The sequence below is a fragment of the Arachis stenosperma genome, chromosome 9, assembly GCF_014773155.1.
Source record: "Arachis stenosperma cultivar V10309 chromosome 9, arast.V10309.gnm1.PFL2, whole genome shotgun sequence".
NCBI classification, from domain to species: domain Eukaryota; kingdom Viridiplantae; phylum Streptophyta; class Magnoliopsida; order Fabales; family Fabaceae; genus Arachis; species Arachis stenosperma.
The window spans coordinates 8,771,611-8,834,431 of NC_080385.1; the positions used below are offsets into that span (position 1 = coordinate 8,771,611).

A 62,821-nucleotide genomic window follows, 5' to 3' on the forward strand; every position below is an offset into this window, starting at 1 on the left:
ATACATCTTCATTACATATCCTTGCCATTCTCTTCAAAAACAAATAATAATAAAATGAGTAGTATGCACAGTTAAATTGAATACTTGATCAGAATTATTTTTTTAAGAAACATTGTACATAAAATAATGTTATATACTAAAATTTTATTTTAAATTTTGACACATTTAATAATTTCAAAATTCATAAACATTAATATTTCATTATTTATGTACATCACTTAAATACATAAAACTTAACAATAAGTTCTTTACATTATTTATTTACATAAATACTTCACAATCTCACATATTAAACTATTCCATCATTAATCAAATGACCAATATTTCCTTCAGGATCCTCAAAGAAATCAGATACATCATAATGAGTGGTGGAGTTCTCAGCATCATTTGAAACAAAATTTGTTTCCTTTCCTTTGTCGTTCTTTTTCAAAGATGCCTGGTAAAGATCGACTAGGTGCCTTGGGGTACGACAGGTACGTGACCAATGGCCCTTTCCACCACAGCGGAAACACTTCTCCTCGGTTGATTTATTCTGCCCGATATTCCTTTCTTTGTCCCACTTCTGGTGAGATCCTCTCTTTTGAACATAATTCTTTTTCCTTCCATAATTTTTCTTGTTATTAAAAGCTTGCCATTTACCTCTTCTGGGGTAATGATTTGCCGCATTTACTTCAGGAAATGGGGCGGCGCCAGCTGGGCGCGCTTCATGATTTTTTAATAACAACTCATTGTTGCGTTCGGCAACAAGAAGGCAAGAAATTAACTCAGAATATTTTTTAAACCCTTTCTCTCGATACTGCTGCTGCAGGAGCACATTCGAGGCATGGAAGGTTGAGAAAGTTTTCTCCAACATATCATGATCAGTTATTTTTTCCCCACACAATTTCATTCGTGAGGTGATTCGAAACATTGCAGAATTATTTCATTTATAGATTTAAAATCTTGTAAACGCAAATGCGTCCATTCATACCGGGCTTGAGGAAGTATCACCGTTTTCTGATGATTGTACCTTTCTTCAAGGTCTTTCCAAAGATCTGCAGGATCTTTTAATGTGAGATATTCATTTTTCAATCCTTCATCAAGATGACGACGGAGAAAAATCATGGCTTTAGCTTTATCCTTCTGGGATGCATTATTGTCAACCTTAATGGTATCTCCAAGATCCATTGAATCAAGATGGATTTCAGCATCCAATATCCATGATAAATAATTGTTTCCAGATATATCAAGAGCATTAAATTCAAGATGAGAGAGTTTCGACATAATGAAAATATTACCTGAGTCTTCCTAAAGATTTGATCAGAGTCTCGTGCTGATAACGTGTTGTAAAATAAAGGATATATCAAATAAAGATGTATAAATAGAAGACTCTATTATTAATATAATTAGCTCAATAATTATTATATATATATAATAATATTATATGTTGTATTGTGTATATATATACAAAGATAAGAAAAAGTATTAAAAATAAAGAGAGAGATATTTGCATTTGATATTATCTCAATACAATAAAGATGGTTAATATTGCTATTAATATTATATGTAAAGAGATAGAGAAAGGGAAGTATTTGTAACTGTAACTGTGTCCAATTCATTTGCCTCGTTCATGCTTTTATAGGCAAATAAATTCAACTATTCAAACTTTATTAATTATACTTTTCATGTGAATTTGCTCCTTACATAGGAAATCAGATCCACCCTTAAATGAGCATTCATCCTTATCTATCCATGCTGTAACAGAGCTTTATTTATTTTCATATATATTGCAAATTTAGCATATTGTACAAACACACACAACTTTATTTTTCCAAATCAAACTAAAACATCCAAACACAAAAACAAAGATAATTATACATAATACTTAATAACTTGATCAAGGAATATATTAAGATTATTCCTTATCTTATTTAAATGCCACACATAATAATACAACCAAACTAATTAACACCCCCATGCATTTAGATAGAGATACTATTAGGGATTCCTCTGAAAGTCAAGCCTTCTTCACTTGAAGGATAAAGCAAAGTGTAAGGCATGGTAACAGGCCCAACTCTGTTCCTCAAAGTCTCATTGTTGTTCCTCTGAACCAATTGCAACTCAACATTAGCCAAATTTGTTCCAAACCTCTTGAATGCTTCTTGTGCCCTTGTATCATTTGTCCAAAAGTCAGCACTATCTCTTTGCCCTAAATAGTACTCATCAGAAGCATGCCTGGACAGGATTTCAATAACAGAAAGATCAATCAGAGTTTGAAACTTGGGAGTTATTGTTCTCAGGTAAGCCTTCTGAGCATTCGTTGAGAGCTCATCATATTCTGGAGTTCCTTTTTCCGGCATGAAGCGCCGACTAAGCGTGGGGCGGTTCAAGATGAAACCGCCGTAAGGATACTGTCCAAAATTAACTGCTGCATGAAGCGCCGAAGCGATCCATATTAGGGTAGAGCAGACTTGTATGAGTTCTTGAGGAGTTTGCATTGTTGGCCACCAAGGAGCATCTTTTTTGTCACCATGGCCAACAGTGACAATTTCATGCCACCAAGATTGGAGTTCAGAGTCTTGCTGAATTGTGTCATTTGATGGATAGTATATTGATACATATTCTTGGACCCATGCTTTAATGGCGTCCCAAATGTCTAGTCCATCAACTGCATAAGGGTAGTCCTCTACTATTAGACGGACACCATGAGGGGAACTTGGATCCTCCACTGCCATTCCTCTGAAATTAAACAATTAAAATTCTTCTAAAAAATAATCTTACGTGTGATCAAGAAATATTATCATTTTTTATCAGTTTGACCAGTAATAATTTATATTCATATTTAAAAAAATTTTATATTAAAAAAATATATAGTTTGTGTTGAGATTAAAGATGATTAATTATGATAATTAAAAAATTAGTCTTAATTTTAAGAAGGCTATATAAATAGAAAGAGAAAACTTTATTGAGGATATAACTCATTTGTTCTACTAAACTAAATTCAATATTTTCTATTCTTTAGTTTTTCATTTCTTTTCTTTCTTTCTATTATTCTGCGACCAAAACTACTGTTGCAAAATTCCTTTTAGTTTGTACTTATATTTATAATAATTTACACATAAATTAATATCGTTTGCATTCATATTTTTTAAAAATCGAACACAAAAACTAATAAAATTTATTTATTAAAAATAATTTAATATTTATACTGGTTAAATAACAAAAAATATTAAAAATTACTAATTTCAAAAGTTTCTCTCTCAATAAATATATTTATATATTCTGTTTATTAGAAAGTTTTTGGAATCAACATTATAGTCAATACTCAATATTAAAAAAAATATATCTCAAACTTTTAAAAATAAAAACATCTAAAATTTAATTAAAAAATTTATTCAAAATCAAAATTCAACAAAACTCGTATGTAGTGAATTTCGTACTATAATAATAATAATAATAATAATAATAATAATAATAATAATAATAATGTGTAATTGCTGGTGTTGTAAGAATTTACCTTTTGATGAGATCCGCAGGCAATGCTTGGTCTGTAAAAACCCAATCCTTGTAAATAACAGAGGACATTTCCATAGCATACCTTCCCCACAAGAATGTTTTTTCTATAATACCATCTGCGTTGACCAGGGATGACCTTGCTAGTGAATTTATATTCATGGTGTCGCGATAATGAGGTTGTAGAAGCTTATAAATAGGATGAAGCACACTCAGCTGTCTATTTGTTGCAATCACGAATGGTTCAACTACTGCATGTGTGTTTAACCTACATATAATAATAATAATAATAATCCATGACAAAAAAATTGTTAACTTCTTTGCATTCACTATCAGCTATATAATAGACAGAAAAATATAAAAAAATTAATTTTTAATTAGTCAATTTTAAAATTTAAGTTTATAATTAGGATATAAAATTAAAAGCTTATGATTTAGAGTCTATATTTAAAATAGAAAAAATTTTAAAAATTTATAAAATTTATTGTTTTTAGCCATTATTTTTAATTATTGGTCTAATCTAACAATATATTTTTAGTTTATATTTTAAATATTGTTGATTAATTTCTGGTAAAAAAATAATAAATTAATCCTTTAGTGTTTTTTTTAAGATAAATAAAATAATTTTTAAAAAATTAATTGATATTAGTCAAAAAAAAGTTAGTTAATAATGGAGAAGAAGAAGGTAATAAGATTGATAATAAATATTGTTTACCAGTGACTGACAAGCTGATGAAAGCATGAGTCATTGACAATAACATAAGCCTTGGCAAGTAACCAAATAGCACTCTCAACACCTTCAATTGCAGGCAAGTAGACATTACTAACAACACCATATTGATCTCCTTGAGGATGTGGCAAACTTAACTCAATGGCCAATGGCTTCAAAGTTCCATCATTTTTCAAGAAAAGAATGGTCCTTGATGCATACGCCTTTGTGGGAGTTGAGTTTATTCTCCTTAGATATGGAATTATTGAATCATGGTGATCCAAGATGAACAATTTCTTCCCCTGGATAGCCTGCTCAACCAAATTTATCTCAATCAATTTCATTAATTAGAATATAATTTATATGATTGTTATCATAAAAAAAATTACACACATATAATATGTGATTACTATGATTGCTATGCAAGAACAAAGTCATCAAAGTAATATGTGACATTATTGGACACAAAATTTCTCTTTACCTCATCTGTTGTGAGTCCATCTAAGTTAAGCTCTAACTGTTCTTTGGTTATTATACAAGTATGATCACCATAGACTGTACTATCCAGTTTACTTTTTGGTGGAAACTCCTGAAATGATAAAATATATAATTTTATAAAATTTTGAAATATGTTGTAAGTAAAACAATTATTCATCAACTTAATTAAGGATATAAAATATATTAATCTTACTTGCAGAACACGAATCAAACCAGGATTAAGTCCAGCAATAATCTCTCTAGCAAATTCTTCATCAGTCATCCATGCTGATTTACTCACTGAAATATAAAATAAATAAATAAATAAATAAATAAACAAATTGCAAAAAATGGATTATATATATATATATATTTATTTATTTTCTTATTATTAATTGAAAATATAGTTATAAAATTGCAAGTAGCACGTATGTTGAATATTTACAATCTACAATTTTTTATAGACAGGAAATTTAAAAAAAAAATAATTCAGGACATAAATATTTTATTTTATTTTTTTTAAGGTGAGTTCTATGGTCTTTTTTTTATTATGGTGTCTAAATTGCCTAACTTGCTTTTAAAAGTAAAAAATAAAATATTTAAAATTTATTAGATATTATTTGTTTACCTTTTTTAGTAAGTTAAACACAATCTCAAAGGCAACGTAGCATTCACCTTTTTTTCAAATAAACTTATATTCCAAAAAAAGAAAAACATACCTTGAACAACTTTAGGCACTGGGAACTTGAGGAATGCTTCACCGTCAGTTCTAAGAAGTTCATTGACAACAGGCAGAGGAGTAATTTCCTTAAACACATCAGTAGGCAAGTGAATTCCTCCTTCATAGAGATCAAACACATCGTCAAAGCTATCAAACTCATTTGGTGTGAAATTTATGTCAAACACTGATTTCAAAGCTGGGACTACATCCTGGGATAGTGATTTAATTCCATAAGCTAGGAAGTCTGAAGATTTCAAGTGACCAAAAGTTTCATCTCTTGGGATATAGATACTGCTGCTCCTACTCTCACTGTTAGGATCTGTTTAAATAAGAGGCAGAAAAAGATACATAGAAATTAAGAGTTTGAGAAGCAAGCTTATTATCTCTAGATTCACATGCAGTTATCTTCATATAAAGTCGATAGTTGAGAGCCGTTAAATAATAATATAGTTAAATTTGTCTAATCATTTAACGACTCTCAACTATCAACTTCACGTGAAACTAACTGCAGATGAGTTTCTACTTTCCAACAATTTCCACGCATAATTTTCAAATATGTTTGGTAAACCTGTGTTTGTTGGTTTTCTTCCAGTTCTACCCCTCCTAGGGTAAGGATAAGTAGAAGATCCTCCAAGAACTGGACGAGCATATTGCACACCTTTGTCTGGATCACCCAAATCATTGTAAACATCATAATCATATATTCTGTCCCATTCTTTGCGTTCTCCAGTTCCATCTCCTCTTAGAGTCTTCAATTCCAATTCTCTGTAGTACACTAGTGCACTTGGTGTCTTGCTTGGTAGATAAGTCTGCAATATAATATAAAAAAATTATATACGGTTATTAGGTCTTGGATTAATTCGGTTAGGTTTTAAATAAAAAGACCAAGTCTCATCGCCTACTTACTTATTAACATAAACCTTATATATATTGGATGAATCATTTTCATAACAAAAATCTTATTTATATACTAAAATCAGCCACTGAAATTAATTATTATAGTTTTGTGTATATATTTTAGTTAAATCCGCTATAAAAATTTAGTTTCACTCTCTATTGAAAAATTAATTTGCGGCCTCTCTCTAAAATTCAACCTGATTTCGCGCTATTAGTGGTTAATTCTAGTGACTGATTTTAGCGTACACTATTTAATATAGTTGTGGTAGTGGTAGCTTACATTGTTGGCGAAGAAAATGCGATCAGATTGATAGTTTTTGGCATTGTAAATCCAGGAGTTGCAAACAAAGTGGATGGTTCCAACATTATTTGGAATATCGTCAAGAGTCAAGCTAATAAGCAAGAACTCGTTTGACATATAGTTCTTTACGTAAAATGCTCCCGGAATCCCAACGTTACTATCATAATCGAATTCAATTTTGAATGCATTTTGTTTGTCTCCCAAAGTTGGCAAATTGTTAATGGCTCCTTTTAAATAAGCTGTATTCCCAACTTTTCCTTTCCCGCTAGCTGCATAAAAAAAAAAATGTTATATGCATAAAAATGGATTTATCAAAGTAGAACTTTATTACAAAAGTGTTCCTATTTATTAGTACTTGTATACTTAATTAAGAGTCTAGTTAATAACAAGTGTAACTAATCTTAGAAATTTAAGAATTTAAAAACCTTTTTTTAATAAATATATTGAAAATTTAAATTTTATCAATTTTTTAATAAAAAAATTAATTGGTAATTTTAACAAGTGTGCTAACATATTTGACTATTTGTTAGCAAAACTTCTAAACTTAATTATGATCACAGCATGATATTGAAACTTTAATTTTCCTATATATATATATATATATATGAAAACACTTCTTCTTTTCCTTTTCTTTTTTCTCGCTCTCTTTTTTTTTCTTAATTATTCTAAACTTTATTATGAAGTTGACTTATACAATATTCTAAAAGTATTAACTATAGTAAGCGATAAGAATGAATGATAAATATATATATCGTTGTATTATTAAGTGCTTTTTTTTATTAATAAGTTGACTTCGTTATTATTGACATTTTTATTCGGCATACTAAAATTAGTTATTTACTAAAAATAACCAAATATTTTGTACTTTGGCCACAATGATTCGAAACTAATATTTTACTTAAAATTCAGTTGTATGGGGTGCTTTAATTTCCCTAAAATAGAATAACAAAGTTTGCTATACATATTACTGTATAGTTGACGAATATATATATATATATATATATATATATATATATATATATATATATATCATTAAATTTTTATAGAAGATTTATTTAGAATAAAACAAAAGATTCCAAATGCAACATGTATGTGTACCGGTATATGATTCATAAAATTACTTTTTTGAAAAATTAATCCAAAACAAATTCATCATTTCAAATAATGTTTGACAAATTCATGATATATTGCATGAGAACTATATAAAAATTCAGGTGCAATTACTTTTGTAAAATTAATACTAAGAGTCGTTAAATGATAATTTAATCAAACGTATCAAATTATTTAACGACTTTCGAATATTAATTTTAAATAAAGTTAACTGTAAATGAGCTTCATAAAAAGCGAATATAAAAGAAGCAAATAAAGGTGGAAGAACATACAATCAACTATGTCAGAACTGATCAACTGGAAAGCAACTGAACGACCCAAGAAGGAAGTAACAGTATCAACTATTGAAGTCAAACCACCCAAACCTGTGTCAACAAGCCCTTCAACACTAGTTAGGCTATTAATGTCTAACACATTCTTTTGCATAAGCACAACTGTGCCTGTTATCGTTTGACCAAAAAGGCCCATCTTTGCTTAACCAATAATAATTAATTAAGCAAAACACTAATAATAATACTTATTGAAAAGCTTTATTTTGAGACCTTGGCTTTTGCTTGTGATGAAGCCATGCAAAATTGGTGGGTATTTATAGAAATGGAAGAAGAGCATAAACTATATGTTTTTGTTTTCTAGATATTAATCTTCGTGATCCACGAGCTGCATGTTCAAAATGTGAATTAAGAAAAGACAAATACTAACGTCGTTGTCGATATCGCAAATTATTATAGAAGGTGATAAATAATGCTAATTAAATTAATAATAATGTGAAACTTTGTATTGACTATGTGCAAAGTTTATCCACATATTATAATAATGGTAATTATTGTTGTTGAGAAATGCAATAATTTTTTTTTCCTTCCTAATATTAATGACAATGCAATAGAAGATGCGTACTATAGCATGCACGAGTATCTCGTTCTCTCAATTTTTTTATTTAAAGATAGGGTAAAAATTAAAAATAGGGAAGTGTGACTCAGCTAATAGAAACCTTTGGATAATTTATCAAAATTAATGCTAAGGAGTTGGAATTTGTAATTTAGTTGATATAACCTAGATGTGACTCTCATTAATCGAATTTCCTATTTGTGTTGTGGGTTAATTAAAGATTAGAGTTAAATGGGTACACATGTAAAACACTGCGTATATAATCGAGGGGAGTTAATAAAAATGGTATCATGTAGGAGATATTCTATTACTTTTTTATAGAGTACAAAATTTTTATTCCAGATTGATTAATAATTATTTATTTGTCTTTCTTTTAAATTATATATGGTGTATATAAGAGTTACTAATTAATAATTAAATGAATAATAAAAAGTAAAAATTTACATACATTTTATGTAAAATTGATAGTTACAAATTGTTAGACGATAATTTTGTAAAATTTGTCAAATTATTAATATTTTGAAATATCAACTTCACATAAATATAATTGAATGTGAATCTTTATCACAATGATATATATATGGAAAAAGTTTGGTAACAAAAAATTTTTAATCATAATTAGTCAAAATTTTTCATAATTTACTTCATTTATATAATTTAATAATATCTTAATTTTCTATTTCACTCTCTTATCAATCTACTTATCATATTATTTTTATCAGCCCTACTTATTAAAGATATTAATTATAATATTATATTCTTAACTATTAGCATTCTTGTAATCACTATATAATATTTTCTTTTATAATTTGAATGTTATAATGTCATATAATTCTCTCTCCCATGCTTAATAAATAAATACCAACGGAATGACATCTTTAGAGAGAGATTCAAATCTTAGACTTAAGAATACAATAATCACTAATAACAATTAAAAACACTAATAATATTAATTAAATGATTTTAATTGTAATTGATTTTTATTTCCTTTAATTCATTTATTATTATTGCAAAGGTTGACAAATGTAAAAGTTTGGTTTAATAGGCTTTTCATTGTTAATTTGGATCATGATGGTTGTTATTCCCTCCAGCTAAAAATCACAACTCTATTTCTATTACAAGCACAATTGGGATATGACAAAGAAATTTATAAGGAGTTTAAGAATAATTTGAACAACGGACAAACTCATCCGATGAGATTATTGTCCGTCAATCAATTTTCGAGAATATGGAAGGCTACACTAGTTTCGATGAGGTATGGTAATAAACTGATTTAATTTTTTTTATTTGCATTTATAATTATACTATATTAACTAAGTTCATACACATATATAGCATTCATAGGTTCATATAGATAATATCCATAATTATATACAACTAACATCTAAAAACTAAATTCATGTTTATTAGATATTACATCCATACACATTAATTTTTAGTTATTACATAAGTAATTATCAAATTAACACAAATGTTTTTAAATTTTTTCATAATTGAATTTGAAAAAATGTCAAATTCTTAAATTAATTTATTCAATTGATAAATTTATTCATAACATCCATAAATTTATACGCATAACATCGAGAATTTCATATTAATAGCATCCATAATTTTGTACTCATAATATTCATAATTTCATACATATAATGTCTATAATTAATAAATTTTTATAATTAATATTGCTAAATTTTAAACTATGTGTCTTATTGTATTTTTCAAATTATCTCATATGTGTACTAATAGGTCATAATTTTAATTATTTTAATATTTTTTATTTAATATTCATATGTATACTTATTTATTGATTTTAATATGATGAGTTAATAATTATTTTTAAGAATTTATTTTTTTAATTTTTTTATATTTTATCTTTTATTTTTTATTTTCAAATAGTTTATATGTAAAATATGAGTTGTGCAGTAGAAATTGTTAAAATTTTTAAATTTAACCTTTATAGTTTTCGTAGGAAAATTGCATTTTAATGGGTAATAATGTGAGTGAAGAATTTTAGGGATTTAGTTTAGAAGAAATCGAAATTAATTTTAGAAAAAACATTAATTATTCCAAGCACGCAGAAAAATAGTAAGTGATAAGAAAAATAAGTGATAAAAAAATGTATATCACTTATTTATCAATAAAATGAAAATTTTATATAATATTTTTGTGCTGTAATTAATTTTTGGTTACCTAGCACCATAGAAAGAGAATTTGTTAGTGAGAAGTTATTGAATACATTTGTAGTTCCACATTTCACACACCAATTGTTCATTTTCTTCATCAGTTACCATGTGTTTTTTTTTTTTTTTAAGTTAATCTAAGAATATCCAATTATCAATAGTTTATGTGTATGGTACCTAGTATATAAAACAGTTTTGCGCTTGTGATAGATTAAAAAAAATTGTTTTTTATCTATTTTAGCTCCGAACCTTGGAGGTGAAGTACAAAATATTTCAAGGTTATTATTACAATTCAATAGATGAATTGACAGATATGATATTTAATAAACAAATTATTAAAGATGCATGAATCAAATTATTAAACAAATTATATGTGTGTGTATAGACAAATACTGATATGAAACGTATACATTTTTAAGACAAAATTGCAAACCCTATGACCTCTAGTGATGGAAACACTTTTTTGGAGGGGGTGGGGGAGGATTTTCTTGACTTTAATTAGAACATATATGCTAGGAGTTGTTCATGTGTTTGGAGGTATAGTTTGGGACAAGTAATGAATATCTTCCGGAAAAGTATAAAAAAACAATTTTTTTTTTAATTTAACATAAGCCAATTTTATTATAATTTAAATTTTATAAATAAATAAAAATTTAAAAATTAAAATTCAAAAAAAAATTCTATGTATATTTATCTTATTTATATTTATAGTACACAGTAAAAATAATTCAGAAAAAAATTAATTTTTTTTCATTCACTTGGAAACAGTCAAATCTTTCCATTCACAAATCAACCGTCTCCATGTAATTTTTGGCGGCGCCGCCAACCAACCACATCAGCGTCTTTCGTCACGCTGCACGGCCTCTTTTTCGTTAAACATAGCCGTCTTCACCGCCGTGAGATCATAATCCCAACGCATCTATACCGCCAAACACCATTGCATGCGGCCTCCATCCATCGCGCTAAACAGTGCAGAATCTAAACCCCATAGCTCTTCATCCGTCGCGACACAGCCATCGCCAGTCTCGACGCGCGATCAACTACTTCGATCCATGGCGACTCTTCCACTCACGATGCGCGGCCTCCGTGGCTTCCTCCTCACAACGCGCCACAGAGAGTCCCCCACCGTCCACGCAATGCCGTCCGCCAAGAGGTCGTCGTTGGCCACCTTGCGACTCTTCTTGTCCTTCTCCTATTTGGTTTTGAATGATTCTTTTAACTAGTTTTTTATTTTCTTTTCCCTAAATTTTGAATGATTCTTTTTTCTATATTTTGTATGTTTTTTTCCTTAGGATTTGGATGATTTTTTTTATTAGTTTTGGATGATTCTTTTTTCTATGTTTTGTATATTTTTTTCTTAAGTTTTGGATTATTCTTTATCTTATGTTTTGGTGTTTTTTTTTTAGTTTCTTTTTTTTAAAGAGGAATTAGGGTTTGCGTAATAAATAGTAAAAGGTGAATTAGAATGAGAAGAGGTAATTAATAATCATTAAATTTGCATCTTTTAAAAAATAAAATTTAAATAATCACTAATTAATGACAATTAATTAATATATAGTACAATTTAAAAGCCTTTGTTAACTTATTGTTGGCTAAATTCCTCTTGATTTCCTAGCAGGATTAATATCTTTCACTAGATAACCAATTAGAATACAGCCAATTGCAATTAATTAGCTAGCAACATTTTTTTTATTTTTTTTATTTTTTGAGAACGTGAATTCAAATTATTATAAAAAATATTCAAAATCAAATAAAAATAAACATTTAAAATTATTGTAAAAAAGAATATCCAAATCATAATAAAAAGAAATATTCAAAATGTAATAAAAAGAAATATCTAACACTTAAAAACAAGATATCTAAAACCATTTAAAAAATCCAAAACCTAACAAAATAAGACATCCAAAAATATTGAAAAAAGAACATTTGAAATTAAGAAAAGAAACATCCAAAACTAGTAAAATAATTCAAAACCTAAAAAGAAGAACCATCCAAAACATGAGAAAAAAAACATATAAAACATATAAAAGAATGTATCAGAAAATCTAAGAAAAAAAACATTCAAAACTAATTAAAGAAATCATATAAAACCTAGAAGAAAAAAAAGAAGCCATAGTCTGCAACGCACTTACTGCAATCCACGTCGTGCGACCCGTCTCCCACTGACCGACAAATACGCACAACATATGTCTCAGCGCCGCCAACAACCCGTGGATCGGCGCGTCTCACACTAGCGACAGATACACACAACCTGTCCACGACGACCCACACCCCTGCGCGAGCCAACAACCCTTGCCTTGCGACCAATGCCCGCTAGCAACCACTCCTTGCTCCGCGCATTGCCCCATCAAGAGTCGGAAGTCGCCCGAATTCAGACCCACAATGACATGCTCCGCCATCTCTGATCCAGTTGCATATGGTGATGGGCCGGGCGGCGTAGCGCTGTGGCGTAGATTGGCAACAGACTGGTGTGCGGGTGATAATCGGTACAACGCATGACAGACGGTGATGGGTTGCACGGCACTGCGACGTGAATTTGACAAAAAACAAAAGGAGGACAAGGAATGAAGAGAAAGAGGAAGAAAAATAAGAGAAAAAAAGCGACGAACATGCGTGGCGCAAATATTCGGATGTGAATTTTGTAAAATATAAAAACATATTTTTTAAAAAAAATTTTAGAATCAGATATAAAAATTAGCTGCATTTTTAGTTGGTTACCTATACTTTTTTTTTTATCGTGACAAATAATAATCTAATTAATTAATTAATTAATTAATGTAGCAGGTGTTGACAAATGAGAGTTCTTGAGAAATTAGCAGGTAGGTGTTTGGAGTTGTTTTATTATGTGTTTATCCAGTTTAGGAAGGTGCCATTTGACTTTGTGGCGGAGAGGTTTAAATAGATAGCATTATTGGCCCTAGGGTTCTTGTTTTTGTCCTATTTTGGTTTTTGGGTTCTTATTGCTTTGCTACTCAGATTTTTTTTTTTTTTATGTACGGTGTATTTTGGCTATTGTCTACTCTTTTTTTTTTTTTTCAGTTGTGGACAATCTTCAGCTATATATAGCTTTTTATATAATATATAACTTTTTAATTAAATTATAAATGATTTGCCATATCAGTTAATTTTATTTCTATTAGTTGTATACATATTTAATAAATAAATGAATCAATAGTTACACCAGTATTTATCAATACAATACTAAAACAAACGGCAGTATCATATTCTACACAAACCCTAAACTCCATAATCCCCGAAATTTTCTTTCCATCAAATTTTATTGTTCGTTTCCTTTCTTTTACTTGGGTAAAGTTACTATTTTTGTTTTTTTAACTTTTTTTTTTTCTTACCAACAACAGAATTTTAAATTTATTGGGATATTGCACTAGTTGCATGCAGTATGTAGCTATGTTCAAATAATTACAATTACTTTCAATAAAAAATATTGTTATATAATGACAGTTTTAGTTTAATTTCTAGTCATCTATCATCCGAGTCATTAATCGATTAATTAAAGGTTTAAGATTATAATAACCTTTGCAATTTGTATTTTAAAAAGCGTAGAAATTGTAAGTATCATAATCACACTAGATAAATTAAACAATGATATAACCAAATGGATCAATTAAACAATGCAACTAAATATTAATATCTTCTTTAATTTTCCGTTTCCTAAACAAAATTCTTTTCCATTCTTAAGTCTCAATGTACATAAATTAAATTAACAAAATTGTTCAAAAGACAATAGAAAACTAATCTAAACCAGTATAAAAATTATCTTATTTTGCATTAAATTTTTTTATTTTGTATTTTTTAATTATTGCTAATATAAATGAATAATTTTATATAAATGTATTACGTATATAATTATAGATATTATATGTATGAAATTATAAATGTTAAGTTAAATAAGATCATTTTTGTTGTTATCTCTTACAATAGCTATAATCTCGATTTAACTTTTAAAATATTTTCATATATTATAATTTTAAATAACTCAATCGATTTTACAAAAATGATTTTACAACTTAAATTTCATATTTTACCTACTTAATTTATCTTTTTTATTTTACGAAAATTCCGGTTTTTTCTACCTCTAGCATTACCAAGCTATAAATTAATTAGGACAACTTAATTTACCTTCCTAATTACTTGTAAAAAGAAATAAAAATCTTTCCGATTTTAGCACTTTGATTCTACTTCCTTAATTTTTAAGACCTCTTTGGAGAAAATCAAGCAATCAAGAACTCACTATGAAATTGAAATTCAAATTCAAATATCACGTATCAAAACTGCTGCACTTTATCTTCTTCGAGAGTCACATTTTCTTCCTTTTCATCTTCAATAGCGGAGTCAAATTGAAAGCCTAAATAATTAATTAAAATGTGATATTATACGTTACAAAAGATTTTGGTAACCAATATAAGTTTAATTAAGTTGGCTATATATAACCTAGCTAAAATCATATAATATTTGGCTGCACTTATTCTTCTTTTTTAAGTTTTCTTTTTATTGAGATAGCACATAAATTTTTATGTACAGTACATAATTTTGTTGTGAATATATTTTATTAGTTGGATGTATCAATATTCTGACTATGTGATTATTCACAAATTGTTATGCTGTGTATTAAAATATTTATATTTAGCTTAAAATTTTTGTGTTATATATATGCATCAAAATTTTTATACTCAGTGTTAAACATATATATGTGAAAAAAAAGGAGACAACGATAATATGATAATAATAAAAAAATTAAAAAAAAACGATAATAACGAGGATGATAATAAAAAAAAACTTAATTAAACTTGATTAAAAAATTATCTAACTGTCTATTCCGTCCCAAATAACAATCAAACTAGTAGTTAATTTATACACAACAATCAGACTACTTCAGAAACAACAATCAATGCATGTGCTATTATGAAAAAATTAAACCAATTAATGGACAACAATGAAATTCTTTCCGTGTATATATATATAATCAAAGAAAAAGTTTAGGGGACAGTAACTTTTGTGTTTTGTGTCCAGCACTTAATTATCAAAAGAAAAGTGAATAATTTTTTATTATTGAATGTAATCTCATTATTAAAAATACTATTGATAACTAATTGATAGTTATAAAACATAAAAATTGCTGTCCCTAACATTCCTCATAATCAAATCAAACCTCAGTGTATAGTAAATAGCTTAATTTGAGAACAATCAAACCAGCTCGCTCGCATATAAAAATCAACCGTACCCAAGAGATACAGTCAAATAGAGGCAACAAATATAAAATTATATTTATATATAAATAGGGAACATGAATGAAGAATTGATATATAGTCATCATAATTTTTTTTTTTTTTTTAAGAAAGGCAGTGTCACTCTCAATAATCGCAATCATATTTTGTACTCTAACGATGCGCATTTTGCACATGGAGGGGAGCTTGATTCGAACCTCCGAAATCAGGAGTAATGATTTTTAGATTATGGAAATAATAATGTTATTGACAAATTGATAATGCCACTCTCTTTTAAATTTTAATTATATATATATATATATTTTATTTTTTTTTCAAAATTATTCTCAAGTTTTATTTGTTATATTAATATTTTTTATTATATATATATATCTATAAAAATTATGGATAATTTTAGAAAAGGATGAATAAAAATAATTAAGAGAAAGTGACGTTATTAATCTGAAAATGATATTATTATTATTTTAAATTATATTATGCTTTTTCAACCTCGTGTATATGACTATATATATATAATTTTAAATATATTATTGTGTTTTTTTTTCTAAATTTGACTAATATTATACAAAGTACTCTTAAGAGCAATGTTAAGCTGTATAACTAGTAAATATTATAATCTTTTGTCCGTATTTGACCAGTAAATTAATAAATTAATAAAATTTATTTATAAAAAAAGTTTAATATTTATGCTAATTAAATAATACTAAAAAATATTAAAAATTATTGGTTCCCAAAAATTTCTCACCTCTTAATTCATATCTCCATTGTAATTTCTCTTTGTCATGTTCATCAACTAGATTAATTATTAGTCCTTTTAATTTTAATTAAAAACCATATTTTCAGTTAATATTAGTTAATTTTAAGTTATTTTTTATTTTAAATTTTAAATCTAAATACTAAATTTTAATTCTAAGTTCTAAATTCTTTTAAAAATAATTTAACAATAAAAAATGACTATTAACGAATTAAAAATTAATTTCTTATACTTATTCTTTTGAAAATAAGATAGTGTCGTATATATCTACTATCACTTAACCTTAAAACATGTCGGGGTAATTTACTCTATAATTTTCTTAATTAGATTTTTGTTTAAATATTTTTTAGCTATAATGAATAAGGCCTTTCATTTAAGTCACAAAAAAAGGCCTTCCATTTAGGTATCACCTAGCTAAGAGAACAATATTGTTGAACAATAATGATCATTATTAAACAATAGATTACATAGAAAATTCATTTAAATAATTAGAGGCAAGTTGAACTTAATCAATCTTATCTCTTCCTAATTTGATAAAGATGTAGTATTTAATTTGATATTTTATAACAATGCACATTTTGCACATTATTAGTTAAGTGACGCGAGTATCGCATGCCACATAGATCAGCCCTCTTAACTTTAATCTCTATAAATACCAACTAACTTTGCATCTCTTAATGCATACAAATCACAGAGCTTCTTCAAAATTAGTGTGTTTTAACCACAAAAATAAAAAAATGAACATTTTTGGGGCAAAGATAACAGGCACAGTTGTGCTAATGCAAAAGAATGTGTTAGATGTGAATAGCATAACTAGTCCTCAGGGTATTCTTGACACAGGCCTGGGGGGACTTACCTCACTTGTTGATACCCTCACTTCTTTCTTGGGCTTTTCGGTCGCATTTCAGTTGATTAGTGCTACTAAACCAGATTGTAAGTACTTAATTCATTCAACCAAATTCTCTCTTTTAAAAAAAAAAATCATGAGATTTATAGTGCAAATGGAAATAAAAAAAAATATATTATTTAATTTATTTTTAATATATATTTTATATTTTAATATATATTTTATATGAGTGACTAATTTAGTAATTATCTTTTATATACATCTAATATGATTGAAAAAAATCAAATAAGTTTTCTTTTCTACTATACATACATTTATTTAGGACTAAAAGTCAATCAAGTCAAATTCAAGCATAATTTGATTCAGTCGTAGTCTATAACTTAGTTATTAAATTATAAATTAAATAAATGAGTCTAATTTTAAAGTTTGATTTCTAATAATTTAAAGAGTATATTATTGTTATTATTATTATTATTATTATTAGTATTATTATTATTTGAAAAGTCCAAATTATAGATTAATCTCTAAATGTGATAGTATGAAAGTTGAGAGAAAATAGCAATCAAGAATAATGTCCTTTAAGGGTTTAATTAAAAAAATAATAATGTGGTTTTATTTATTCGAAATTGTTCTATAATGCATCGCTAATATTATTGTTAGAGATATAATTATTTAGATTATTTTTTTTATTAGTTTAAATTTTTGAAAAAAATAGTTTCATAATATGAGTTTAATGTCCAAAAATGAAAAAAAAATAGCATAAGACAAATAAAATAAAAAAAGGTCTATGTAAACAAAAAAAAATATAAAGAGATTATTACTTGAGAGAGAGTGTTAGAGATATAACTATTTATATTGTCTTTTCTTATCAACTTAAACTTTTAGAAAAAGCGATATAATGACATAACAATTATAATAATCATTTATGCTTAAAATTATCTACAGCAAGTGGCAAAGGGAAAGTTGGGAATACAGCTTATTTAAAAGGAATTATTGACAATTTGCCAACTTTGGGAGACAAACAAAATGCATTCAAGATTGAATTTGATTATGATAGTAACTTTGGGATTCCAGGAGCATTTTACATAAAGAACTATATGTCAAATGAGTTCTTGCTTCTCAGTTTGACTCTTGAAGGTATTCCAAATGTTGGAACCATCCACTTTGTTTGCAACTCCTGGATTTACAATGCCAAAAACTATCAATCTGATCGCATTTTCTTCGCCAACAATGTAAGTTATAAACTAAATGATATTGTTTAATGTATAGAATTTAATTAATTTTATTAAACTAATTAAGGTATGTTTGATAGTTATCTTATTAAGATAAAAGTGTAAAAATAGTACTTCGAGTGACATATATAAATTTTTTTGAAGAAAAAGATAAATATATAAACAAATAAAATTTCTTTTACAGAAAAATTATTTCATTTATTTTTTATTTATCCAAAAGTTCATTAGAGAAAATAATATAGAGACAAACTTTTGTTATCTTGTTTCTATTCTCTAAAATTTTTTCTATACTTTTTTTCTTTTCAATTGAGTCTTTATATTGTATTAGATTTTGTAATTAAGTCCCTATTATGACAAAAACGTTAAAATTAACGGAATATTCTATTAAACAAAACGAATATACTTAACACTTGATTGAATATTCTGTATAGTTAAATAGAATATTCTGTTAATTCTAACATTTTTGTCACGATAGAGACTTAGTTACAAAATTTGATATAATATATGAATCTAATTATAAAAAAAATATAAAAACCTTATTAAAAATTTGATAAAATTACAGAGATCGCCTTTATTTAAATTTAAGAATTATAAATTTAAAAAAATAGGCTTTTAGCAATTATCAAATCTTTGAAAATGATTGCTGCAACGTATCACATAAATTCTTGAAATTAAAAAACAAATTTTCTATGGTGGAATAGGATATCTTTTATTTTTTTCTCAAGTAAATTCTTTTTTTTCGGAACAATCTTAATAAATTATCTTTACTTTGAAGACCGTGTTTCGATAGAATAATTAAATTATTTTTTATTTGCATAGTCTAGCAATAAAACTTTCATATGGTCAACAAATTATATATTTTTATTTAACTAGCTCTTTATTGGACACTCTATAATTAAATTCATATGACATAAAAAGCAGCCAGTATATGACTTAATTAACCATATTTTCTCCTAATATATTAAAATTAAATTCACAGTCAGAAGATATTTGAATTATTTAATTTCTTCTCAATTATTATAGATTATCACTATTGTTCACTATTCATTATATGCCACATACACTTGTTTAATTTCTAATTTCTATACCAACAATATAAAAATTAACGTGAATTACTATTCCAGACATACCTACCAAGTAAAACACCAGGTCCACTAGTGTACTACAGAGACCTTGAATTGAAGAATTTAAGAGGAAATGGGACTGGGGAAAGAAAGGAATGGGAAAGAATATATGATTATGATGTTTACAATGATTTGGGTGATCCAGACAAAGGTGTGCAATATGCTCGTCCTGTTCTTGGAGGATCTTCTACTTATCCTTACCCTAGGAGAGGTAGAACTGGCAGAAAACCAACAAAAACAGGTCAACCACTTTTATTTTTTAATATTTTAGAAAAAGATAAAATATACGTTTTGTCTTAATATTTTTAATTTTCTTTAAGATATCTTTAATTTTTTAATATCTCTTTGTACGTTTTTATTTTTTTCTCAATGTTTGTCATATGTAGATTTAACGTCTAGGATAATTTTAACACAAATAAAAAACGTTAAAGATAAAATAAAATTAATCTAAAAAATTAGAGATATTTTTTTAAAAAATAAAATATATTTTTTGTTTTTAAAGTTTGTTAAAGATTTTTAAAATATTCTTAAATTTTATTTTGTTTTAATTTTATTTAAACAAATTTTAACTTACATCAAATATCCTCTTGATGGTTAAACTTAAGATCAATTTAGCAATAATTTTATAAGAACAACCATCAATACAAACAAATCAGAGATAGTTATCATGTATTATTGTTGGATTAGTTTTAATTTTTTTTGAAAATTTAGCTATAAAAAATATATTTGATGCAAATTAAAATATTTTGAAACAAAATTAAAATAAAATAAAACTTAGAAGTATTTTTAAATTTTTTAACAAATTTTAAGAACAAAAAATATACTTTACTCTTTTTTTAAAAAATTACCAACGTTAAGAATAAAAAATATATTTTACGTTTTAGAAAAAAAATTTAGGTATTCCTAAATTAATATTTTTTTTTGCATAATTATATTTGAATGGTTTATTATATAACAGATCCTAACACCGAAAGTAGAAGTGATAATTTCTATATTCCAAGAGATGAAGCCTTTGGTCACTTGAAATCGTCAGACTTCTTAGCTTATGGAATTAAATCAATATCCCAAGATGTAATCCCAGCTTTAAAATCAGTGTTTGACATAAATTTCACACCAAATGAGTTTGATAGCTTTGAAGAAGTGCATGATCTCTATGAAGGAGGGATTAAGCTACCCACAGATGTGATTAAGCAAATTACTCCTTTGCCTGTGGTCAATGAACTCCTTAGAACTGATGGTGAACAGTTCCTCAAGTTTCCTGTTCCTAAAGTTGTTCAAGGTATATTCTTTTTGGTAATAATTGTTTCAATCAAATTTATAAAGATCGGTATTAAAATTGTTTGAGATATAACCATTCTCCTATCAGCTTAAAGCTTTTTGGGATGAGTGATTTCATGACATGGTATCAGAGTTCTATGTTTAAAAGATCAAGAGTTCGATCCTTGGTGAACTCCAAAAAATGAGAAAAATAGAAAATTAAGCAAACAGAGAGCTCTTGCTTGTGAAGAAATGTTTGAGATATAACAATTAGTATTACCTTCTCTGATCAGTTTAAATTTTTGAGATGAGTGATTTTATGATAGAAATACCACAATTTTTTTTAAAAAATAAATAAGTATAGACACAAGATTTCTATTAAAAAAAGAGATCATAAGTGTAGGTTTACAGATCTTTTATTTTTGCTAAAAAGTGATGATCTTTTGAACAATTGATTTGAACAGTGAGTAAATCTGCATGGATGACTGATGTAGAATTTGCGAGAGAAATTCTTGCTGGCGTAAATCCTGGTTTAATTCGTTGCCTTCAAGTAAGAATTAATTAAGTAGTGATTAATATTTATGAAACTATGATAATCTAGGATGTTTATATTTATTTCGTGAAACTTGGTTGGAAATATTTTTAACATAATTATTATTCATTAAAAATATTTTTGAAATTAATTGCAGGAGTTTCCTCCAAAAAGTAAGCTAGACAGCGGAGTCTATGGTGATCATACAAGTACAATAACCAAAGAGCAAATAGAGCCCAATTTAGATGGGCTCACCATAGATGAGGTATTTTAGAATTTGAGTTCAATAATATAAAATGTTAATCAACTTGAGTTGATCAGTGATGAATTGACTTATTTACTTAAGCAAGTGTTGAGATTTCGAATCCTACAACAATCCATTGGACAACAACAAATCTTTAAATAGAGCTCAAATCTGCGACAAATTAATCCTTATAAACTCCCTAAAATTTTAGGTTCATGTAGGCTTCTTATCCTAAATTTCTAAAATATATAATTTGATTTTTGAAGTTAAATTGTACAAAACAAAAGGACCTTATATTAATCTCCTTTTTTTTTTTTCTAAAAAGAAAGAAAACTATTGCTTCTTGTAAAATGTATAATCTAAAACCTTATATTAATCTAATTGTATTGGAATAATAAATTAAATAGTTAAATAAAGTAATTGGGTGGGTAAATTGCAGGCAATCCAGCAAAAGAAGGTGTTCATATTAGATGATCATGATGCAATATTTCCATATTTAAGGAGAATAAACTCAACTAATTCAAAGGCATATGCTACTAGAACCATCCTTTATTTGAAGAGTGATGGAACTTTAAAGCCACTTGCAATTGAGTTAAGTTTGCCACACCCTGAAGGAGACCAATATGGTGCCATTAGTAAAGTCTACTTGCCTGCAATTGAAGGTGTTCAAAGTTACATTTGGCTTCTTGCCAAAGCTTATGTCATCGTCAATGATTCAAACATTCATCAACTTATCAGCCACTGGTACATACTTTTTTTTTCAATTATAAATATATTAATTTTTGCTTTGCTTTCAATCTCTCCTTTATTAGGTTCTGTGTTTATTGTTGTGATCTTTATAGATAGAGTAAAGTAACAAATAAATTCTTGAAAATCTACATTTTAGATAGATTAATTTAAAAAAAATATCAATAAATTTTGTTATAATAATAAATATAGATAAGTTAATTCAAATTAAGACTTTTTATCCTAATCATAAGGACTAATTTAAAAGTAGTGTATTCATATCTAAAAGATTTTATTGGTATTTTTTTCCTTAGCATTAATCTGTCCGAAATATAAATGTTAGCATTAATGTAAGTTTAATGTTTGTGATAGGTTAAACACTCATGCAGTTGTGGAGCCATTCGTGATAGCAACTAACAGGCAGCTTAGTGTGCTTCACCCAATTTACAAGCTTCTATTTCCACATTATCGTGACACTATGAATATAAATGCTCTTGCTCGTAATCAACTTATCAATGCAGGTGGCATTATTGAACAAACTTTCTTGCCTTCTAAGTATGCCATGGAAATTTCTTCCGTCATTTATAAGGATTGGGTTTTTACAGATCAAGCTCTCCCTTCTGATCTTATCAAGAGGTAACAATAATCCATGCTTTTGTTGAAGTTCTTAGTACTACCAGTTACTATTAAAACGGATATACTATGTAAGCTAAACTTTTTGGTAAATTCTAGTATGATTACACTGTGGTGGCTACAGTAACTATACAAGTGTAGTTAAAATTAAAGTCATATTCTTTTATATGTTAGTAATATATTTTTTAAGTAATACTTTTTTTTTTAAGAAAACGTTGTTTAACAATAAAAAAGTATTATTTTAATTTTACCCACACTTTTTAAAATACTATATATTCATAGTAGTCACCATAACATAATTATACAAGAATGACCGAAACAATTACTAGTTATTTTATTATGTATGTTTTATTAGGTATATTTTAATCAAAATTGAAAAAAAAAAGCTATAAATGCAATTATTATAAATCTATGAAGCACGAATACTTCGATGAGTTGTCGTATCCGCATGTCGGATACATTTCGGAGATGACACTCACCGACACTCGTCCAACACGTGTGTCTGCTATGTCCCACCGTATATTAATAAAAAATAAAAAATTCTTCTCCGGACACACATGAACACACTTAAATACCATCACGTGTCTGCGTGTCTAGTCTTATTCTTAACATATATTTTTAAAAGGAAAAGTCTAGGGGGCCAGCAGTTTTATTGAATTTTGGCCAGCATGTAACCAGCAGAGGAAGGTGAGCCATTAGATGAAATCTCACACCAATCTCACACCATCAAATCATCATTGATGGCTAGTTGATGGCTAACAATCACAAAAATTGCTGGCCCCCTAGCATTGCTCTTCTTAAAATAAATTTAGATATAGTATATATTATTATTTATTATTAAAACAAAAAAATATTTTAAATACTTGATATAATTAAAATAAGATATTAAAAAATTTAATTTATATTTTAATATCAATAAAATATCAAAATATTATTATAATTTATCTAAAAAATACTTTATATTTTATATGTATGTATGTTCCGTGTCATGTAAGATTTTAAAATTCGCGTGTCGATATATCCCGTGTCGTGTCTGTATCAATGTCTGTGCATCATAGTTATAAATACATTTTCTGGTAAATTCAATGACTATAAATACATTCTCACGTTCTCATTATAAGAATCTCATTCTTACAACAATGTATATAGATAAAGAATAGAACATTTTAAAAATGTGATAAAATTTCCAAACAAACTACTTAATTTTGAGTTGTATTATGAACTATTTATATGAAACATGAGCTTTAATTTATACATCTATCTATAGTAGATTGCTTATGGCTAGTTTATGAGACATGAGTAGAAGCATAATAACTTTACGTAAAGATGTTTAGAACAATGTTCATATAAAAATGTGTGTTTGTGATTTTACAATAACAATTCAGAGGAATGGCGATTGCGGATGCAAGTTCCCCCAACGGTGTTCGTCTTGTGATAGAGGATTATCCTTACGCCATGGACGGACTAGAAATCTGGGGAGCCATTAGCACATGGGTCCAAGACTACGTTTCTCTATACTACACCTCAGACGACACAGTCAAGGGAGACCTCGAACTCCAACAATGGTGGAAAGAGCTTGTAGAGGTTGGTCATGGAGACAAGAAAGACGAGCCATGGTGGCCTAAGATGCAAACTCTCCAAGACCTAATTCAAACTTGCACCACACTCATATGGACCGCTTCGGCGCTTCACGCTTCCGTTAACTTCGGTCAGTATCCGTACGGCGGTTTCATCCTAAACCGACCAACTCTGAGTCGCAGGTTCATGCCGGAAGAGGGAAGTCCCGAGTACGATGAGCTTGTCACAAACCCTGAACGGGCTTACTTAAGAACAGTTACACCCAAGTTTCAAACTCTGATTGATCTTTCAGTTATTGAGATTTTGTCAAGGCATGCTTCTGATGAATACTACCTTGGTAACAGAGATAGTGCTGAGTTTTGGACCTCTGATGTTTATGCTTTAGAAGCTTTTAAGAAGTTTGGGAACAAGTTGGCGGAAATTGAAGGAATTCTGATTCAAAGGAACAATGATGTGAGTTTGAGAAACAGAGTTGGACCTGTTACTATGCCTTATACTCTGCTTTATCCTACAAGTGAAGCTGGGTTAACTTTCAGGGGAATTCCTAATAGTATCTCTATCTAGAATTAGAGATAATATGGTTTGATTTGTACGTTAAGTGTTGTGACTTGGCTTTTAATCATATGTAGTATAAATAAATTGTGTGTGAAAGACTTTTGCTAAAAATTAGGTATAGTAGTAATAAATTAATAATTTCTTTGTGTAATATGTATAAGGTGAGTTCTCTGGTGGTATAGGTATTGGTGGCTAAGTATGGATATGATTTGACTCGCCAATAGCATTTTTACATGTGATGAATGAAGTAATTACTAGAAGTGTTAATCATTTAGTTGAATGAGTATATTTAACGTTATTATAATGTCAAAAAAATGAAATTACTTACCAAAAAATAATGTTTGTGATGTGAGTCATTGCACTTGTTTATCAAAGAGAACTTTGTATTATAATTTATTATTATTATTATTATTATTGAATAATCAAAGTAAATAATTATTAGTTAAAAAATAATCCAATTAGTCATACTTAGCTCACTTATTTATATTATTCTTTTTTTCTTAAATAATTCAAATCCTTTGCATTAAGTTAAATATGTTTTCTGAATTATTTATTTGATTTTAAATTTTATAAATTTAATTTAATATTTTATTAATTAAACTATAGCCAATTCCTTTATATGCTAAAACTATGAGATTAAAACGGATGTATTTTATCGTATACATAGAAAATAAAATTAGCTCTTAACTATATATCATTATATTATTTTTTTTTTTGGTGAGTTATTCTTAATTGCTTAATTCTTGCTATAATATGTCATATCATATAAGAATGTGATATACATCATAGTACTTCAATTAATAATAATTCATTTAAACTATAAAATCTAAAAAGCATATATGATTTAAAATAGGTGAATTTATGTATGTTAACTTTAATATAAAAATAAATTTGTCTAATAAAATAAAGCATTAAGATTTAATTTAATAATTAAATTAATTTAAAGATCAAAGTGTTTAAAAAAGTAAAGACAAAAAGCATAATATAAATAGAAAAATAAAAAATAAAAAATAGACAAAAAATATAGGTGGTGCATATTTTAAACTAAAATGAATGAAAGCCAAAAGATATGAAAATTTAGAATAATTATTAATATTATTTTCTATTATAATAATATATGTAGATTATATTTAGTATCTGATAAGTTATCAGAAGTGGATGTTAACTATAATTCGTTTAAAATACGCTAAATATGGATAAATTAATTTGACATGCATTAAAAATTAAAGTTAAGCTAATAAAATATTAAATGATTTAATAAGTAATTATACTATTAATTTTATACCAAAAATAATTTATATGAGATTTTGACGTTGTAATTAAAATGAAATCTTTTTTTTTTTAAATTAAGGAGCGATTTCATTCTAGATGTTTCTTTTGATGTCTATCTTTATTTATTCTATCTCTAATATCTTATTTATTATTATTCATTAGTAATTACCAAGGTTTTGAAAATCAAATTAATGAAATTAGAAGTTTAATTTTTCAAAAATTCAATTTAAATTTAACTCGATATAATAAAAAGAGGAGTGTTAGAGAGTCAACAAATTTTATAATTTGTAACTATCAATTAGTCATCATTAATATTTTTATTGTATGAGATTACATCTAATGATGTAGGATTATTTACTTTTTTTTTGCGGGTTAAGTACTAGCTAGATTTTAATAAAACTGCTACTCCTCTAGACTTTCTTTGATAAAAATTATATTCAACAAATTTACTGTTTAAAATTTAAAAGAAAAGACAATTCAATTGTAACTTTAATTATTTGTTGATAAAAAAATTTAAAATAAAAGAAAAATTATTTGAGAAATATAAAAATATTTTTAATTAAAAATAAAAATATATTAGAAATATATTTTATGTATTTTATTGGTGATTATTAATTATTTTGGGAATGAATATCATAAAATTAAATAAAAAATTTTGAAAGAAGAAAAGACATAGAAAAAAGATGATTTAATATGAGAATTGATGTATTATTATCATCTAGTGTATTAATATACATTAGAAAAGTAATTTTATGTACATGTATTATACTGTACATCATACGTGTGATGTTAAAATTAAAAAAAAAAAGTTGAAAAACAAACTTATAAAAAATGTCACCTCACTTGAACCAAAACTTACAAATTATATATGAATAGATAGATAAATAAATACGAAAATTATAACATTTTTTTAAACAGTGAAAACAGTACTAACAAATTTTTTTATTTTATATTTTACAAATAGTAAAAGGGCATTTAAAAAATATAAAAATACAATTACACCTAACTCTTTTTTAGTGGTTTGTAATTGTTCATTTTCTTTTATTTTAATGAGTTTGATTATCAAAAGAGGGTTTAATTTTTTTTTATATAATTTTGCACACAATTAAATAATTTCATAAAATTAATTTTTTCTTGGTCAAGTGATCAAATTCAATGGGTCACGTTACAAAACACTATTTTTTGGTAGACAAATTTACTAATATTATTGGCTAGTCAAATCATAGTCCATGTTTAGCTACCAATCATATCAGAATAGAAATCACCTATCTATATATATATATATATATATATATATATATATAAATTACTTTTATTTGAGACATTTGTTAAAATAAATAGAATTTAATGAAAACAAGTAAAATATTGATTTAAACATAAAAATAATATTGCTATTTTGTATTATAAAATGGGTTATGAGTCTTTCTATAATAAAAAAGTTACTTATTATTTTAGGATAAATAAATAAAAAAATACTAAATTTTACTCTAATATATTATTTATTAAAAATTATCATATTAATTATACATTAATGTTTCTAGTAATTACACACTAATAAAATTTTAGTCTGGCACTTCATTGGCCTTGGCCTCCATGGATTTTTCGCTACTTATATAGTAATAATAAAAAGATAAAAAATAATTAATTTAAATAGTCTAAATTTATCTTATATTTAATTTAGTATTTATTTATTATAAGATATATTAAATTAAATAAAATAAAAAATAATAAATTTTGATAATTTTATATTAATATTTTTTTATCAAATATTTCTATTTTTTTAAATTCTCCTATATATTTTTTCTTCTTTTTTATGCTCTCTAAAAAATTATAAAAAAAGAAATTACATAAGTTGAGAAAGCACTACATCCAACTCAAAACCCCTAAAATAGTAGGTTAACGAGTCTCTCATCTTATAAACTCCTCACTCTGACGGAGAAAAATTGTCGGTAAAAAATTTTACAAAAATATCGCGTTGCAAGTATAATTCTAAACCAACAAATTATCCTCAGTCGATATTTAAATTGTTTGTCACTTAACCAAACCCAATACAATTAACCGAAATATTTAAACATCGAGTCATCTCTCAAGGAATTGCAGGGAAGTATGTTTATTATTGGTTATGGAAAAATATCTTTTTGGGTTTTAAGTTTAATAAGCAAGGAATGCAAATAACAAGAAAATAACTAACAACTAAGAAAAGTCTTAACAAGGGTTGAGAATCGGAATTCTTATCCTCATTATCATTGTCAATTGTGATGGTAAATTGCAAATTGCTCTCACTTAGTTAACCTCTAACAATTGAAGGAAAGCCAAGTGAGCAAATCAACTTGAGTTCACAAGTTCTAATCAAAGACTAGAGTTAGTGAAGTTCAAACTAACTAGCAACTTTCAATCACCAACCAACAAGAGACTTTGATAATTCAAGAGTCTCCAAATCACTCAATCCAAGCTAAGAGCATAGAAATCTAATTTAAAATTCAACCAAACATTTTATCAAATACTTGGAAGGCACAAAATAAAGACATAGAAAAGTAACAAGGAATATTAAATCTAAACACCCAATTGAAACAAATTAACAATGACAACTGAAGAAAGCAATAACAATATGAATATATAAATTGCATTAACAAAGATCCAAAGCATCAAGAGTGCATAAACATAAGGATAACAAAGTGAAGGAAATAACAAGTAGAATTGAAGAACAAAGGTGTTAGAACAATAACTTGTAAAAAATTGTAAATAAAAACAGAAATTAAATCTAAATCTAAGAAGAAATTGGAGTAGAAACCTTAAAACCTATAGAGAGGAGAGACTCTAGAGAGAGGACAGAGCCTCTCTCTCTAGAAAACTACATCTAAACCTAACTAATGTGAATGAAAGTATGAATGATTGATTCCCTTTCTAGCCTCACTCTGCAGCCTCTAATCAGTATTTTTGGGCCTAAAATTGGGTCAAAAGTAGCCCAGAAATCGCCCCCGGCATTTTCTGCAATTGCAACACGTGACGCTCTGTCACGCGTATACATCGCTGCACAAATTTCTGGTCATGCGTACGCGTCGCTTGCCTCTTATATTAGTCACGCTGATTCTGCAATGCGCACGCATGGGCGACGCGTATGCGTCACATAACTGCAAGGCAACTATGGCAAATTGTATATTATTTTGAAGCCCCGAATGTTAGCTTTCCAACGCAATTGAAACCGCCTCATTTGAATCTCTATAGCTCAAGTTATGATTGATTTAGTACGAAGAGGTTAGGATTGACAGCTTAGCACGCAATTCCTTTAATTTCTTATGTTCCTTCCACTTTTGCATGCTTCCTTTCTATCCTCTAAACCATTCCTGCCCTATAAACCCTGAAAACACTTAAGAAACATTTCACGGTATCGAATTGTAATAAGAGAGGATTAAATTTAGCAAATTTAAAGTTAAAGAAGCATGTTTTCAATCATAGCACAAAATTAGGAAGGAAAATGTAAAACATGCAAATTTTATGAATAAGTGTGAGAATAATGGATAAAATCCACTCAATTCAATACAAAATAAATTGTAAAATAGCAGTTTATCACAATCTTCCTTACTTTCTTTGATGTGGGACTAACTTCATACACTACTCACACTTGCAATATTAACAATCTCTCCCTTAAGTGTGAACCTCCACATCATGCATTAACTCCGACCACCTTTTCTGGAAAAACTTTCGATACTTAACCTTGAATACTCCTTAACCAGACCGATTAATCATCGGCTCTAATACCACTTGTTGGGCCTTCGTGGGGAGCTCTCGACCACTGAGGAAATTTAGGATAAATAAATAAAAACATATTATCATAGGAAATAGAAGGTAACACAAACAAAGACAGACAGAAAAATTACCTTCTGAATGCACGTTTTGAATTCCAAATATTTATACTCTACAAAGGTATAACCTTCTTCTATCCTTCACTAGAGCAAACCTGGTATAAACTTATAGGTAGGTCCATTTTAATGTTTTTCACTATCCGTCCGAAACCTGCAACCATTAACCTCATTTTCACGCTATTACTATTCTTGTTCTGTTCTTTGTGTTTTAGCTCCTTCTTCCTTACTCACCAATTTGAATTTCCTTACCCTAACGTTCTTTATTCGGCTCCTTTTTCTCTCTAAGTTTTTTCTTTTGACTCTTTATTTCCAATTCCTATTATGTATAGGCAATGTAACATTGTTTCTTCATCTTTATTATTTTAATTTTTTTTAATTATTTGTCCTAACCTTCTTTTTTTAGCTCCTTCTTCTCGTTCTTCAGAAACTTGGCCATCCTATAAGTTTTTTCTTTTCTGTAGTCTATATTTTTGTCTATATTTGTTGGTTCACTGGTATATTTTTTAACTAATCTCATTTAAACTCCTTTTATTTCAGATTATAATATATTCTCTTCCTTGTAGAAAAGTACTTTATATCTTAAAATATGTTTGATGCATATTTACAAATTTTATTTCTTAAAAAAAAATAAAACCAAATACATTTTATTAAGAAAGATAAAATTTTTAAATTTAAAATGATAATAAAAATATTTAAATTTACTTTATTTGTAAAATTATTTTATTTTTGATTTCTTATCTATGAGCAAAAATATTTTGCTATAATAGTTAATAAATATTTTTCTTTTACAAAATAAAAATGTTGTCTCCAAAATCCAACATCAGGACAATAGTAAATATTTTTTTAGATGTATGTTCTTTTTATTAATAGTTTTGATTGTTTTAGTCACCATTTGATTTTCTTTTTGGTTCTTTTTTATTACTGTAATAATAAGTTGCAATGAGTTCAGTATTATTTGAAAAATTCTCATCTTCTTAATTGTCCTTATTTAAATATTTGTACTTTTATCTTTTTTGATAAAAATTCTTTTTTTCGAAAGAAAAAAGAATATATATTATTATGCGGTGAAAAACTTAATCCAGAGAAGTTTTTTTTGGTAAATTTTTTTAACCTTGCAGTAGTAATTATGGCTCAATTAATTTTTTTTATGAACGTAAAGACTACTTGATAGTGTATTAGTGTTTTTATCCAAGATAGCCATAATTTTATATGACTAACACTCGTGTTGTAGTTTTATGTTAGGTAATTGTTGGACATGAATTAAGATGTAATTGGTGCTTTAATTAGTAGTCAATAATATGATATCCATATTTTAAGTTGGTTGAGTTTTTTTTTTTAAGTGTGAATAATATTATTTAAAGAAAATAGGTTAAATTTTCACAAAATTTTAAATAAACTTACATCTTCATTGTAATAATTTTGTTAAATACTATTCTATTTATAAGATTTATTTTATCAAATAAGGTTATCATAAAACAACCTAAACTATTTTATTTATAGACTTATTAATTGTTGATATTATACTTATTATTTTCACTTGTCACTTTTTAAAATTAAGTGTTATTAACGAAAAAATTAATTAGTACTATCTAATTCTTTTAAATAGAGCATTATTTTAGATAAAATAAAGTTTTATGGACTTTCATTCATCTATTCAGAATATCTATTTTTTAAAGGATTTTTTTTTATGTACTTTCATTCAGTCATTCAGAGTATGTGTTTTTATTTTAAGGATTAAGTTCGATTTTGATCCCTAACGTAGAGGTCGAAAATTTATTTCATCCTCAAGATTTTTTTACAAACAAAGTCGTCCCCAAAGTTCATGCTTATTTTAAAATGGTCCGGCGGACAATTATTCCCTTTAATTCGTTACTATCTGTTACTGTTAACGTTGTGGAAGATGGAGGAGAGGATCTTCTTGTTGGCAAGCCTCAAAGGAAGGAAGCTGCGTCGGGGTTCAACGAAGTAGAGGAAGGGGTTGGAAACGCTGCTTCGATGGCTTTCCAAAGTTCCAGATCGTGTCGAATTCGATCACCTGCGAAGGAGTTGGTATGTGGGCATGGGGAGAGGCCGGTTCTGCGAACCTCAACGACGAAGGACAACCTAGGCCGACGATTTTGGGGTTGCGTCTACTATGAGGTATTTTGTTGGCCTCTATTTTGTGAGATTGAGTTTCTCCTTATAGGTTTCCTTCGTCTTATGAATTATGGGTTGTGATAGGTTCAGAATGCCTGTGATTTCTTTAGGTGGGCAGACCTAGAAGCTGGAGGAGCGCAGTAGGATTCTGAAATTGCAAGAAGCAAGAAGAAAATTACAACCTTGAAGACAAGGTTGAAGGATGTTGAATGGAAGCTGAGGATTGCAGCTACTTTAGGGGTAGTCGGGTGGATTGGGTTTTTGTATTTGTTGCTGCATAATCCACACAAGTTAAGGCAACCATATGGAATGCACTTAAATTGCAGATGATTAGAACATGAATTTTAGGATTTTGTTGTGTTTTTTTGGTTATTTGATAGGAAAACTTTTAATGTTACAATGATCTTTTGTGCTGTATCTTTTGTGAACATGTTTGAATGTATGAATGAAAGTGTTGTGTTGATTTTCAAGCATAAAGCAGAGGATATGTGTTGCAATACTCTAAAGTAGATATATGTGCACCTGGTAATGACATAAAACACAGACCAATGAACCTTAAAACACTGACAATTTAAGTCATTCATAACACAATCCATAAGCCAAAAAGGCCAATTACAGAACTAAAGATGTCACTTAAACAAAAAAACACAGACCAACAGTGTTCATAAACAAACTTAAAACCACTTAACCACATAGAACAAAATAGCAAAATAATATTGTTTGATGCCTAGTGAAACAACCATAATAGCCAAATCATAACTAATGATTTCTAAAGATTGCCCCATGTGCTAGGAGGCAATTTTGTCATTAGCTTCAGTTTCTGCAATGGGATATAAGGTGTACTAGTCTAGATAACAGAAAAATGCCTCTTTCCATTAGTTGGTTGACTATGTGAGTCCTTCTTGCTAGTGGAGGATGCTGATGCACTGCTCTTCTTAGGAAATGGTTGAGTTGAAGGAGCTTTAGGGTTGGACTGAGGTAGTGCAAGCCCTGATTTTTTGGCCTGGTTCTTGGGGTGAGTTGAATGAACAGTGGACTTAGTTGCTGACTTCCTGGGCTTGGTTACTAGTTTCTTGGGTTGAGTTGTTGTTGGGTTGGGCTGAGTTATTGCAGGGTTGGGCTGAGAGCATGATGTCCTGCTAAGTTTCTCTCTTTGTACTATTTGGCCAGGGGGTTGTGAGCTTGCAACCTTAATACCACTTTTAGGACCCTTGCCAACTTGTTGAGTTGCAGGTTGGACCTGTGAGGAAAATAAAAAATTGGTAATATTTTTATCACAATTTAATATATACCAAACTGAACCCTATAGCAGTGAGCCACATACCTTCTTCTTAGGCTTTGTGCAACCTAATTTCTTGTGACCTAAAGCACCACAATTAGAGCATCTCTGTATTTGGCCCCTACGGGAGAGATGAGTTTGGTTTCTGTTATCCTCATCCCCAGGTCCTTGCTTCCTCTTCTTAACTGGCTGGTGACTTGGCCTCCTATATGGTGGTGGCATGACATCATCATACTGGATTCTCTCCCACAGATCTGGCCCGTTCAGATGATGTATCACTTCTTGGTAGTACCTCAGGTAAGCATCCTTTTTGTAATGGTCATCCACAAATGACTCCAAGTCCAACCCCTTGAAGGTTATGCAGCTAATGGCATGATGACAGGGTAGCCCGCTCATCTACAAAAACACTCACCAGCAGACAGATCCACAACAAATTTGTCTAACCCATAAATCACCTCATACTTACTAGCAGCTGACTAAAATGGCCTTCAGTCCCTAGCATACTGTATGTTTGCATGCAGGTGTGTTGCAGGTTCATGCTTCTTAACTGCCACGTAGATTCATCCCCAACCCTATGTGCATATAGCTAGAATGGGCACTCCTTCTGACAAACAGCTCTAACCCTCAACAAGTCACACTTTTTAAATTTGATGCTCCTAACCGTATGAACTGCATAAGCCAACATAGTCTCCTTAAATTATTGTCTGGATGCATAAAGTGTCCCTACCTCCCATCTATAGCTGCTCATATCCATCAAAGGTTTATGAACTGAAAACTTTTGACCCCCACGATCCGATACATCATCGGCATCATCCTCGGCATCATCATCATCCCCCTCATCTCCACCAATCATATAGTCTATCTCCAACTCATCACTATCTGCTCCATCCTCATCACTAAACTAACTTATCCCAACCCCCTTTCCCTTGCCAGCAGTAGCTTCCTTAAGCACAGAATTATCCTCATCAAATTCACTATCACCCTCATACTCCTCCTCACTATTAGTGAAGTGAACGTCTCCTGCACTGTTCCCCTCTTCATCGGATGGCATATACTCGGGGTCCTCACTGTCTTCATCACTGGTTTCACTTCCATCTACTCGAAACTCATCTCCATCCTCGGTTCCTTTATTCGGTTCCCCACTTGCCTCTGCTACCTCAGCCTCGTGCCCTTTGAAAACAACCAAGTCAAGCCCAGCATCTGTCCCCTCTTTAGCTACTCCCCCAACATCAATGTAACCCACTTCCGGAAACGGCTTCGCATCCCCCACATCGTGGACCACAAACAAATCTACCAAGCCTCTTAACGCAGCAATGTTGCACATGTCGATTGCGTCTGTGTCACTCTTCAGCATCTTCAAGCTTGTCTCCAAATCATCCAAGCTTGGATCTTTATACCACAACGCTGCAATGTTGGCCTGCAAGTACCCTAACTGCCTTAGCTCTTCATAGGTCTCAAACACAGACCAACAATCGCCGTTAATGTCCTCGATAATTGTACTTTGACCCTTCAAGTACTTAAACACCCCCTCTTCATATCCGAATGCACCACCATGATGCACCCTCATATTTATGCACACCATCTTCTACTCAATCAACCATGTTATACAACAGAATACATTACTAAAACAGATACGGAAACAAAGAAACACATATACACAAACCCTAGCTATAGCAGCAGACTCAGAATCCTGCATTAAACCCCAAAATGCTCAAACAGAGCAACATGGTGCTCAAGTGCAAATCCCAAGATGCTGTAAATAGTTGACGTGATTGCTGGAGAGATGGAAAGTAACTGTACATGGACAATCAATTGGTGCAGCGATGAAAATCAGTCACTAATGTCACACCACATCGATTATGAAGCTTAAACCAGCCAAATTGCGACAACCCGTTCACTAGACTCTCTTCGCACCTACGTATGAGGGTTTCATATCAACGTTTCAGCTTTCAAGTGTTTTAAGGAACATCAGGAGTTACTTGAGGAGCAGGAGTATAATTCGTGGGAATGAAATCAAGAGACACAAACCGCAAGGAACAAACTTGTCATTAAAATTTATTTTTGGTGCAAAAGGTCCATTTTAAAACAAACATGAACTTTGGGGCCGATTTTATTTGCAAAAAAAATTTAGGGACGATACAAATTTTTTGCCTCTACGTTAGGGACCAAAATCGTACTTAACCATTTTTTAAACATAAACATACATATTTTGAGTGTAATCCGGTCAAATTTGAGTGGATTAAAAACTAAATCATTTAAATTTAATTCGATCAAATTGGATATATAAAACTTAAAAATAAGAAAAATAGGAAAAAAATTATATAACACTAACAAATAAAAATAAATAATAAAAGAGAAAAAAAAGAAATTATGATTAGTAAGAATTATATAAATATCATATTTTGTTTTCTAATTAAGTCGGTTCGAGTAGGGGTGTACATGGTTCGGACTGGCTCGAAGACCCAACCTGGTTTCGAATATTTTAAGAGCTAATTTGGGGTGATTTTACCGGATCTAGGACCAGATCGGATAAGGATTTTAAAAATAGACTCAATCATTATTTCGTGTTGGGTCCGAATCAAGACGACCCATGTGCATCCTAAGGAAACTAATATATATATATGGTGCGCGAAATTGTGAACAATACTTTTTCACAACTCTCATAATCTCCGGTAATGGCTCCAAAAACGTGGTAGCTCAATACCATGGCATTACACAACTTCGCACAACTAACCAGCAAGTGCACTGGGTCGTCCAAGTAATACCTTACGTGAGTAAGGGTCGATCCCACGGAGATTGTTAGCATTGAAGCAAGCTATGGTCATCTTGTAAATCTTAGTCAGGCAAACTCAAATATATATGATGATGAACGAAAATAATATAAAAGATAAAGATAGTGATACTTATGCATATCATTGGTGTAAGAGCTTCAGACAAGTGTATGAAGATGCCTTCCCTTCCGTCTCTCTGCTTTCCTACTGCCTTCATCCAATCCTTCTTACTTCTTTCCATGGCAAGCTCGTGTAGGGTTTCACTGTTGTCAGCAGCTACCTCCCATCCGCACAGTGAAAGCTAATGCACGCACTCTGTCACAGTACTGCCAATCACCGGTTTGGTTCCCTCCCCTACCGGAATAGAATCCCTCTTTTGCGTCTGTCACTAACGCCCAGTAGGTTACAGGTTTGAAGCACGTCACAGTCATTCAATCATTGAATCCTACTCAGAATACCACAGACAAGGTTAGACCTTCCGGATTCTCTTGAATGCTGCCATCAGGTCCTGCCTATACCACGAAGACTCTGATCTCACGGAATGGTTGGCTCGTTTGTCAGGCGAGCACTCGGTTGTCAGGCGATCAACCATGCATCGTGCAATCGGGAATCCAAGAGATATTCACTAAGCCTCAGATGCTTGTAGAACAAGAATGGTTGTCAGTCACCTTGTTCATGAGTGAGAATGGTGATGGGCGTCAATCATCACCTTCATCATGTTGAAGAACAAGTGATATCTTGGATAAAGAACAAGCGGAATTGAATGGAAGAACAATAGTAATTGCATTAATACTCGAGGTACAGCAGAGCTCCACACCTTAATCTATGGTGTGTAGAAACTCCACCGTTGAAAATACATAAGAACAAGGTCTAGGCATGGCCGAATGGCCAGCCTCCCAATGATCTAAGATAGCATAAAACGAAGATAGCTACCAAAGTCTCTCTAAATACAATAGTAAAAGGTCCTACTTATAGAAAACTAGTACATAGATGAGTAAATGACATAAAAATCCACTTCCGGGCCCACTTGGTGTGTGCTTGGGCTGAGCAATGAAGAAATTTCGTGTAGAGACTCTCCTTGGAGTTAAACGCCAGCTTTAGTGCCAGTTTGGGCGTTTAACTCCCAATTAGGTGCCAGTTCCGGCGTTTAACGCTGGAATTTCTTGAGGTGACTTTGAACGCCGGTTTGGGCCATCAAATCTTGGGCAAAGTATGGACTATTATATATTGCTGGAAAGCCCAGGATGTCTACTTTCCAACGCCTTTGAGAGCGCGCCAATTGGGCTTCTGTAGCTCCAGAAAATCCACTTCGAGTGCAGGGAGGTCAGAATCCAACAACATCTGCAGTCCTTTTGAGTCTCTGAATCAGATTTTTGCTCAGGTCCCTCAATTTCAGCCAGAAAATACCTGAAATCACAGAAAAACACACAAACTCATAGTAAAGTCCAGAAAAGTGAATTTTAACTAAAAACTAATAAAAATATACTAAAAACTAACTAGATCATACTAAAAATATACTAAAAACAATGCCAAAAAGCATACAAATTATCCGCTCATCACAACACCAAACTTAAATTGTTGCTTGTCCCCAAGCAACTGAAGATCAAATAAGATAAAAGGAAGAGAATATGCAATGAACTCCAAAAACATCTATGAAGATCAGTATTAATTAGATGAGCGGGGCTTTTATCTTTTTGCCTCTGAATAGTTTTGGCATCTCACTCTATCCCTTGTAATTCAGAATGATTGGCTTCTTTAGGAACTTAGAATCCAGATAGTGTTAATGATTCTCCTAGTAAAGTATGATGATTCTTGAACATAGCTATTTCTTGAGTCTTGGCCGTGGCCCAAAGCACTCTGTCTTCCAGTATTACCACCGGATACATACATGCCACAGACACATAATTGGGTGAACCTTTTCAGATTGTGACTCAGCTTTGCTAAAGTCCCCAATTAGAGGTGTCCAGGGTTCTTAAGCATACTCTTATTTGCCTTGGATCACAACTCTTATTCTTTCTTTTTCTTTCTCTTTTTTTTTCGGTTTTTTTTTTCTTTCGCTTGCTTTTTCTCTTTTTTTTTTCTGCTTTTTCTTGCTTCAAGAATCATTTTTAATGATTTTTCAGATCCTCAGTAACATGTCTCCTTTTTCATCATTCTTTCAAGAGCCAACATTCATGAACCACAAGTTCAAAAGACATATGCACTGTTCAAGCATACATTCAGAGAACAAAAGTGTTGCCACCACATCAAAATAATTAAACTATTATAAAATTCAGAATTCATGCAATTCTTTCCTTTATCAATTAAGCACGTTTTTATTCAAGAAAGGTGATGGATTCATAGGACATTCATAACTTTAAGGCATAGACACTAAGACACTAATGATCACAAGACACAAACATGGATAACCATAAGCATAAAAATCGAAAAACAGAAGAATAAAGAACAAGAAAATCAAGGAACGGGTCCACCTTAGTGATGGCGGCTCTTTCTTGCTCTTGAAGATCCTATGGAGTGCTTGAGCTCCTCAATGTCTCTTCCTTGTCTTTGTTGCTCCTCCCTCATGATTCTTTGGTCTTCTCTAATTTCATGGAGGAGAATGGAGTGTTCTTGATGCTCCACCCTTAGTTGTCCCATGTTGGAACTCAACTCTCCTAGGGAGGTGTTTAGTTGCTCCCAAAAATTTTGTGGAGGAAAGTGCATCCCTTGAGGAATCTCAGGGATCTCATGGTGAGAGGGGTCTCTTGTGTACTCCATCCTTTTCTTGGTGATGGGCTTGTCCTCATCAATGGGGGTATCTCCCTCTATGTCAACTCCAACTGAATAACAGAGGTGACAGATGAGATGAGGAAAGGCTAACCTTGCCAAAGTGGAGGTCTTGTCCGCCACCTTGTAGAGTTCTTGGGCTATAACCTCATGAACTTCTATTTCTTCTCCAATCATGATGCTATGGATCATGATAGCCTGGTCTATGGTAACTTCGGACCGGTTGCTAGTGGGAATGATTGAGCGTTGTATGAACTCTAACCATCCTCTAGCCACGGGCTTGAGGTCATGCCTTCTCAATTGAACCGGCTTTCCTCTTGAATCTTGCTTCCATTGTGCGCCCTCTTCACATATGGTTGTGAGGACTTGGTCCAACCTTTGATCAAAGTTGACCCTTCTAGTGTAAGGGTGCTCATCTCCTTGCATCATAGGCAAGTTGAACGCCACCCTCACACTCTCCGGACTAAAATCCAAGTATTTCCCCCGAACCATAGTAAGATAATTCTTTGGATCCGGGTTCACACTTTGATCATGGTTCTTGGTGATCCATGCATTGGCATAGAACTCTTGAACCATCAAGATCCCGACTTGTTGAATGGGGTTGGTAAGCACTTCCCAACCTCTTCTTCGGATCTCATGGCGGATCTCCGGATATTCACCCTTTTTTAGTGAAAAGGGGACTTCGGGGATCACCTTCTTCAAGGCCACAACTTCATAGAAGTGGACTTGATGCACCCTTGAGAGGAATCTATCCATCTCCCATGACTCGGAGGTGGAAGCTTTTGCCTTCTCTTTCCTCTTTTTAGAGGTTTCTCCGGCCTTGGATGCCATAAATGGTTATGAAAAAGCAACGCTTTTACCACACCAAACTTAAAATGTTTGCTCGTCCTCGAGCAAAAGAAGAAAGAAGAGAGTAGAAGAAGAAGAAATGAGGAAGAGGGGGAAGGTGGTGTGTTCGGCCAAGAAGGGAAAGAAGGGGTGTTTAGGTTGTGTGAAAATGAAGGGTTGAGGAAGGGTATATATAGGAGAGAGGGGGGTAATGGTTCGGCCATGATGGGTGGGTTTGGGAGGGAAAGTGGTTTGAATTTGAAGGGTGAGGTTGGTGGGGATTTATGAAGGATGGATGTGAGTGGTGAAGAGATAGATGGGATTTGATAGGTGAAGGGTTTTTTGGGGAAGAGGTATTGAGGTGATTGGTGAATGGGGGAAGAAGAGAGAGAGTGATGGTGGGGTCCTGTGGGGTCCACAGATCCTGTGGTGTCAAGGAAAAGTCATCCCTGCACCAAATGTTGCTCAAAATCACGTTTTGAGCTGTTTCTGGCGTTAAACGCCGGGCTGGTGCCCATTCCTGGCGTTTAACGCCAGGTTGTTGCCCTTTTCTGGCGTTTAACGCCAGTCTGGTGCCCCTTTCTGGCGTTAAACGCCCAGAATGGTGCCAGACTGGGCGTTAAACGCCCAACTGCTAGGCTTACTGGCGTTTAAACGCCAGCAGCTTCTTCCTCCAGGGTGTGCTGTTTTTCTTCCTGTTTTTCATTTTGTTTTTGCTTTTTTCATTGTTTTTGTGACTTCTTATGATCATCAACCTACAAAAAAAGATAAAATAACAAAAGAAAATAGTTAACCATAAAACATTGGGTTGCCTCCCAACAAGCGCTTCTTTAATGTCATTAGCTTGACAGAGGCTTCTCATGGAGCCTCAGAAATACTTAGAACCGTGTTGGAACCTCCCAACACCAAACTTAGAGTTTGAATGTGGGGGTTCAACACCAAACTTAGAGTTTGGTTGTGGCCTCCCAACACCAAATTTAGAGTTTGACTGTGGGGGCTCTGCTTGGCTCTGTTTTGAGAGAAGCTCTTCATGCTTCTTCTCCATGATGATAGAGGGATGTCCTTGGGCCTTAAACACCAAGGATTCTTCATTCACTTGAATGATCAACTCTCCTCTATCAACATCAATCACAGCCTTTGCTGTGGCTAGGAAGGGTCTGCCAAGGATGATGGATTCATCCATGCACTTCCCAGTCTCTAGGACTATGAAATCAGTAGGGATGTAATGGTCTTCAATCTTCACCAAAACATTCTCTACAAGTCCATGAGCTTGTTTTCTTGAATTGTCTGCCATCTCTAATGAGATTCTTGCAGCTTGCACCTCAAAGATCCCTAATTTCTCCATTACAGAGAGGGGCATGAGGTTTACACTTGACCCTAAGTCACACAAGGCCTTTTTGAAGGTCATGGTGCCTATGGTACAAGGTATAGAAAACTTCCCAGGATCTTGCCTCTTTAGAGGCAGTTTCTGCCTAGACAAGTCATCCAGTTCTTTGGTGAGCAAAGGTGGTTCTTCCTCCCAAGTCTCATTTCCAAATAACTTGTCATTTAGCTTCATGATTGCTCCAAGGTATTTAGCAACTTGCTCTTCAGTGACATACTCATCCTCTTCAGAGGAAGAATACTCATCAGAGCTCATGAATGGCAGAAGTAAGTCCAATGGAATCTCTATGGTCTCATTTTGAGCCTCAGATTCCCATTGTTCCTCACTGAGGAACTCAGAGGAGATTGGTACACGCCCACTGAGGTCTTCCTCAGTGGCGTCCTCCTCCTCTCTTTCCTCTCCATATTCGGCCATGTTTATGGCTTTGCACTCTCCTTTTGGATTTTCTTCTGTATTACTTGGAAGAGTACTAGGAGGGAGTTCAGTAATTTTCTTGCTCAGCTGTCCCACTTGTCCTTCCAAATTTCTGATGGAGGACCTTGTTTCATTCATGAAACTTTGAGTGGTCTTTATTAGATCAGAGACCATTGTTGCTAAGTCAGAAGTATTCTGCTTAGAACTCTCTGTCTGTTGCTGAGAAGATGATGGAAAAGGCTTGCCATTGCTAAACCTGTTTCTTCCACCATTATTGTTATTGAAACCTTGTTGAGGTCTCTCTTGATTCTTCCATGAGAAATTTGGGTGATTTCTCCATGAAGAATTATAGGTGTTTCCATAGGGTTCTCCTAGGTAATTCACCTCTTCCATGGAAGGGTTCTCAGGATCATAAGCTTCTTCCTCAGATGAAGCATCCTTAGTACTGTTTGGTGCATTTTGCATTCCAGACAGACTTTGAGAAATCAAATTGACTTGTTGAGTCAATATCTTGTTCTGAGCCAATATGGCATTCAGAGTGTCAATCTCAAGAACTCCTTTCTTCTGACTAGTCCCATTGTTCACAGGATTCCTTTCAGAAGTGTACATGAATTGGTTATTTGCAACCATTTCAATCAATTCTTGAGCTTCTGCAGGCGTCTTCTTCAGATGAAGAGATCCTCCAGCAGAGCTATCCAAAGACATCTTGGATAGTTCAGAGAGACCATCATAGAAAATACCTATGATGCTCCATTCAGAAAGCATGTCTGAAGGACATCTTCTGATTAATTGTTTGTATCTTTTCCAAGCTTCATAGAGGGATTCTCCATCCTTCTGTCTGAAGGTTTGGACTTCCACTCTAAGCTTACTCCATCTTTGTGGTGGAAAGAACTTTGCCAAGAAGGCATTGACTAGCTTTTCCCAAGAGTCCAGGCTTTCTTTAGGTTGAGAATCCAACCATATTCTAGCTCTGTCTCTTACAGCAAAAGGGAATAGCATCAGTCTGTAGACCTCAGGGTTAATCCCATTTATCTTGACTGTGTCACAGATTTGCAAGAATTCAGCTAAGAACTGATGAGGATCTTCCATTGGAAGTCCATGGAACTTGCAATTCTGTTGCATTAGAGAAACTAATTGAGGCTTAAGCTCAAAGTTGTTTGCTCCAATGGCAGGGATAGAGATGCTTCTCCCATAGAAATCAGGAGTAGGTGCAGTGAAGTCACCCAGCACCTTCCTTGCATTGTTGGCATTGTTGTTGTTTTCGGCTGCCATGTGTTCTTCTTCCTTGAAGAATTCGGTCAGGTCCTCTAAAGAGAGTTGTGCTTTAGCTTCTCTTAGCTTTCTCTTCAAGGTCCTTTCAGGTTCAGGATCAGCTTCAACAAGAATGCATTTGTCTCTGCTCCTGCTCATATGAAAGAGGAGAGAAAAAGAAAATGTGGAATCCTCTATGTCACAGTATAGAGATTCCTTGAAGTGTCAGAGGAAAAGAGAAATAGTAAGAAGAAGGAGAAGAAGAATTCGAACTTTAATTAGATAAGGTTCGAATTGTGCATTTAGAAGGAGTGGTACTCCATAAATAGAAGGATGTGGGAAGGAGGGAAGAGAATTTTCGAAAATTCAATTAAAAGAATTTGAAAACATTTTGAAAATTTGATTGATAATTTTCGAAAATTAAAAGTGAAAAAGAAATCAAGTGATTTTTGAAAAAGATTTTGAAATTAGAAATTAAAAAGATTTGATTGAAAACTATTTAAAAAATGTGATTAAAAAGATTTGATTGAAAAGTTATGGTTTTAAAAAAAAGATGTTATTGAGAAGATATGATTTGAAAACAATTTTAAAGGATATGATTTGAAAACAATTTGAAAAGATGTGATTAAAAAAAATTGATGACTTGCCTAACAAGAAAAGATATGATTTAAACATAAAACCTTCCTTAATAGAAAAGGCAAAAATTGTTCAATCAAATCATTAATTGTTAGTAAGTATCTTTGAAAAAGGAAAGAAATTGATTTTGAAAACATTTGATTGAAAAGATATGATTTGAAAAAGATTTGGTTTTGAAAAACTTTGAAAACTTGAAAAAAGATTGATTTGAAAACAAAATCTTCCCCCTAGCACCATCCTGGCGTTAAACGCCCAGAATGGTATACATTCTGGCGTTTAACGCCCAAAATGCTACCTTTTTGGGCGTTAAACGCCCAACCAGGTACCCTGGCTGGCGTTTAAACGCCAGTCTGCCTTCTTCACTGGGCATTTTTGAATGCTCAGCTTTTTCTGTATAATTCCTCTGCAGTATGTTCTGAATCTTCAATTCTTTGTATTATTGACTTGAAAAGACACAAATTAAAAATATTTTTGGATTTTTAATAATCAAAATGCAACAAGAATCAAATAACAATGCATGCAAGACACCAAACTTAGCAGTTTGTGTACTACTGACACTATATGAGACACATAAATACTCAAGCCAAAAGAATTCAAAGATCAGAGTAAGAAATCATCAAGAATTACTTGAAGATCCTTAAGACACATGAATGAATGCATGCAATTGACACCAAACTTAAGATGAGACACTAGACTTAAGCAAGAAACAGCAAATATTTTTTTGGTTTTTATGATTTTGTAATTTTTTTGTGTTTTTCGAAAATTAAGTGGAAAAAGGTATCAAAATTCTTAATGAGAATTCCAGGAATCAGTGCAATGCTAGTCTAAGACTCCGGTCCAGGAATTAGACATGGCTTCACAGCCAGCCAAGCTTTCAAAGAAAGCTTCGGTCCAAAACACTAGACATGACCAAAGGTCAGCCAAGCCTTAGCAGATCACTGCTCCAAAAGCAAAATTGATGAAAATCAACAAGCTCTTGTGGTGATAAGTTGAAACCTCGGTCCAATCAGATTAGACATGGCTTCTCAGCCAGCCAGATTTCAACAAATCATCATGAAACTCTAGAATTCATCTTCAAGAATTTCGAAAAAATAAATACCTAATCTAAGCAACAAGATGAACCGTCAGTTGTCCAAACTAGAACAATCCCAGGCATTGTTACCAAAAGCTTGCTCAAACTTGAACAATCCCCGGCAACGGCGCCAAAAACTTGGTGCGCGAAATTGTGAACAATACTTTTTCACAACTCTCATAATCCCCGGTAATGGCTCCAAAAACGTGGTAGCTCAATACCATGGCATTACACAACTTCGCACAACTAACCAGCAAGTGCACTGGGTCGTCCAAGTAATACCTTACGTGAGTAAGGGTCGATCCCACGGAGATTGTTAGCATTGAAGCAAGCTATGGTCATCTTGTAAATCTTAGTCAGGCAAACTCAAATATATGATGATGAACGAAAATAATATAAAAGATAAAGATAGTGATACTTATGCATATCATTGGTGTAAGAGCTTCAGACAAGTGTATGAAGATGCCTTCCCTTCCGTCTCTCTGCTTTCCTACTGCCTTCATCCAATCCTTCTTACTTCTTTCCATGGCAAGCTCGTGTAGGGTTTCACTGTTGTCAGCAGCTACCTCCCATCCGCGCAGTGAAAGCTAATGCACGCACTCTGTCACAGTACTGCCAATCACCGGTTTGGTTCCCTCCCCTACCGGAATAGAATCCCTCTTTTGCGTCTGTCACTAACGCCCAGTAGGTTACAGGTTTGAAGCACGTCACAGTCATTCAATCATTGAATCCTACTCAGAATACCACAGACAAGGTTAGACCTTCCGGATTCTCTTGAATGCTGCCATCAGGTCCTGCCTATACCACGAAGACTCTGATCTCACGGAATGGTTGGCTCGTTTGTCAGGCGAGCACTCGGTTGTCAGGCGATCAACCATGCATCGTGCAATCGGGAATCCAAGAGATATTCACTAAGCCTCAGATGCTTGTAGAACAAGAATGGTTGTCAGTCACCTTGTTCATGAGTGAGAATGGTGATGGGCGTCAATCATCACCTTCATCATGTTGAAGAACAAGTGATATCTTGGATAAAGAACAAGCGGAATTGAATGGAAGAACAATAGTAATTGCATTAATACTCGAGGTACAGCAGAGCTCCACACCTTAATCTATGGTGTGTAGAAACTCCACCGTTGAAAATACATAAGAACAAGGTCTAGGCATGGCCGAATGGCCAGCCTCCCAATGATCTAAGATAGCATAAAACGAAGATAGCTACCAAAGTCTCTCTAAATACAATAGTAAAAGGTCCTACTTATAGAAAACTAGTACATAGATGAGTAAATGACATAAAAATCCACTTCCGGGCCCACTTGGTGTGTGCTTGGGCTGAGCAATGAAGAAATTTCGTGTAGAGACTCTCCTTAGAGTTAAACGCCAGCTTTAGTGCCAGTTTGGGCGTTTAACTCCCAATTAGGTGCCAGTTCCGGCGTTTAACGCTGGAATTTCTTGAGGTGACTTTGAACGCCGGTTTGGGCCATCAAATCTTGGGCAAAGTATGGACTATTATATATTGCTGGAAAGCCCAGGATGTCTACTTTCCAACGCCGTTGAGAGCGCGCCAATTGGGCTTCTGTAGCTCCAGAAAATCCACTTCGAGTGCAGGGAGGTCAGAATCCAACAACATCTGCAGTCCTTTTGAGTCTCTGAATCAGATTTTTGCTCAGGTCCCTCAATTTCAGCCAGAAAATACCTGAAATCACAGAAAAATACACAAACTCATAGTAAAGTCCAGAAAAGTGAATTTTAACTAAAAACTAATAAAAATATACTAAAAACTAACTAGATCATACTAAAAATATACTAAAAACAATGCCAAAAAGCATACAAATTATCCGCTCATCAATATATGTTAAATTAATTTTAATATTATGTTATATTAATTATAAGTTTATGAGTAAATAGTCATTTTTGACCATGAAAGATTCAGACGCTGACAAAACTAACCATAAAAAATTAAAATGAAAATTGTACCCATAAAAGATAAGTTTTGTTCACAAAAATGATCAATAATTAAATTTTTATTAAATCTATTAAAAAATTAATTAAAATACCCAAGGCAATCATAAAGAAATTGTCGAGTCAGAAATTTTGAACCTTGTTCCTTGCTACTACAAACTCAGATGCCAAGTGTTATTTTTCATTGCAAAGCTTTCACCTTTTTTCAATTGGGTCTTCAGATCTGAAATCGGATTCAAATACGACGCCGGCATCGAGGAGTCCAGGGAAGAAGAAATGGAGCTTGAAGAAGATCTCGGAGGTGTTGGTGGAGTCGTTAGGGAGGAATTGGGAGAGAAAGAGAAGGACTAGGAGGTGGTGGTGTTGGTGGAGGAGAGGATGGTGCGATAGTGAGGGTCGTTGTCATCGAGTTTTGAGAATATTGATATGAGGATGTCGTGGGAGAGGTAGGAGAACAATGTTTCCACCATGGTTTGGGATTGGAAGACGCCGGGTCGTGGATTGGAGTAAATGCGAGGGAGCGAAGCCAAACACATTTTGTAATGACTAACAACCATGCCGGAACGTCGGAACTATACAAAGGGACGTGCTAGGGTTTTGGATTAGAATGCAACGGCGGCGTTCGGAGGCTTTCTCGGCGGCGGTTTTCTCCGCCTCCAGGGTAGTAGCGGCATGGGTGAATGTACATTTCTCTATTATTCTCCTCTTTGTTTGTATTTGTTGATGCGTTGTGTTGATATGATGGTGGCGTTGATGGTAATGTTGGCGGTGGTTTGTGGTGGTAGACGGTGATGTTAAAAATTTGAAAATGAAGAGTTAATTTAAAAAGTTGAAGATAATAAAATAGATAAGGGTAGTTTGGGTATTTTAATTAATTTTTTAATGAATTTAATAAAAATTTAATAATTGGTCATTTTTGTCGAAAAAACTTATTTTTTATGGTTACAACTCTAGTTTTAATCTTTGATAGTTAGTTTTATCGGTGTTTGAATCTTTTATGGTCAGAAATGACTATTTACTCATAAGTTTATTGTTTTATTTTTAATCACACTTGTTGAATTAGAAAATAGATAAAAAAAATCAAATTAGAATTTATGGACAAATTCAAATTCAAATATGGATATCAACTTTTCGGTAACAAGTTTCTTCTTTATAAATAAATGCATCATAAATAAGTTTCTTTATAAATAAGTTTCTTTACAAATTATTTTTAAAGCTTTAAAGATCCTATTTTTACTCAGTTTAGATTCGATATAATTGTGATCTGAAAATATTTAGGTTTCATTGAGTGTAGGGCGGAATTAGAATTTAAAAAATAGATTTAGTATATATTAAGGACCAAATTTAAATCAGGACAAATCTAATTTCACTCGCTCTATGAACACTTCTAAATTTGAGTTTCATAATTTAAATTTTGATATCCAAACTAATTAAGGTAAGGTATATCTGGTTAGATCTGATTATCATAGTAACTAATATAATGGAATCGAATTGGATTTTGTCAATAATTGGATTATCCGTACTTGCACCCTACAAAAATTGCAACGTTGTTGTATTGCATATCATATAGTCACGTGCATAACCTTTACGTTATTGAGTGGATTTTTATTTTTTTAGATGTGTTTGGTTGGAAGGAAAATAAGAAGGAAATAAATGTTATAAAAAGATAATTTTATCCCTATATTATAATATATATTGAAAAAAGTGAAGGGGTAGTATTGGAAGTAGAGAGAGAAACATTAGTTTTCTCTCCATTTTCTTTCCAATGTTGGAAAGAAAAAAAAAAATTGGTGGACCCCACCAATTTTTTTCCATTCATTTTCTTTTTCCTCAATTTTCCTCTTCAACCAAACAATGAAAAATAATCATTTTTCTTCCCATTTTCTTTCTTCCCTTCTCTTTCCTTCTATTTTCCACTCAAACATAGTTTCTTACTTCTAACGTGATTTAAGTTCGATTGGGTAAATTTTTTCAGAAAAAAATATTTGCGATTTTATTCTTGCTGAGCAATAAAAATCTTTTGAATAATTAATTTTATTTTAAAAAATATTAAAAATCAATAAAATTTATTTGTTTAGCCAGTAGTTAATTAATAATATTTAAAAATATAAACTAAAAATATATTAAATTACTAAACTATAAAAGTTAAACTAATAATTAAAAATATTGACAAAAAAATTTCTATTAATTTTTAAATTTTTGTGTTTTACTTTTATGATGAATACTATGTTACTTTTAATATTGTGTCTAGCTTATTAAAATAAATAAATAATTAATATTTAGTAAATTTTAAATATTTTATTTTTTATTTTAAATATTTTATTTTTTACTTTTATATTGTGTTAAACAGTAAGTAAATTTGGATACCGTGTAAAAGTTGTGAAAAAACATTCTTATCGATATAAATTGCAGCTTAATTTGTTTTCTTCAAGTAAAGATTAATTAAGTAACGAAGAATATTTTTACTTCTTAGTTAATCAATTCAACTACTGTTGTGATAAGCATGGACGTGGATGCCCATTTCTCCATGTGAAGCTCACATTCTCAAGAGAGAATGTATTTAATAAAGGTTGAAAAAGGGTGATATTTTATGTGTATAAATAGGGGATGCATTGCATCCATCTGTACACAACAATAACAATATAACAAAATATTATTCTTCCTTCCTTTTTCATACAAATAAATCAACCATCTTTTATGTTGCAATCAACTACCCTTCTCCTTATATTACTATTACAATTCTTCCTCTTCTTTTATTTTATAAGTATTTTAAATTCTATTTTCTATTACTCTTTACATATAATATTAATAGCAATATTGACCATCTTTATTATATTGAGATAGTATCAAATGCAAATATCTCTCTCTTTATTTTTAATACTTTTTCTTATCTTTGTATATATATACACAATACAACATATAATATTATTATATATATATAATAATTATTGAGCTAATTATATTATTAATAGAGTCTTCTATTTATACATCTCTATTTTATATCTTTTATTTATTTTACAACACGTTATCAGCACGAGACTCTGATCAAATTTTTAGGAAGACTCAGGTAACAATTTTTCATTATGTCGAAGCTCTCTCATCTTGAATTCAATGCTCTTGATATATCTGGAAACAATTATTTATCATGGATATTAGATGCTGAAATCCATCTTGATTCAATGGATCTTGGAGATACCATTAAAGCTGAGAATAATGCATCCCAGAAGGATAAAGCTAAAGCCATGATTTTTCTCCGTCGTCATCTTGACGAAGGATTGAAAAATGAATATCTCACATTAAAAGATCCTGCAGATCTTTGGAAAGACCTTGAAGAAAGGTACAATCATCAGAAAACGGTGATACTTCCTCAAGCCCGGTATGAATGGACGCATTTGCGTTTACAAGATTTTAAATCTATAAATGAATATAATTCTGCAATGTTTCGAATCACCTCACGAATGAAATTGTGTGGGGAAAAAATAACTGATCATGATATGTTGGAGAAAACTTTCTCAACCTTCCATGCCTCGAATGTGCTCCTGCAGCAGCAGTATCGAGAGAAAGGGTTTAAAAAATATTCTGAGTTAATTTCTTGCCTTCTTGTTGCCGAACGCAACAATGAGTTGTTATTAAAAAATCATGAAGCACGCCCAGCTGGCGCCGCCCCATTTCCTGAAGTAAATGCGGCAAATCATTACCCCAGAAGAGGTAAATGGCAAGCTTTTAATAACAAGAAAAATTATGGAAGAAAAAAGAATTATGTTCAAAAGAGAGGATCTCACCAGAAGTGGGACAAAGAAAGGAATATCGGGCAGAATAAATCAACCGAGGAGAAGTGTTTCCGCTGTGGTGGAAAGGGCCATTGGTCGCGTACCTGTCGTACCCCAAGGCACCTAGTCGATCTTTACCAGGCATCTTTGAAAAAGAACGACAAAGGAAAGGAAACAAATTTTGTTTCAAATGATGCTGAGAACTCCACCACTCATTATGATGTATCTGATTTCTTTGAGGATCCTGAAGGAAATATTGGTCATTTGATTAATGATGGAATAGTTTAATATGTGGATTGTGAAGTATCTATGTAAATAAATAATGTAAAGAACTTATAGTTAAGTTTTATTTTCTATGTATTTAAATGTGATGTACATAAATAATGAAATATTAATGTTTATGAATTTTGAAATTATTAAATGTGTCAAATTTTAAAATAAAATTTTGGTATATGACATTATTTTATGTACAGTATTTCTTAGAAAAATAATTCTGATCAAGTATTCAATTTAACTGTGCATGCTACTCATTTTATTATTATTTGTTTTTGAAGAATGGCAAGGATATGTAATGAAGATGTATGCCTTGCGGATAGTGCAAGTTCGCACACTATTCTCAAAAGTGATATATATTTTACCCATCTTGTGCCAAAAGAGGAATATGTTAATACTATTATTGGCTCAGGCAATGTGATAGAAGGCTCCGGAAGAGCTATAATTTTGTTTCCTGGAGGAACAAAATTTATAATAAATAATGCACTATTATCTACCAAGTCTCTGAGGAACTTGTTGAGTTTCAAAGATATTCGCCGAAATGGATATCATGTTGAGACGATGAATGAGGGAAATCATGAGTATTTATGTATCACAACTCATGATTCAAATAAGAAAGTTATATTAGAAAAATTACCCTCTCTTTCATCTGGGTTGTATTATACCAAGATTAGTGCAATTGAATCACATGCCATTGTAAACAAGAAGTTTACTAACTCAAATGAGTTCATAACTTGGCACGACCGATTGGGTCATCCGGGAACAACCATGATGAGGAGAATTATTGAAAACTCTCATGGACATTCACTAAAGAACCAGAAGATTCTTAAAACTAGTGAATTTTGTTGTGCTGCATGTTCTCAGGGAAAGTTAATTTTAAGGCCATCACCAGTAAAGATTGGATTTGAGTCCCCTGAATTCCTAGAAAGGATTCAAGGTGATATATGTGGACCTATTCATCCACCATGTGGATCTTTTAGATATTTTATGGTCCTGATAGACGCATCTTCGAGATGGTCACATGTGTGCTTATTATCTTCTCGCAACCTGGCGTTTGCGAGATTACTGGCTCAAATTATTCGATTAAAAGCACAATTTCCAGAAAATCCAATTAAAGCAATTCGTCTTGATAATGCTGGTGAATTTACTTCCCAAGCTTTTGATGCTTATTGTATGGCTAATGGAATAAGTGTTGAACATCCAGTAGCTTATGTTCACACACAAAATGGGTTAGCAGAATCACTTATTAAGCGCCTCCAATTAATCGCTAGACCCTTGCTTATGAGAATAAATCTCCCAACCTCGGTTTGGGGGCATGCTATTTTACATGCCGCAGCACTTATTCGTTTGAGGCCAACAAGTTATCATCAATTCTCTCCTATGCAATTAGCTTTTGGCCAGCAGCCAAATGTTTCCCATTTAAGAATATTTGGGTGTGCAATATATGTTCCCATTGCACCACCTAATCGCACCAAAATGGGACCCCAAAGAAAATTGGGGATATATGTTGGATATGATTCTCCCTCTATAGTGAGGTATCTTGAGATACAAACTGGTGATGTGTTTAAAGCCCGGTTTGCGGATTGTCATTTTGATGAATCAAAATTTCCAACATTAGGGGGAGAGAATAAGCTTCCTGAAAAGGAACTTAATTGGAATGCATCATCGTTGATGCATTTAGATCCTCGATCAGGGCAATGTGAACTAGAAGTTCAAAAGATTATACATTTGCAAAGAATAGCAAATGAATTGCCTGATGCATTTTCCGATACAAAGAGGATAACCAAATCTTATATACCAGCGGAAAATGCCTCAATTCGAATTGATGTCTCAGTAGGACAAATAGCCACGGAAGCAAATACACGCCAGAAGCGTGGCAGGCCTGTCGGTTCCAAAGATAAAAATCCTCGAAAGAGAAAAGAGGTAAATACGATTCCTGTTGAAAAAGACATAGTAAAGACACCGGCAGTTGTCCAAAATTCTAATATAACGCCAGAAGACGTTCAGGTACCTGAAAATTGTGAAAATGACGAGATCTCGATAAATTATGTCTTTACAGGAGAGAAATGGGACCGAAATAAGACAATTGTCAATGAAATATTTGCATATAATGTGGCATTAGATATCATGCATGAAAGTAAGGATCTTGAGCCAAGATCAGTTGAAGAATGTCGACAAAGAAATGATTGGCCAAAATGGGAAGCAGCCATGAAGGCTGAATTAGACTCACTTGCAAAACGTGAAGTCTTCGGACCTGTAGTCCGTACACCTGAAGATGTAAAACCTGTTGGATATAAGTGGGTATTTGTGAGAAAACGAAATGAGAAAAATGAAGTTGTGCGCTATAAAGCCCGACTTGTGGCACAAGGTTTTTCACAAAGGCCCGGTATAGATTATGAAGAAACGTATTCCCCTGTAGTGGATGCGATAACATTGCGTTATTTGGTCAGTTTATCTGCATATCATAAACTGCATATGCATTTAATGGATGTGGTAACAGCCTATTTATACGGCTCATTAGATCGGGATATCTATATGAAAGTCCCTGAAGGACTAAAGATATCTAAACCATCCAATGAATATTCGCAAGGGTCATACTCAGTCAAATTGCAAAGATCTTTATATGGTCTAAAGCAATCTGGACGAATGTGGTATAATCGTCTTACTGAGTACCTGGCCAAAAACGGATTCAAGAATGATGATATCTGCCCATGTGTTTTCATAAAGAAATATGCATCTGGATTCGTTATAATTGCTGTGTACGTTGATGATTTAAATATCATTGGGACTCCTGAAGAGATTCCAACAATTATAAAAACTCTAAAAGAAGAGTTTGAGATGAAAGATCTTGGAAAGACTAAATTTTGCCTCGGCCTGCAGATCGAGCATATAAAAGACGGGATCTTTATTCATCAAACAACATACACAGAAAAGATCTTGAAAAGATTTTATATGGATAAGTCACATCCATTAAGTACACCAATGATCGTAAGATCTTTGGATGTGAAAAAGGATCAATTCCGTCCTAAAGAAGAAAATGAAGATATCATTGGTCCTGAAGTACCATATCTTAGTGCCATTGGAGCGCTAATGTATCTTGCTAATAATACGCGACCTGACATATCATTCGCGGTGAATTTACTAGCAAGGTATAGTTCCTCTCCAACCAGAAGACATTGGAGTGGAATTAAACAAATTTTTCGATATCTTCATGGAACGGTTGATATGGGATTGTTTTATCCCTATGGATCTAAGTCACAACTAGTTGGCTATGCAGATGCCGGATACTTGTCTGATCCACATAAAGGGAGATCTCAAACAGGATACCTGTTCACATATGGTGGTACAGCTATATCTTGGAGGTCCACGAAACAGACGATTGCTGCAACATCCTCTAATCATGCTGAAATACTGGCGATTCATGAAGCTAGTCGCGAGTGTTTTTGGCTGAGGAGTCTGATTCAATATATTCTGTCATCATGTGGACTGATTGATCATAAGATAGCTCCAACCGTCCTGTTTGAAGATAATACAGCATGCATTGCTCAACTTAAAGGCGGATACATTAAAGGCGATAGAACAAAGCACATTTCTCCCAAATTCTTCTTCACTCATGATCTTCAAAATCAAGGGACAATTGATGTCCAACAGATCCGCTCAAGTGACAATCTGGCAGATTTGTTCACAAAGTCACTCCCAAAATCTTCCTTTGAAAGATTGGTACATGAGATTGGGATGCGCCGATTTCGAGACATCAACTGATGTCGACAAGAGGGGGAGACTGTACTCTTTTTTCCTTGGTCAGGTTTTTTCCCATTGGGTTTTTCTTAACAAGGTTTTTAATGAGGCAGCCCCATCATTAAAGGATATTGTACTCTTTTTCCTTCACTAAGGTTTTTTCCCAATGGGTTTTTCTTTAGTAAGGTTTTAACGAGGCAATAATCCTAAAATGGTCATCGAAGGGGGAGTGTTGTGATAAGCATGGACGTGGATGCCCATTTCTCCATGTGAAGCTCACATTCTCAAGAGAGAATGTATTTAATAAAGGTTGAAAAAGGGTGATATTTTATGTGTATAAATAGGGGATGCATTGCATCCATCTGTACACAACAATAACAATATAACAAAATATTATTCTTCCTTCCTTTTTCATACAAATAAATCAACCATCTTTTATGTTGCAATCAACTACCCTTCTCCTTATATTACTATTACAATTCTTCCTCTTCTTTTATTTTATAAGTATTTTAAATTCTATTTTCTATTACTCTTTACATATAATATTAATAGCAATATTGACCATCTTTATTATATTGAGATAGTATCGAATGCAAATATCTCTCTTTTTATTTTTAATACTTTTTCTTATCTTTGTATATATATACACAATACAACATATAATATTATTATATATATATAATAATTATTGAGCTAATTATATTATTAATAGAGTCTTCTATTTATACATCTCTATTTTATATCTTTTATTTATTTTACAACAACTACATGCATATATAGTCTAGGATGTTCATATAATAATTTAAAATCTATTTCTTGAAACTTTATTGGAGAATATTTTTTAACAATTATTTTTCATTCCAAGAGTTTTCTCCAAAAAATAATATAGACAGTATAAAAAATATCAAATAAAAAGGTTAATTAAGTTTGTATAATGATCTAAATTTAAAGAATAGATATATATGAATTCATAATTATATTTTCGTATATTAATGTGACTAAAATTTTTTAAAATAAATGAGTGAATAAATAAAAACTCTTTTAATTTATTAAAACTAATTATATTTGTAAAAAAAATCTTATGTTAGACGTCAAACAATTTAGACCTCAGTAATTTTTAACCTCAAATAAACTTGACCACCAAGCATAAACTAACCTGACCATCAAATCTAACTCGTTAATGTGTTTCAAATTAACCACCAAGCATAAACTAACCTCAAATAAACTTGACCACCAAGCATAAACTCTTTTTCAGATTGAGCATTTGTGTCAAATTTTTGGCAGAACAATATATAAATAATTATTTAATATATAAATTGCATTGTTCATTTACATTAGGGTTTATTGTTGCTGCGGTGCTGCCTCGTGTGGCACTTTCTGTCCCTCACAGCCTCACTCCACCAATTACCAGAGGCGGAGTCTTCTTCTTCTTCATCATTCCTCAATTTCTCACAGACGGTGACATGGGGAGAAGAAACGGGGGAAGGCCACTGTTCGGAACTCTCCGTCGTCGATTGGATTCGTGCAAGTCCCGCTACACCACTGTCGATGACATCGTTAACCACCTCCGCTCCACTTACCCCGATTACCAGCGCACAAAGCAGCAAGCCCTCACTCGATTAGTTCAACAAGTCCTTGAGCCACGTGCCAACCACGCGCCGCCCAAAGTCTCTCCCACGCGCAGGGTTCACGATGACGACGATGACGATGACGAAGAAAGAGGTCGAAGCGCGCCCCGAAGGAGAAGGAATACAATCGACCAAGGCGAAGAAAGGTTGCAGAAGATGGAGGCTTTGCACCTGCGAAAAAGGATGCAGGGAGAAGAGGAAGCTCAGGGTTCTGCATCTACGTCCTCTGCTTCAAGCTCGAGCGCGTCCGGGAGCAGCGGCAGTGAGGAGGAGGAGGATGATGATGATGAAGCAGTATCTATGTCGACATCGGAGGACGCAATTTACGGGGAGAAGTACGAACCTGCTTTTGATTTGATGAAAACGATGCTGCGGAATAAGTACACTCCCAAAAAGGATGATAATGTGAGGAAGAAGAAGCCAGTTGTGGAGGATAAGAACGTTGAATTGGAGGTGGCCAATAATAGCAAGGTTACTAACGAGCTTTGTGCTGTGAACGGAGGTAGAGGCGAAGCGAAAGCTGCTGCGAAGGATGTGAATTCAAAGGGTTCCGTTTCGAATGGCACCGGTGGTGGTGGCAGCGATGTTGAATTGAAACAGAAGACGGGACCGAGGTTCAGTGATTTGGGTGGAATGCAGGATGTTTTGGAGGAGCTGATGGAAGTGATTGTGCCATTGTATCATCCCGAGTTGCCAAGAGAGCTGGGTGTTACTCCTACTACTGGAATCTTGCTGCATGGGCCACCTGGTTGTGGCAAGACCACACTGGCTCACGCCATAGCTAATGAGACCGGTCTTCCCTTCTATCAGATATCAGCTACTGAATTGGTTTCAGGAGTCTCAGGTATTTCATAATAATTTCTTTCCTTAAAACTTGAGGTTTCATTTCTCTTGTTCTTAGATCAGTATTAGGGACCAACCACAGACATTATTTATGATGATAGGGATTAGGGTTTAGGGATTAAACATATTATTGATCGACATTAAATTAGTGTCTTTGAAGGGGAGCCTTGGAGCAACAATTGAGTTATCTCCGTGTGATCTCAAGATCACTGGTTAAGCTGTGGAAACAATCGTAATTATTAGGTTAGGCCTCGTACATTATACCTTTTGGGTGCGGCCCTTTCCCGGACCCTGTGTTAATGCGGGATGCTTGTGTACCAAGCTGCCCTTTACAAATTAATGTCCTTGCCTGTTATTACTGCGTATTTTCATCCCTATTGTCCAATGAATTCTTAAGGTGCATCTGAAGAGAATATTAGAGAGCTTTTCACTAAAGCATATAGGACTGCCCCATCAATCGTCTTCATTGATGAGATTGATTCAATTGCTTCGAAAAGAGAGAATTTACAACGAGAGATGGAGAAAAGAATTGTAACACAGTTACTGGTTAGCATGGATCAATCAAGTAGGCGTATGGAATCTGCTAATGATTCGGACAGTTCTAAAGTTCATCCTGGCCATGTTCTTATAATTGGAGCAACAAATAGGCCTGATGCTCTTGACCCGGCCTTGAGAAGGCCTGGGCGGTTTGATCGTGAGATTGTTGTTGGCATTCCTGATGAATCTTCAAGAGAGCATATCCTTACTTTGCTTACACGCAATCTTAAACTTGAGGGTTCATTGGATCTTAAACATATAGCAAGATCTACGCCAGGATACGTCAGTGCTGATTTGGTAGCTGTGGTTAAGGAGGCTGGTAATTTGGCAATAAAGAGAATCATTTCTGGAAGGAAATGGGAACTATCTCAGGATCTTACAAGGTGTCTTGGAGACTGGTGGAAGGAACCTTGGTCGCATGAAGATGTGGATAAGCTTGTTTGCACAATGTCTGATTTTCAGGTTCCCTAGATTTGTTTAATTTGTCTTATTATTGTTGTTATAATGTTATTATAATTTTTAAAAATGTTACTCATATTTATGGGGTATTCATGCAGGAAGCAGTGAAAAAGGTGCAACCTTCATTAAGAAGAGAGGGCTTCTCATCCGTTCCCAATGTGAAATGGGAAGATGTTGGGGGCCTTGATTGTTTAAGGGAGGAGTTTGAATCCAGTATAATAAGGCCGATAAAATATCCCGAGATTTATCAGGTATTTTTCCGAAGCACACTTTATTTTCTCGTCCTAAAGTCTAACCTGGAGAAAACTTGCTATTAGATTAAACAAGCTTCCTTGTCTATATAATAGGCTTTCGTATTCTCTGAGAATTGCTTTGATAGCAGTCTCTTAATTCTTGCACTAATTGCATTTTGTCATTTGAAAATTGATCAATTGATTTTTGCCTCTCCTCTTTCATTGAAAATAGTGGTTAGTTTAATTTCATTGGTTGATGAATGTTATTGGATTTATCTATTTTAGACATTCGAGGTGGTAAATGAGACGGGAATTTTGCTTTTTGGGCCCCCTGGTTGCGGTAAAACTCTTATTGCCAAAGCTGTTGCCAATGAGGCAGGAGCTAATTTCATTCATATTAAGGTCTATCTACATACTTCATCTTTTCTTATTGATTTTTGGTTTTGCTTTTGCTTTACTGAAACTTACACTATAAAGAATAAACCCTTATTTCAAATTGCTTTTGTTGAATTATTCAGGGGCCTGAACTCTTAAATAAATTTGTTGGAGAGAGTGAACGAGAAGTTCGACGAGTGTTTAGTCGTGCAAGGGCATGTTCACCCTGTATAGTATTTTTTGACGAGGTTGGTAATTTTATCTCTTAACGAATGTTCACTATAATATTTGACACGATTTTATCTGAATTAACTATAAAACTATTTGTTAACTATAAAAGTCATTTCCTGTGTGTTTAATTATTCATTGTTAAGTGCAAGTATATGTGCTAGAGGGGAGGGAAGCTTTAACAAGTTATGTGGTTTATCTGTTAACTTAATTTTGCTTATACAGAGAGTGCTAATTTTGATTATGTTTGTGCAATTTTTTTAGAATGTTGTGTAAGGATCCCAATACTGAGTTAGTTAGAGAAGTTAGTCACTATAAATGAAAGGTAGGAGAAATTATTTAGTCTCTTGGGAGAATTTGAGACCAACTCTTGAATTATGGTTCTTACTTGTATTCTGTTACTTTGATTTGGGAATAATACCTGTTCTTTATTACTATTTTTAATCAATTTTAGGTGGATGCTCTATCAACCAAACGTGATTCGGAAGGTGGATCAGTGGTCGAACGAGTAGTGAACCAGGTCAAACAATTACTAATTATTGGATAAATAATTCTCATGTTGGTATCGTACTACTGATTTAATTCTGTTATTAAAAAATGACACGATTGTTTGCAATTGTAGTTACTTATTGAGCTAAATGGCGGCGACCAGCGCCAAGGTGTTTTTGTTATTGGTGCTACAAATAGGTAAAATTTTGCTTACCATATCTAATTAGTTATTTTTCTTCCCATCTCATTGCACTGAAGTAAACTTCTCATTTTTCAGGCCCGATGTGATGGATGAGGCTCTCCTCCGTTCTGGTAGACTTGGTAAATTTCTTTACGTTCCTGTGCCGAACGCTGACCAGCGATTTTCAATATTGAAAGCTCTTGCAAGGAAGAAGCCTGCTGATTCTACTGTGGATTTGAGAGCCATAGCTGAAGCTTGTGAAAATTTTAGTGGCGCAGACCTTGCTGCATTGGTTTGTCTCTGCTATATCTTTTTCAGCTTGTTTTTAATCACTTTATCAAGTTATTTGTAAGAAAGGAGGAATAATTGGGGGAAGTTATGATTTTCTTGATACAGATGAATGAAGCAGCTAAAGCTGCTGTCAATGAGAAATTGACCTCAGTTGAAGCTACTAGTGATACTAATACATACATGCCAAGGCATTTTGAGATAGCACTTACTAAAGTCTCTCCCTCTGTGTCTCCCGCGGTATGGCCCATTCTTCTATGTTTCTTTCACACATTAAAGCTGCTATCTTACTGCAGAAATGTTGGAACTTGTTTCACTTGTTTGGATCAGGAAAGGCGTAGGTATGAGCGTTTGGCAGAGCGCTTTAAAGTATCATGAGGATCCATGGCACTGGCTATTCTGAGAAATATTATACTTGGAGTTCAAATGTTTATTGTGTTTTGTTTTAATTTTATCTTAGTGATCTCCCTATGTTTTGCTCTTTTGTTTATAAGTTTGATATTTTATTTAGGAAAATGAATATTGCCACTCTAATTTTGATAATACGACTCTGTTTTTTAATATAAATTAATGCAAATATACAATACAAAAAATTCATACGTAGAGTAGCATTATCAAAAATAGGAGTGGATTTATTATTTCCCATTATTTAGATGAAGTTGCTTTCTCCTAAAGACAATAGGTGAAAATTGAATTATTAGATAGCTTAACATTTTCATTAAATGATTATTTAACGGGTTTTTATTATTATCTTTACAAGAATACAATTTCATAGCAATAATTTGGTTTTATTTATCAAACAAAAAATGGGAGATTACCTTTGATATCTAAAATTTTTTTCAATAACAAGAAAAAGTAATATAAGAATTTATCGTTTCATATTTTCCAATAAGTGTTTTTTTTTTAACAAAACCTCACATTAGGAGGGAAAAAAAAATAAACTCCCTAAAACTTAGGTTCATGAAGATTTCATATCCTAAACTTCTAAAATGTATAATTTGTCTTTTGATGTTGAAGTGTACAAGTCGAAAGGACCTTATTAATATTTCTTGTAAAGAAAAATTTATTGCTTTTGAAATAATGTATAATTTGAAAGCTCGCGGTATAATTTAAAATATTCACAAGTTAAAGTTCAATGAATTATTTTTTTTTTTGGTGAAAGTTCAATGAATTAATTGTATTTTCCTTTTATTTTCTATTGTATGGAATAATAAATTAGATAGTTAAATAAAATAATTGGGTGGGTAAGTGCATTGCATTGAAATGCAGGCAATCGAGAAAAAGAAAGTGTTGATATTAGACGAGCTATAGTTAACAACTTGGTGACTGTGTTGGCACAAACCCTGAAAAGGTATACTTGAGAACAGTTACACCGAAGTTTCAAACTCTTATTGATATTTCAGTTATCGAGATTTTATCAAGGCATGCTTTTGACGAATACTACCTTGGTCAAAGAGATAGTGCTGAGTTTTGGACTCTGATGTTTATGCTTTAGATGCTTTTAAGAAGTTTGGGAACAAGTTGGCGGAAATTGAAGGAATTCTGATTCAAAGGAACAATGATGAGAGTTTGAAAAACAGAGTTGGACCTGTTACTATAGGCCTTATACTCTCCTCTATCCTACAAGTGCCTAAGTGAGGCAGGTTTAACTTTCAAGGAAATTCCTAATAGTATCTCCATCTAGAACTAGAGACAAATAATATGGTAAAGTATATCTTTTTTCTCTTTAAACTTAGTAAAAAATTTAAAAAATATCTCTAAGTTCTATTTGGTTTTAATTTTGTCTTTAAAATTTTTTATTTACATCAAATATATTCATGACAGTTAGATTTTCAAAAAATTTAGGATAAATCCAACAATAATGCATAATAACTATGTCTAATTTAATTTGTTTGTATTTAAAGTAAACTACCATTTCTACTCACAAAAATTGAAAACGCTGACACATCTACTCATAAAAAAAGAAAATTACCATTTGTACCCATAAAACATGAGTTTCATATAATAAAATTATTTAAACACTAAAAAATCATATAAAAACTCCAAATTACCCTTATCTTCACCACCACTTTTCTAATCTCAAATCCCACCACCACCCAAACTCTTCTTCACCACCACTCTCATTCTCAACTACCACCACCACAACCAGCTCGCCGCCCTCCCCTCCGACGACAATACTCCCACTCCGTCCTCCTCCACCACCTCCGTCTCATCGGTCGCGCTCCCAGACCCTTACCCTCGCCTCGCCGCCATCGTTTCCCTCCATCACGCCATCCTCTACCCTCACAACTATCTCCTCGTTACTCACTCCGCTCACTTCCTCTTCCAAGGTCTCTTCCAACTCTTCTCCGACAAGTAAGTTAAACCCTAATCCCCACTCTCCAATTTTTAATTTTAAAAATTTTTCCCAATTCTCCGATAAAAATTTCATCTTTTGTCGTTCTTTGCTTTAGGTTGTATGAGGTTAGGCAAGCGACGTTGTAGCGTACGGTGCACTATGTGCAGTGATCTGTTTGATTTTCGTGACATCAAACGAGAGATAGAATCATGTTATACTTGGTGGTTTAATTGACCGTTTCATAGATTGGGCATTGCCCTTGTTAAGCAATGTCAACGCTGTTGATGGGACAAAGGAATTGGCATTGAAAGGT

The 62,821-nt window shown here is 32.1% G+C and overlaps 3 protein-coding genes across 3 annotated transcripts; 2 read left to right on the forward strand and 1 right to left on the reverse strand.

Annotated features, from left to right (window-relative positions):
- Nucleotides 1-1,603: 1,603 nt before the first annotated feature.
- Nucleotides 1,604-8,270, reverse strand: LOC130947729 (seed linoleate 9S-lipoxygenase-3-like). Its single transcript, XM_057876429.1, has 9 exons — nt 7,980-8,270; nt 6,577-6,866; nt 5,968-6,208; nt 5,398-5,718; nt 4,893-4,978; nt 4,683-4,790; nt 4,208-4,512; nt 3,497-3,760; nt 1,604-2,718 (listed from the first exon to the last, which is right to left on the reverse strand). The coding sequence occupies exons 1-9, from the start codon at nt 8,173-8,175 to the stop codon at nt 1,962-1,964; spliced, it is 2,568 nt and encodes an 855-aa protein (XP_057732412.1). The 5' UTR covers nt 8,176-8,270; the 3' UTR covers nt 1,604-1,961.
- Nucleotides 8,271-17,459: 9,189 nt separating this feature from the next.
- Nucleotides 17,460-25,771, forward strand: LOC130948390 (seed linoleate 9S-lipoxygenase-3-like). The gene is made up of 9 exons (XM_057877108.1): nt 17,460-17,702; nt 18,562-18,848; nt 19,973-20,213; nt 20,931-21,251; nt 21,694-21,779; nt 21,919-22,026; nt 22,445-22,749; nt 23,104-23,367; nt 24,750-25,771. The coding sequence occupies exons 1-9, from the start codon at nt 17,507-17,509 to the stop codon at nt 25,504-25,506; spliced, it is 2,565 nt and encodes an 854-aa protein (XP_057733091.1). The 5' UTR covers nt 17,460-17,506; the 3' UTR covers nt 25,507-25,771.
- A 30,453-nt stretch (nt 25,772-56,224) lies between these two features.
- On the forward strand, nt 56,225-60,910 carry LOC130950778 (cell division control protein 48 homolog C-like). The gene is made up of 10 exons (XM_057879364.1): nt 56,225-57,381; nt 57,778-58,379; nt 58,475-58,627; nt 58,895-59,011; nt 59,128-59,232; nt 59,667-59,732; nt 59,835-59,899; nt 59,979-60,174; nt 60,279-60,410; nt 60,501-60,910. Exons 1-10 carry the CDS (start codon nt 56,373-56,375, stop codon nt 60,546-60,548), a joined length of 2,493 nt encoding a protein of 830 aa, XP_057735347.1. The 5' UTR covers nt 56,225-56,372; the 3' UTR covers nt 60,549-60,910.
- The last annotated feature ends 1,911 nt before the right edge of the window (nt 60,911-62,821 follow it).

Coding starts and splice junctions, on each gene's coding strand:
- LOC130947729 (XM_057876429.1), bottom strand. CDS start 8,175: ATGGGCCTTTTTGGTCAAACGATAACAGGCACAGTTGTGCTTATGCAA. Junction 6,209..6,576: donor GCATTTTCTTCGCCAACAAT/GTAAGCTACCAC, acceptor ATTATATTGCAG/ACTTATCTACCAAGCAAGAC. Junction 4,513..4,682: donor ATGGACTCACAACAGATGAG/GTAAAGAGAAAT, acceptor TTGGTTGAGCAG/GCTATCCAGGGGAAGAAATT.
- LOC130950778 (XM_057879364.1), top strand. CDS start 56,373: ATGGGGAGAAGAAACGGGGGAAGGCCACTGTTCGGAACTCTCCGTCGT. Junction 57,382..57,777: donor ATTGGTTTCAGGAGTCTCAG/GTATTTCATAAT, acceptor TGAATTCTTAAG/GTGCATCTGAAGAGAATATT. Junction 60,411..60,500: donor CTCCCTCTGTGTCTCCCGCG/GTATGGCCCATT, acceptor TGTTTGGATCAG/GAAAGGCGTAGGTATGAGCG.
- LOC130948390 (XM_057877108.1), top strand. CDS start 17,507: ATGAACATTTTTGGGGCAAAGATAACAGGCACAGTTGTGCTAATGCAA. Junction 21,252..21,693: donor TGTTCCTAAAGTTGTTCAAG/GTATATTCTTTT, acceptor TGATTTGAACAG/TGAGTAAATCTGCATGGATG. Junction 23,368..24,749: donor CCTTCTGATCTTATCAAGAG/GTAACAATAATC, acceptor ATAACAATTCAG/AGGAATGGCGATTGCGGATG.